Raw genomic sequence first — 72,089 nt, 5'->3', positions numbered from 1 at the left:
GCAATAACTAGCAATGTACTTTGGTTTTTTGTCATAGTTTAAAAATAGCAATGTACTTTGCTATCAATAAATGCATGTTGATTTGATAAATGTGTTTTGTGTCCCGAGTACAAGAGATAGCAATGTACTTTTGGTATTTCTTGTATTTTAAGTGCAAAATATAGCAATGTACTTTGGTATATCTTGTATTTTTGTTTGTGGTGATTATTTGCTAAAAGCTTAGGTAATTGGTTTTTTGTTCCAAGTGCAAGAAATAACAATATTCATAGGTTTTTTTGTCATAGTTAAAAAAAATAGCCATGTACATTGGTATCATTAAATGCATGTTGATTTGGTAATTTTGGTTTGTGGTGATTATTTGCTAAAAGCTTTGGTAATTGAGTTTTTGTTCCAAGTGAAATGAATAGTAATGTACTTTGGTTTTTTTGTCTTAGTTAGCAATGTACTTTGGCATCGATAAATACATGTTGATTTGATAATTGTGCTTTTGTCCCAGGCGCAAGAAATAACAATGCGGTTTTGTTATTTCTTGTATTTAAGTGCAAGAAATAACAATGTATTTTGGTAGTCTTTGTTTATGTTTGATAACTTAACTTATAATTTTATCTATGTTGTTATTTATTATGTAGTTGAAAAATCTTCGGGCAATGCTCAACAACTCGGCATGCAGGGATGAGCTTTATGTGTTTTCTCCAATCAAGGAAAGATCAAGGAGGAAAATATGGGAACGAATATGATGGTTTGTCAGATAATTAATTTGTGTTTAGGATGATATACTTGTCGCCGACACTATTGATGGCAAAAAGCCCCATACCCGATGGGGAACCCGAAACGCGCATTCGTTTTGACTGGAGTATCCCCAAGTTGACCGGAGATGGGGAATCTCCGAATAAAATAGTAGGGATCAGGATAACCCTAATCATCGAAACTGGACACCCCCCTGAGGATACATATTGATATTTAAAAATAATACAAAACATATATTTATACTAAAATTTATAATACATAAAATTTGATTTAGATAGCCTAATTCATTAGTAATTACTTGGTTGAAATTATACTCTTTCTTTTTCTTTTATATAACTTAAATTCATGTATAATTCATTTTTTCCATTTGATTTATCTATTTTAACTCAAATATCACCCTGATAATTTTTTTTATACTTTATTTTCATATATTTATTTAAATTTGTTAGAAAATTGTTTATATTTTTTATGCAATCTAAGGATATTTTTAGATTTTAGAAAATCTTAAAACTTACACTAAAAAAACTTGAAATTTAGAGTTTTTTTTATGAAAAAATTTTCTTATTAAAAAAGGAAAAGAAATCATTGATTCCCTATTGGGGATCTCCAATCCCTATTAGGGGTGGGGATGAAGGTTTATTTATATTCTACGATGGGGATGGGGATAAGCATAGGGATGAAAATTGGAATGAGAATTTGAGGATGAAGATGGGGATTAGGGACCCCTGTATTTCCCGTCCCCATTGTCATCTGTATGTGACACTTTGGTACTTGTTTGAATTGGAGAACTTTAGTTATTTATTTCGGTATGAAGTTAATTATAACAATATTTGGTATCTAATCGGATGTTATTATGTAATTTTTTTTTGCATTTAATGTCGTTATGTATCGGTTTTTTATATATCCAAAATAGTTGATTAAAAAAATTAAAAAATGACAAATGTTATTAACAGTGATAGGAACTATTACCGACAACATAGCATTAACGTCGACACGAAGTATTACCGACGACATGAGCATTATCCGCAACAATTGTTTTTACCGACGATACGATAGTAACAACGACTTTTTACCGGCGACGTATCGTCGTTGTTACCTTTAACGCCGATTTTCTTAATCTTTACGGGCAAGCTTTGTCACCACTAATTAACTTTTTTTTCTTGTAGTGCCCAATGCAATGTCACACTTATTCTCTTTTTTGAAAATTAAGCAGGAATCTGTCACAAGATCTTTAACCAGCAAATAAATACCAAGAATAAAATAGAAACTGTTGTACAAAAAAAAAAAAAAAGGAACAGATGCTCGTCTCTTGGATTCCTTAATCTCTATTTATTTGTTTGCATCTTTAATACTTTAATATTCACGCATGGAATCACTCTTAATGTGAGAATCTGTAGCTTTGCAAGATGCACGAAAATGGACATTGGAAATCACCTCGTTTTTCTTTTATTTTTTGAGAGAGAAGATAAATATTTATATAAATGTTGTTTGATTATACGTTTCTTCCGAACCATAAAAATAAAACTAAAATCCAAGTGACAATAGTACATTTCATGTACTATATATTAAGGTCCGGTTTAACTGGGTTGCTAAGTAAATTGTTGTTATTTTTTCGGAGAAGGATCCAATCTGGGTTTATTGGGTGTTATGGAATCCTGTTCTGTTATATGTCACTGTCCGGTACACCAATTATGTCACTGTCCGGTGCACCAATTACCAAACCGCCTGTGAAAAAGAAAAAAAATCATATATCATCCTTAATTGTAATAACATATTCCAACTCAATTTTTATTTGATAAATCTTATTGTAATTATCACATATAATTTTAAAAATTTTATTTTAAGAAACATACTTTTTGAAATAATATTTAATGGCGGATAGTAAAAGCTAAATTCAAATATATATATATATATATATATATATATATATATATATATATATATATATATATATATATATATATATATATATATATAATTGACCAATATACTACATACAAACCTAATCAACAAATTAAGATTAATTAATTAATTAATTAGTTATTATTTAAGAAGTGTAGTGGTAATCACTTCCTATAGAACACTATGAAATAAAGTTGGTCAATTTTTTTAGTCTCGTAAACTTTAAACTTTTAAATGACTTTTTAAAAAAATAAATACGTTATATATATATATATATATATATATATATATATATATATATATATATATATATATATATATATATATATATATATATATATATATATATATATATATATATATATATATATATATACACTATATTTGTGGAGCACTACGCCCATCATTTATATTATTCATAGTACTCTACACTTTTTTTTCAAACCAGATTTAAACCCTCAACCTTTACTAAAGAGATCTATCGTCTTCTCCTTATACCTTATATAAATAACATTGTGAAACCATTTATAAACACATAAAGTGTTTTTTGATAACTAATATACCTTTATGAAAAGTAAACTTCTATTTGGTGTTTATACAGCATGCATTAGCCTGACAATATTCTGACGAAGTCCGCAGTAGATGCTCTTAATTAGTGCAAATTAAAGTTGCTACCCACATCATTCGTAGGCATTCATCCTTCCCTGACCCTTATATAAACACCCATACATGATAATACCTTACATAAGTTGTGATATTTAGCGCTACAACAGAGAGCTTTCTGAGAACATAAATGGAATTTAGAAAGTGTTATCTTGATCTGGTGTTGGTACCCTTATCGTTTTTGATAACTATCGTTTATCACCTGTGGTTATGGCATAATGTTCGAAATCGACCACTTTCAACTGTTATCGGTGTTAATGCTCATGGACGCCGCTTATGGGTATCCACCATTATGAAGGTATGTTTGTACCCACAGTATATTTGTGTTGATCTTAGATTTTTCGACACGTATATTTCACATTTGTTTATAAATTAAAGTTAACGAATCAGCATACTTTAAAAAGGTTAAACCAATATGATGATTACAACTTTTCCAATTCACCTGGCTGATTATGGCAATAACACACTGCAGGATTAACTTCTAAATTATCTTAATGTGTGCGTGTCAATGGTTTTGGAAGTAAAGCAAAGGATTATATCGTCGCGTATTATGACTATTTAAAAGTTATTTGCTGGATATATTTATATAAACTGTCAAAACAAAATTATGACATAGAAATTCATAATACGTGATTCAATTCTTTTTTACGTCTTAGAAAAGACCTGCAAACTAGTAAATTCACATCCAAAAAATAAAAAAAATTGGTCCTCGGTGCTAATCTTGGTAGAAAGTTGAAAAAGAGAGATACGAAAGCAACTTCAAGTGGAATGTTGAGAGTGCCAAAATGAATAGCACACGAAACTGTATATGTTTTTCATGTAAAGCCAAATTTGTGAATTTGTGAATTTATGATTTTATTATATTTATAATGAGCACCAATAATAAATTATTATTTTTCCAAAATCTATTTTTTGTGACAGCATATATGTATTGTGCATGCATGTAGATATTTTGTGTGTTCTGAATGGAATAACACTACAATTACGTATTATAATATTATTTTATTTTCCTGTTATTGCATGATTCTTTTCTCAAAAAGATAAAAATTATAGTCGTAATAAGTAAATTTGCCAAACTTTTGTTTTATTTGTGCGAATTTATTACGTAGTATTTTGCACGGTTGTGCAAAATTTTAGCTTGGGGTTTGACCAAAAACTACATTTTAATAAAAGGAATTGATTCGTATAAAATAGTTTTTTTATCATACGCAGTAATTTATGCATTATAAAGTTGTACAATATAACACTTTAAAACACAAATTGTTGTGCACGGATAAAAAAATATTGTTTACGAATTAGCTCCTTTTTGTAAATTGTGCTTGGATTTTAGATATAAGTTTTAGATTGTCTAATTAATGACACAAATATGTTTTACTCAATGGTTTATGAGGAAAATATGAAATTAACGTTTTCTCCTAAGAAACAATTACTTTCTTAATGTTATGACATGAAATATGATCAATATACATGTACGTATATTATCACCCTTCTGAACCTTCTGTCTTATGTTTTGTAGGATAATGACAAGAAAAACATCTTAGCTGTTCAAACAATCAGAAACACAATCATGGGATCAACCTTAATGGCCACCACGTCAATACTACTGTGTTCTGGCTTAGCAGCAGTTATCAGTAGTACTTATAGTGTCAAAAAGCCACTTAATGACACTATATATGGGGCACATGGAGAATTCATGGTGGCATTGAAGTACGTAACGATGCTGGTTCTCTTTCTCTTCTCTTTCATGTGTCATTCTCTATCAATTAGATTCATTAGCCAAGTGAACTATTTGATCAACTGCCCACAAGATTCAACAATTGTGACTTCTACATATGTGTCGGAGCTTTTGGAGAAAAGTTTCACTCTAAATGCAGCCGGAAATAGGATTTTTTATTCAGCGATCCCAATTGTGCTTTGGATTTTTGGTCCTGTGCTTGTGTTTTTATGTTCGTTGAGCATGGTGCCTATGTTATATAACCTTGACATATTGTTTGGAAAGTCGAAGAAAGGAAGGAATGGTGAGATACCAAATGAGGTGTAGCATGTGCTCGCCTAAATTGTAATTTTGTTGGCATAATTTATTGATATTATTTATGAAACCAAGTATACGCGTATAGTTTCATGAGTTATAGATGGATTTGTAATTATAACATTTGTATGGAAGAATCATCACAACAGATGATAAACTTGACCTCATAAATAAATCATTACACCAAAAGAATTACTCTATCTATGTTATACTAAGCAATAAACACACACAAGGCAAAGTACTCATTGAAGATCATGCTTGACTACACAAACATGCATGGGTATTTATACCCGAGTAGAAAGGATCGACATGGGTAATAGCAAGGTTATCAAGATCGAGATCCTACCTAAGATCGTTTTTGGGTTTGCAAGATCGGAATCGTAAGATCGGGATCGAGATCCTAAGATCCCACAAAATAGAATATAGTTTTAATTTATAATATTTAATCATGAAAGATATTTCAAATATTTAATTTTTCGCTCAAAAGTTATAAATACTTCAAAATACTAGTTATAAGTCACAATAAAAAATGATAAATGGTGGATTGGTAAATGGTAAAAGACATAAAGTGGTAAAAAAAATTCATTTGCAAAACAAAAAAAATAAAAAAAAATCAAAGGATGGTAGGATCGGATCGGATCTCGATCCTACGATCCTACTTGCGATTCTACCCCAAATACGATCCTTTTACGATCCGGATCGTTTTTCATACCTAGGATCGTAGGATCGTACGATCCTACGATCAGGATCGCGATTTTGACAACCATGGGTAATAGTATAATGCAATTTTAATTATACCTTTTAATTTTGGTGAAAAATACTTTTAGCCCTAGCTTCTAAAAGTCGTTTTCATCTTTATTGAGAAAAGTATATGTCTACTACAATCAAAATATTAACTCTTTTATAGGATAATAGCGTTTACCAATGCTCTTTCTCTATAGAAGATCATACGGAGCTATGACACATAAAATGTTCTATCACACATTAGCATAGTTTCACAAGGTCAAATTTTGGATGTGTGCGACAGTACTCAATAATCTAGCTCAAGTGTCGAGTAAGCCTGAAAATAGGGACAAATGTAAGATTAATTGCCCTTATATAAGCCTTACATGGAATGCCAAAATACTTGAAAATAACAGGACACAATCGAGAAAGGAAACCAAAGGACACCCACATGGAAATTAAGGGTCATATGTAGAGTTATCTAAGTGTTTGGTGGACATGGACCCTTAAACCTGGCCATGTATATTGGGTTGTAACAGCCTCCACACTTGATTTCATGACGTCCTCAGCACTATTAATCTTCGATTCCATCCTTCTAGTTTTGGGTATTGTAGGAGTCTTCATGGTATCGTTCTCTCGACATTGTTTCTTTGATGGATTTGTAATTACAATCACTAGTACAAAACTGAGCTTAATTCGCATGTCACAACCAAAAAATTCTATGCTTTTGTAAACATTAACAAGGACAAAATTGTAACCAAAACATGAAATCATGCATGATGTTTATTAAGTGACAACAAAATTCCATCAAAAACTCTATACAAACACTTCAAATGATCAACGAAAGATTGGAAACTCTACAAATTTCCTGTTTAAGTCCAATATGGACTAGGAGTTCCTTATTGAACCTAATGGACCAATAAGTTTTCAATTTGACTAGTTTGGGCTTAGAACCCTTAATTGGGCTCTAATTGAACCCACCACCATGAGATTTAACATTTTGGGCCATATTGGGCCTAAAATGGAATAAACTACTCTAATGAGATTTATTGGGCCATAACTAACCTAATTAGCTTTAATGGTCCATAAAGCATATTCTTAGATGATTTTTGGGCCGTTAACTATTTACAAAGTCCAATGGGCCGAAAAATAATATTGGGCTTATGAAAGTTCAATCAATTCAAAAGTTTGGACCCAACATCACTCTCTTCATATCTCTAGGCCCATTTCGGCCCAAGTAAAAAAAATGAGATTAATGGGAGATTAGGGGGGGTGTGACACCTCAAAATTGTATGTAGGATAACAATGCACCATTCTCACATCCCCATGCATCTATCACCTCACACTCTCTCTTCTTCCCTCTTCTTTTCTACCCTCGGCCGAACACACACACCTTCACTACCTTCAACTTTCATTTCAAACTCTCTCAAACCTTTTAAGAACATCTTCTTACCTCCCTCAAAATCTTGAAAATTAGTGTGGCTTCAACAAGATATTTCACTTATATCACCATCATTGGTAAGTTATTGTTATATATAAGTATAGATTTCCATTCTTAAGGTAAGAACAACTTCTTATATGACTTCTTTTGGTGATCATACTTTCTAGAAACCCCCTAAGTTCGAAAGTTATCATCAAGAAAGTGTCTAAGGCCGAAAATCACACCATCATTTTCATATTTCCTTCAAAATCGAAACCACAAACCCAAGGTGAGTTCATACCCCTTGTTTTCGGTTTTTACTTGTTTTTTGGGGGAGAATACAAGTGTTATGTGTTCATCTATGTATGTTTGCATGTTATATGTGATTTCTTTGATTTATGTTGTGAAAATTGTGTTAATACATGTTATATCACGAGATCGATAGCCAAAGTGTGAAAGATTCATAAACAAAAACATAATAAGACAACATACTTCAAAGATCTAGGAGTCTTTAGGCTTAAGAAGTGAAAACAAAGCCAAAAATCTTTATAAGTGTCATTTTTGCAAAAATAACAAATATTTGGGTAAAATATGATATTTTCGGTTTTATAAGGATAAAATAGTATTATTTACATAAAAATCTGACTTTTATGAAAATAACACTTCTCAAGGGGCTAAAAACACAAATTATAGGTTATTGGACTTACATTTGGGCCTCATGGGTTTTTGGGCCTAAAATTATATAAATGAAAACTTTTGAGGTTCAAATTGTAAATCCACATAAAGTATGCCTCTAAAACACAAACAAACTATTTCAAGGGCTGAAAACGATCTTTATTGCAAGAGTTGGACTAAAATGCAAAGTTGTTGGAATTTGGATCAAAAATGTAAAAGTTACGAAATTTGGGCCAAAAGTGTGAACTTTTTACAAATAAGGGCTGGAAATATCAAATAATATATTTTTGGGCTAAAAATGTAATATAAATTATGTTTGGGCCGAAAATACCAAGAAAAGTGATTGAAGGACCAAAAATGTTATTTTTCATCAAAAAGGACTAAAAATGTCAATTTTATTAAGAAATGGCTAAAAATGTAACTTTATATGAAAATGATCTGAAATGGTCAAATAAATATTTTGGGGTCAAATATGTTAACATTAAAACAATTGTGCCAAAGATATTAAGTTTATATATATAGGACATAGATCCGGTAAGAAATTTTCTTTGGTAGAAAATTTTTTGAAAAACATGTCGATGATTCATTTATATAATGATTTTGTTGTTATTCACTAAAATTGTCATAAAAGTCGATTTTTTTCTTAATTTACTTAAAAATGAATCATATAGATGTTTTTTTGAGAATTTTTTCTTGTGAATCATCTTACAAATGAATCATCTAGTGATTCAATTTTTTTGTTCGTCAAAAAAATATGTAGAAAAAACTTCTTACCTTCCTACCAAAAAAAATTTCTTACCGAATCTATATTCTATATATATATATATATATATATATATATATATATATATATATATATAAAATTAAAAGTGCTAGTCTTACCGTTAGTAGGCCTCATTCACGAAGCCGGTCTATAAGGTGGGTATAAGGTTGCTACCTATAAAATGGCGCTTAATGGGTGTACACTCACACCCACTACTTGCTTGACTGGTGGAAGGTAGTTAGCCGAACGGGTAAGATAGGGCAACTCTATCTCCTCATTAAAAGTATAATGTTAAAATACAAAGTAACTACATGTTTTTGAAATTCTCAATCCTAGTTACTTTAGGAAAAGTGAATTGATGCAATTCCATGAAATTACACTTTGCACCCTTACTAAGAAGTTAGTGGAGCGTGTGTGGTTAACCGACACAATAATTAGTTCTAAGAAAAGGCGGCAAAGGGTGATTCATTGTTTATCATAGTTCGGTGGATCGTGTGTGGTTTACCGGCACATCGAATAGGTGATTGTAACAATGAAGGCACCGTGTAGATTTGCATGGTTATTCACACCCACTTTGTGATCCTTGGCATCCCAGTCACAAACGAGAGGGGAATATCGAGATTTAAACATGCCATTGAAAGGTTCAATGAATCTCCAAGAAAAATCTAGGAATTCTCAATACATTTTAAACCTAAGCCTATGTTTTCATGATGAAGAATTAGTGAATCGTCATTCGCTTACCTCCAAATTATTTGCGTGTTGGATTACGGAATCCCTTTTCTAATATGTGGATAATGTTGTTGGGTCTTAGCCCTAATTTTTCATTTTGGGTGTTTAATTCGGGATTCAATTCTAATCAACCTTGTCCTTTCTATTTGTAGATGCCGAACACAAACAACGCTGTTGCTAACTCATTCACGTTAATGAGTCTTTGCCAAAAGGTGACTTTTGATGGAACGAACTTTAGCGAATGGATAAGATACATTCGCACTATTGCGCGCTACGAGGACAAAGAGTATGTCCTCGACGAAAAGCTCGAGAAGATCAATCTAGAAGTCGCCACTCCCACTGAAATGGCTGTCTTTGAAACCCACGAACGTGATGCAACGAAAGTACATTGCATCATGATAGCCACCATGAACCAAGAATTCCAAAAGTCCTATGAGGACATGTATCCGTATGAAATGCATCAAGACTTGATGGAGAGGTATCATCAAAGCGCGAGGCAAGAGCGTTATGAGATCATTACGAATATGATCACCGCTAAGATGGGAAGTGGAGAATCTCTAACCATGCACTTGCAAAAGATGCAGAGACATGTCGATCGTCTTCGCAAGTTAAATGTTAACTTTGGGGAGGATTTGGCTATTGACATTGTTCTTCACTCCTTGCCTTCATGCTACAACCAATTTAGGATGACCTACCATATGAACAAGGAAGAGGTCACCCTAAGCAAACTACAAGGACTCCTAAGGACTGCTGAGAGCAACCTAAAGGACAAGTCTGTTGCACCAAGTCCCAATCCATCCATTGCTCCTGTTTTGGCTATAGGGCAGGGAAGAGGCAAGAAGAGGAAGGCTCCGTCAAAGATGGTTCCTCTTCTAGTGGGACCAAGGTTGATCCTACTAAGCCCAATCCTAACCCGAAGGAGGCAGAGTGTCATCATTGCCACAAAATAGGGCATTGGAAGAGAAGCTGCCCGGAATACCTGCAAGCCATCAAGGATGGAAAGATCAAGCCATCTTATGAAGGTATATACACAATTAAATCTAATGATTAATCACATGCTATTTCTTGGGTTCTTGATACAGGATGTGATTACCACATGTGTTCTGATTTGCAGGGATTAGGAAGAAATAGGGATATGGAGCATGGAAGAATAAATCTAATCATGGGGAACAGAAGAACGTCGGTTGTCACCAAGATTGGAGTGTATTCTTTAGCGCTTAGTAATGGATTAAATTTAGATTTGAGTAATTGTTGCTACTTGCCAGATATGGCAAGAAACATCATTTCATTTCATGGTTTATTTAGATAGGGATTTAGATATTCGTTTAATAATGAGAATGGTTCTATTTATGCTTATCTAAATGGTGTCTTATACTTTGAAGCAATACCTTGCAATGGAATTTATGAAACTGTTATGGTTGTAGATAACCTAGGAAATGATGTGTTGTGTATAGATTCTTCCAATAGTATGGATAAAGCATCTTTGTGGCATTGTTGTCTTGGACATGTCAACAAGAAGTGCATATCCCAACTCCAAAAGGATGGAGTGTTGGAGTCATTCGACCTTAGGGAAGATGATATGTGCGAATCTTGTTTGCTTGGAAAGATGACCAAGTCACCCTTCACTGGCACTTATGCGAGGGGTGAGGGTTTATTGGATCTCATACATACCGATGTATGTAAGCCCTTTAGATCCACCACAAAGGATGGAAACCGCTTCTATGTGACTTTTACCGATGATTATAGTAGATATGGGTATATTTACTTAATCAAGCACAAGTCAGAAACGTTTGAAAAGTTCAAAGAATTCAAGCATGAAGAGGAGAATCAATTGGGCAGGAAAATCAAGTTGCTTCGATCCGATCGAGGAGGAGAGTACCTAAGTCTTGAATTCCACGACTATCTCAAGGAATGCAGAATAGTTTCGCAATTGACGCCACCTAGGACACCGCAGTTAAATGGTGTGGTAGAAAGGCGTAACTGAACCTTTTTAGACATGGTCCGTTCTATGATGAGTCGTGCTTCACTACCTATCTCATTCTGGGGGTATGCCTTAGAGACTGTCGCCCATATCCTTAACCTGGTCCCTACAAAGATGGTTGCGAAAACACCTCACGAGATATGGATAGGGAAGGCTCCCTTGTTGGCGCATATCAAGGTTTAGGGCTGTGAGGTTTTCGTAAGACGAGAAACTCACGACAAGCTCGAGCCTTGTAGTGAGCAATGTATTTTCATCGGCTACCCGCAGAGATCATTTGGATATCTCTTCTATAGACCGAATGAAAATGTTGTCTTCGTTGCGAGGAGGGGGGTTTTCCGAGAGCGAGAACTCATAAGCCAAGGAGACAGTGACAGGCAAATCGATCTTGAAGATATTCAAGAATCGAGTGATGAAGGAACCTCTACCGTTGGCGCTCAACCCGAGGAGGAAACTCTGGTTGAACCAATTGACGAGACCTTACCTCTTAGACGTTCTGAAAAAGTTAGAGTTCAACCCCAGTTTTATGGTTTTCATATTACTAATGAAGGGGACACGTATATTAGTGATGGTACACTAATAAATTTAGACGAACCTAATAGCTATAAGGAAGCCATGGCAGGCCCAGAGTCTGAGAAATGGAAAGAGGCGATGGACAGCGAGATTCAATCCATGTATGATAACCAAGGTTGGAATTTGGTTGACAATGTACCCGGACGTAAGACGGTTGGGTGCAAATGGATCTTCAAGAAGAAGACCAACGTGGATGGGAGTATACACACTTATAAGGCACGATTGGTGGTGAAGGGCTTTACTCAAACTCCCGGAGTTGACTATGATGAAACCTTCTCACCAGTTGCGAAAATAAAGTCTATTAGGGTAATGCTAGCCATTACAGCATTTCATGACTATGAGATATGGAAAATGGATGTCAAGACCGCTTTCCTTAATGAGAAGTTGGTTGAGGATGTTTACATGGCTCAGCCAGAGGGTTTTATCGATATGAAGCATCCCGATAGAGTGTGCATGTAACGACCCAATTTTTACGTCCGAAAATTTCATTTTAGAATATTACTTTAGAAAACATTAATAAATAAAAAACATTGTTTGATCACACCATAACACGTCGCAACCATGTTCTAAAAGGTCAAACCATACATTCCATCAAAATATCAGAGTACAATCCCAGTAATTCTCGTAAATGCGGAAACCGAAGAGTGTGTGTATGACGTGCCGCTACCGCACCGGCTCCTTCCCCTTCGGTGCAGAGGTACCTGAAAACAAAACTGTAAACGTAAGCACAAAGCTTAGTGAGTTCCCCCAACGTACCACATACCATACAAACACATAACATCCGTACTGCCAGGCTATTCTGGGGTGCTTGACTACCCGGTACGGCCGTTCTGGGGTGCCGACCTACCCATACGGCCATTCTGGGGTGCCGTCTTACCCGTGTCCAGCCATTCTGGGGTGCTGACTACCCATCGGTCCTAACAACCGATCCTCGGGGACTGGTCCCCTCCCGCTACCTCTATCGCATATCATAATAGATCAACATACAAGCATACCATCACATACAGTCAGATAATTCTGGGGTGTCTGACTACCCAGCGGTCCTAACGACCGTACTCTACTACTATTGCATATAACGTATCATGATAGCATGTAACATAACAGGTAATAGCAAACCTAGATGATATCACAAAGACAATCATCTATCATACATCTCCTACTGGTGGGCCGGCAGTGTGGCCTTAGACCCACCACTACTGGAAGGTAACTCACCTCAAAGTAGCTGCTGAACTGATCGGGAACTAACTGGCTGCTGCCGCTCCGGGAGTCCTCCGGCTGCAATTCCCACAACATACTCAATTAGACACTGCTAACTGTCCTTTAGATAAAATGACCATTTTATCCCCGGTCTAGCTCTAAGCCAATGCTAGAGTCAACTTTCAGTTGACCCGACTCGCCGAGTGGATCTCCACTCGCCGAGTCCCTAGCAAACCATTGTCCTGGGTCCCTGGTTCTACTCGTCGAGTCGGGCTATGACTCGACGATTTCACCTTTTAACCGTCATTCAACTCCTTCATCCTACTCGCCGAGTTGTATGAACAACTCGTCGAGTTCATCTTCATCCGAAGAACATTTTATGCTAAGACTCGCCGAGTTGTATGAACAACTCGCCGAGTCTGTTCTTGATCTATGAAGATTGCCTTGGACTCGCCGAGTCAGGGCATTGACTCGCCGAGTCCTAACATGGGTGAGTTCAGCTTCCAACTCACCGAGTCACCCCCTGTGACTCACGGCTCGACTCGACACATCATGAAGGGACCAAATCGGTGACTCGCGACCAGACTCGCCGAGTCACCTATACGACTCGCCGAGTCGTCGCCATGCATCCACCAAATACACAGATTTACTCGATTTCAGTCCATGCCATTCATAGATCTGGGCTTCTAGGACACAAATCACACGTAAAGTTTCCAACTTTACGTGTGGATATTCACTAATGTGGATTTTAGGGTGCAAAATGCCTCAAAAGGGTAGATCTAGGATGAACAAGCCACATGGGGCCATAAAGCTAACAGATCTGAGCTCCTGGAGCTTAATCTTGCCTAGATCTAAAGGTTAATCCACTTATTACGAGACAATAAGCACAAACAAGCTTGAAGAATTGCTCAAGGGTGTCCCAAATGAAATCCTAAGCATAGAAACAGGGGAAAAACGAGATATACCTCAAGGAAAATGTTGAAATGACACAAAGATGGCTGATCTCCTTCTCTTCTTCTTGATCTACTCCTCTTTCTCCTCAAAACCTTCAAGAATACACCAAGAACACTTCAATCTCTCAAGGAAACAAGGGAAAACGATGTTGGGGGGGTTCTGGGGGTGAATGGGGACGAGTTTGGGCGGAATGAGGGTTTAAATAGGGTGCAAACCCTTGAAACTTAGGGTTTCATCCAGCAGCGGTGACTCGCCGAGTCCAGGATATGGACTCGCCGAGTCGCCCACTTAAACGTGTCCTGAGTCTCGTCCCTACTCGGCGAGTCGGACCTTATGACTCGCCGTGTCCAAGGCTAAATTAGGGCAATGCTCAAATAAAATTCACATACCGGAAACCAGGTGCTACAGTGCAAGCTTGAGAAGTCCATTTATGGGCTTAAGCAAGCATCTCGCAGATGGAATCTTTGCTTTGATGAGAAAGTCAAAGAGTTTGGATTTGTACGAAGCGAAGATTAATCATGTGTATATGTGAAGTCCAGTGGGAGTATAGTTAGCTTCCTCGTTTTGTATGTCAATGACATATTGCTCATAGGAAGCGGCATCCCGACTCTACAGGAGGTTAAGTCCAGGCTTGGGAAGTGCTTCACTATGAAGGACCTCGGAGAGGCTTCCTATATTTTGGGAATAAGGATAGTGAGAGAACGAAGTAAGAGACTAATAGGAATTAGTCAGAATACTTACTTGGAAAAGGTACTAAAACATTTTAGTATGGAAAACTCGAAGAAGGGAGAACTACCGATATAGAGTAATGCCAAGTTGAGTAAGACTCAAAGTCCGAGTACCAAATCCGAAATAGCAGAGATGAGCCGAGTACCTTACGCTTCCGCAGTTGGCTCAATCATGTATGCTATGACTTGTACTCGCCCTGATGTGGCCTTTGCTTTGAGCATGGTCAGTAGATATTAAGGGAATCCAGGCAAAGCTCATTGGATTGCTGTCAAGAATATACTTAAGTACCTTCGGAGGACGAAGGAATGGTTCTTAGTCCTTGGAGGAAGTGATAACTTAAAGGTACGAGGGTATAGTAACGCCAGCTTCCAAACCGACAGAGACAACTTCCATTCGCAGTCGGGCTGGGTCTTTACTCTAAATGGTGGAGCAGTGACTTGGAAAAGTTCCAAGCAGGAAATTGTAGTTGATTCAACGTGCGAATCAGAGTACATTGCAGCGAGCGAAGCGTCAAAGGAGGTGATATGGTTAAAGAACTTCATTGGTGATCTTGGAGTTGTGCCTGCCATAAAGGAGCCTATGGAAATTTTCTGTGATAATGAAGGAGTGGTTGCCTTGACCAAGGAACCAAGGGATCATGGTAGATCTCGACATATCGATAGAAAATATCATTTTATTAGACATCAAGTAGAAGAAGGACACCTCATGGTTAAGAGGATATCATCGGAAGATAACCCAGCAGATCCGCTTACGAAGGGACTGAGTAGGGTTAAGCACTTGCAGCATGCTAGGAGCATTTGGCTGAAGGATGATATTAGTTTAGATTAGATAGTTATGAAACATGCAATAGATAAATGTAATTGACATTTGATGATTAAATAAAGGAGTATTATTTATAAGTAAAGTCACTGTCTTATGTTAATTGTTTCACTTTGCATGTTTTGACTTCCAGAATAATTGAGTTTATTAAGAATAATCGAATTATTCAAACAGTCCACAATCGTTCATATGTTGGAAGTAGGTATGAATGAAGATTGTCATGAATTGGTGTGTAGATTGTCGAAATGGTAATAGACATGGAAAATGTTTGCTACAACGTTCATGAGTGCTTACGAAAAGGTTTTGAGCATTGGAATAAACCTGCACTTGTTGGAATCACTTTATGGAATATAACAAAAGTGATCGCAAGATGATAATATCATATGGTCTTAAAACCTAGATATATGGTTTATTATTTGCTTATTTGTTGTGCATTGATAATGCGAAACCGCATCAGTAAATTGATTTCATAAAACGTATTGTTGTGTATAATTGATTGGTGAATAAGTAAATGCATATAAGTCGAAGCTTATTTGTTACTTCTATCCTAAGAGGATTAAAGCGATATCACAGCCGCTCGATGATTTGATTTGACTTATGTGTCGGGCCCAGTCAGGACTCAATTGATGTGTTCAATTAAGTTCTATGTCGAATAAATCTGAGATCGAGAAACCAATTGCTAGACAATTAGTTCCATAAAATTGTCAGCACAATATCTAAACAGAGGACTGTACGACCCCTTATCTAAAGGACAAGTTACTGATAAGATCAGAGTTCAGCAACGTCTTTAAGAGCTACGATTGCTAATCAAGGTGTACGTTACATTTATGGTTACTAGACTTATCCAAATGGAAGACTATTGGATTAGTATCTAAGGCTGTAACCGTATTTGGTAAGTACTTGACCCGGTTGTGCATGGTCCTTTTAGGTTGCCTTCACCAAAGCAACTTGACTGGAGAAATAGTTGAAGAGAGAGGTTATTATGATTTATTAATATGTTATAAGAATAATATATTAAAGGAGAAATCATATTTTTTTTTTTATTAATATTGGTTAATAATTAATTAGGAATTTATTTTGTGATCAAGTGTAATTAATTAAACTAGAGGGACTGAATTGTAATTATGTGATAGTTACAAATTAGGGAAATGATTATCCTTATTATAGGTTGGACGAAATCAAGGATAAGATATCCTTGAAATCGTCCAAGGGATAGAGGATATGGGCTTTTCAAGGCTTATCTTGTGATTGCTTGGTGGACAAGTAATTGGATAAGGATAAGAACTAAAACCCTAATCACAACCCTATATAAAGACCCCCTGGCCTTGAGAAATCGTCCCACCCATTCTCTAGAGATACCAAGGCCGATTTCTATTCCTCCTCTCTCTCTCTCTCTCTCTTTATAGTTTCTCCAATTGCTTGTGGTGTTTGTGAGCCATTAGAGGCATTACACTTGTGGTGCTTGCTTTCAAGACAACGAGTTTGGAGATTTCAGTTGTTATTACAATATAACAACAAGAGGTATGTGATCTAACCTTATATGTGAATTTCAAAAATAGCATTGTACATTAGGGTTTTTATTCTTGTGTTCATAATGTTGTATATCTAATAGTGAAAACATAGATCCAAAGCTAGCTTTGCATGTACACATAGGATTGTTTGTATAAAATCCATCATCATGTACATCAAAAGTAGCAAAAGATAAAGACGAGACTCCAAAATGTTTCGTCTTCTCCAAAAGTCGGCAAGGGTACCTGTCTACTGTTGTCCTGAGAATACAAGCGATGTTGAAAACGTATCCGCATGATGCTAGTAACTTCATAAGCATGCTTTTGAATGAAAACTAGTCACTAAATTCGTGTAAAAGGTTGTTTACTATTTTATGTAAAATATGATTCGTTTTGAAAACCCTGGCTACCACCAGTATGTAAGGTACGTTCTTTTTGAAAATCCTCGTTATTACTAGTATGTAAAGTACTGAGGTTTAACTGAGAAAATCCCTTATTTTCTCTTGTGTGTGTTGTTGCTTTAATGATTCTGAAATGGTGAGGCATAAATATAATACATATTAATGTGATTAAAGCAATTGTTCGTGAGCAGTGTATTATTAAGTAAAAGTGTCGTAACTATTGGCAAGCTTTATGACCATACTTAAACTTGATATGACGTGAATCATATGCCGATATTCTTTATGACTTTGTCGCCCGTAGACTTGCCGGTCCGACTGCAGTTAGCAGCAAGGTGCAGGATAGTCAGTCCCGTATAGATCTATACACAAAAGCCACGCTTTCCCTCCAGAAAACTCTGGTTCATAAGGGTAGTCCTCAACTTAGTTAATGCTGTAAGACCCCAGGGACTTGTCTCCCAACGATGTTAACGACTTTACAAGTACTAATATGTAATACATAATGTTCTTTTGTATTTAAATTGGATGTATGTCTTGAAGAGTAAAAATAATTATACTTAAATAATTATTAACTGTTGTACTCTTGTAATGCGTGTCATAAACTAAATTTGTCATAGTTTATTTGTTCAATCGTGTAAGTAGTTTGTATCAGTAAAACCGGTAACGAAATTCCCCAAACTATACCTATTATAGTTTGACTGTTATGTTTGTGAAACTGTTCTGAAAACTATGCAATTAATTTTGGAAACCATCCCTTATGTTCCGCATAATAAAAAAAGGATAAAGTATCTAAATGCTTTATGAAAATCGTTGATTTGTATAAATTGTATAAGTGTTGACTCATTTAAAACCCTTATGTTTGGCTTGTATTCCCCCTAAAAACATTTAAAAACTATAAAAGCGTAGGGGTATGAGCTCACTGTTTGACGTGGGGTTTGAGTGTAAAGTCGATATGGATGCTGAGTGTCAACTGGAGTCTCGAACACAAACAAATCCTATTTAACATATAATAGAATATATATGTATTAGATTAGGGTATTTCACTACTAGACATGATAGGAAATCACTCTAAGAATTTGGAAACACTTGAACTATCTATTAAAACCATATGTGATTGAATGAGGGAGGTGTACAGCCATCCTAAGGGTGTGTACAGCCATGGGTGTACGGCCCATGAGTGTACGGTCATACACTCATGAAGGGGTGTCTTTTTGAGGTGTTTCCAAGGTCCTAACTAGCATCCAAGAAGTGTTCTAGGTCCCTTGCTTAGTGATAGTGCAAGTTTGAGGCCAATAATGATCATCCAAGAGGGTTTACGACCCTAGGAGGTGTGTGTGGCCGTACACCCTTCATGTTTATGCAAAAATGGGTGATTTTAAGACGAATCAAGGCTAGGATCAAAGGTTTAGCATGTCCATTTAGATGATAGGGGCCAAGCTGACACTTTGGAGGGCCTTTAAGGTGTGTACGACCACCCTTATGAAGGTGTGCGGCTGTACTCCTTCAAGCGATGAAGAACAAAGGTTGAAACATGAAGAATCAAGAGGTATTTCAATTATAACAAGCTAAGGGATGAATTAATTATGTTTTTGGAGCCTTTGGATGGTTCTTGGTTGAAGAATCTAGAGAGAGAAAGTTGTGGTGTGCAGCCAAGAGAAGAAAGGAATGAAGGAAGGGGGTCTCCTCATATATATAAAGGTGGGTGACCCACCACCCCGAGTGTGTGGCCATGTGGTGGGTGTGCGGCCATGAACTCATCATAAAGGAGTGTATGGCCCGGAATGTTGCTTTACGACTTCGATAACTCATTCCTAACCTCAACCTTGGTTGTACTCGAGCTTAGAACATTTAAACGAACCCTTAAATAGTGCTAAAAGTAACAGAAACGAGTTTAACGTTGATTAATTGAATAGTTATACAAGATACAAGTTTTGGGTTGTCACAGGATAAGATATTCATTGATCAACGATGTTAATTCTCCTTTTCTTGATTACATTCCTAATTTGATCTTCAAAACCGTTGAGGTGGAAGCCTACTTTCTCTCCAACTGCGATTGTTTGAGAAATCTCTTCTTCGGTGTTAGAAGTCGCACCAGTGTTAGGATTGGTGTTAGTTGTGGAAGAGTTCTAGGAATTTATGGATAATGTATTCAAGTTGATATCCTTCTAATTTCTTAGGTGAGCATTTATTTGTCGTGGCTGAATCTATTGTAAGGCTCCAAGTTATGATTGATGTCGTTGACTTTGAGGTTTTGATTTTTGGGAATGACTTCTCCTGGGGCATGGCTTGAATGGGCATCCAAATTGAAGGGTTGTGTTTCTGGAATTGGGCCTGAGTTTTAGTTAGAGTGGGCTACTGAATTTTGATTTGGGCTGGTATTATACTGGGATGGTAAAGTCGAATAAGGGAGATTTGGGTTTATGTTCCACAAGTGTGGGGTGTTTTCTGAGGGGCCTGAACCAATGTTGGATTTAATCGGTTGTTTAAGCGTAATTTGGTCCATAATTTTCTTTATGCAGAATTTGAATAAGGAAATGTGGGATAAGTTTAATTAACTGATTTTTAATGGGCATGTTGGGTATAAAAATATGGGTCAATCCTTGTACCGGTTCTTTAGGTAGTAGTGGGTTAGTAGATAGCATTTTATTCCTTGTTTTATATTGCCATGTTTGTTTTATCTGTTGCTAGTTTGTAAGCCTATATAAGGCACATCTTTGATTTAATTAAAATACCAAGAAAAGCACCTTCAGTTCATAACGTAAGTTCTGAGTGTGTGTAATTGTGTGTGTTTTCTGAGGGGCTTGAACCAACAATTGGTATCAGAGCATATGGCTCGTGTAGAGGAAGAAGGCCGTTTTGAGAGTCGAATTCCGAAAGGGAAGAGCCTTCGGGTGCAGAGCTGCCATCACAGCAAAAGTCGGGTGTTTGGCAATGGCATCTTGGAGGTTCGATCCCGGAGATGACAACAGATGGTTGTCAAGAATGCTTTCTCAATAGAGGCGTGAATAGGGTCAAGATTGCATAAGTGCAATGTCCATCCTTGATCAGAAATGTTCCGGGTTAAAGAGATCTTGACCAGAAGCGGAAAGAAATCAGAACATGTGGGTTTTGATTTGGCTTGCTCACAGTAGGTAAAAGAAAACAGAAGAAGCAGGAGCTTGGTTTTCTTGACTGTTGGAAGACGACTCTCCATAGGAACGGGTTAGATCAGAAAAGGTTGGGACTATTACATACAAGACAAAGTGATGATTCCGGCGGTAGGTTTTGGATATGTCACCGGAAAATGGAGAGAGTTACCGAAGTTGCGTGAGAAAACGAAAAGAAAAGATCCATGAAAGCAGGTGGCTTTGGGTTTGTTTCGTTTTGCAGGTGAAAGAAGACGGGAAAAGAGGGTTGCTTTGTTTTCTTGATCGATGGAATACAGCTCTCGTTTCACAGAATTGTTAGGTGAAAACGGATTATGTGTGGTGACAAACTACAGCCGGGTGTGGAAAACTTTGGACGTGACCGAGGTGAAGGTCGGGTGTCCGGAAAAGGTCGGGAGTTGGTGATGACTTTGGATGTGACTGAGGTGGAGGTTGGGTGTCCGGAAAAGGTCAACAATCAAGATAACAAATGGTGTGAACAACCGATTAAATCCAACATGGGGAGCAATCTGCATGTGGCTCTTCGGAGGCTGGGCAATTTACTCGCATGTCCCTCGTTTCTTGGAGCTGCTTTTGCTCACACTGGTATTTATTGCATTGCTGAAACTTCTTGACTCCTCCAGAGTGAATTTCCAGTCATCTGAGCTTGCTTGGAGCCGATTTCGGGGACCAGTTACATCCCTCAACATCCGAATTGCTTATTCCTTCTTCATCCTCGTCTTCTTCTTTGATGGGGTCGTAAAACTGCTCCCACATATTTCTTGTTGGACTGGTAATTAGATCATTGCTAGCGATGACCGGGCTCAGTTTGTTGGATTCGAGAATATCCTCCATCACAATGATTCCATACTTGACCTTGTCAACTACAATGGATGAACTTTCACTGATAAAACCTAGATAGGAGGTTAGAATTCCAACCCTTCCATAAGCCATGTTGATGTTTTCCGTTGGACACTCATCTAGTATAATTACCTTGCCCCACGACTTTGTGATGGTCAAGAATACTTCCTCACACCATGCATGTTGTGGTACACCAAAGATTAGGATGGACGCGATCCTCTCAGTGAAATTTTCTTTAGGGTCCCATTGGTATAATTCTTTAAACTGTGGTTTCCATATTCTCTCATCTTCTGTTAATACTTGTTCTTTTTCTGTTATAGTTTCAAATTCAACTAGCATCTTTAAACCCCCTAAGTATCTCATCACTATTTTAGGGTATCCTTCCACTTCTATGAATGCTCTCACTTTCATTAGGGATTGGAAGGTTTATGTTACCCCGACAAGGGATCTTTGCATGAGTTTGATTGTGTCGGGGAAGGATGACATTTTGATTTTAGGTAGTTCAGGTTCAGGGGTTGGCTGATACTTACTTGGGTGATGGTTTCTTACTCCGAAAATAGCCTCTATACAACTTTTATTTCTTGATTGTTCTTCATGTGTTGGGAAATTGTTTTGATGGTGGGGTGCTGGACGAGGCGAAGGTTGTTGCGGGGGTTTTGGAGGTTGATGGTGATGCCGAGATAGGGGTCTTCTGATAGGGGTTGGCCGTCGTTGATACCTTGCTAAATTTGCCCTTAACTTGTGGTTACCAATCTATATTTCATTTAGCTTATGAGCAAATGTTGGAGGGTCGTTAATCTTGATGAATCTTACAAATCTGAATCTCTTGTTTGTTATGTTCCTTTTTTTTGCAATATAAAGGTTGACTATCGCTCCATACTCCTGGAAAATTCTCCAAAGTGCTTTCTCATCCCAATCTTCAGGGAAATTCTAGAAGAAAAAGCTTGTGGCATTCCTGCTTGCAAGTTGGTGGTCATTGTCTCTTCTCCTCCTGTGGTGAACTTCCTGCCATACGCCGGTAGCATTCCTTGTGTTAATTCCCCTCTCTCTCTCTCTCTCTCTCTCTCTCTCTCTCTCTCTCTCTCTCTCTCTCTCTCTCTCTCTCTCTCTCTCCTTTTTATTTGTATTCAATCTGTTACTAATTAAGATTTTTATTTGTATTAAATCCGATAAAAAAAATATTAACAATTTTATATTGACATCTCCTCTTGACTTAAAACATTGACTAATTAAGATTTTTAAATATGATTAATATTTGATATCAAAGTTTTACGTGTCTTATACGTTATTAGTTTATACGATATTAGTGAAAACCAAATTTGCTAACCAAAAATTTTCAGTTAGTTAGCCTTGTCACGTTCATTAAGTTCTACATTCATGAATTTGAATCATATTTTTGCCACTACCATTTGGGCTGTCCTAACAAAACAGTTAACTTTATGAGGAATCCAATAGTTTCATTTGAATTTGTCGTCATCAAGATCACATAATTTTTTGCTTAATTTCATTGGTATTGACCACAATGAACGGACTAGATGTATCAATCTTATGAGAAAAAAGTCATCAGTAATATCAGCTAAACAGTCTAAAAGTTTAACATAGGGTGAGTTTTTAACTTTTTAGTTTAAAAAAAAAAAAAAAAAAAAAAAAAAAAAACCTCAAACAAAAGAAAATGTTTGACAATGAGCTTTTAGCTCTTATTTATATTTATAAAAAAAAAATTGAATCGAAAACCTTTTACCTTTTAGTTTTTAACTAATTTATACATTTGAAAATTAAAAACTATTTTAAAACTATTTTTGTTAAATATTTATGTATGAATAAAAGCTAACTTTTGAACTACCAGTTATCAACTTTCAACTAATAGTTAATTTTTTCAAACACTCCTTAAATAATATTTGCGCCAAATGCATAAACACTACTAGAAAACTTGATCAATAGCTACAGCACAATCCGTAGCTATTCCGTAGTTATAGGCGGATAGCTACAGAATTGCTACGGAAAAATGGCTGTAGCATAATGGCCCGTGGCTAAATTATAGCTACGGATTAGCTACGGAACCGTTACGGAATAGCTACGGAAAATTCTGTAGCTACCATAGCTACGGAATTCCTACGGAATCGCTACGAAGCTAAATAGCTACGGAATAGCTACGGACCTGAATAGCTACGAAATAGCTACGGATTGAAATAGCTACGGAATAGCTACGGAACTAAATAGCTACGGAATAGCTACGGACCTTAATAGCTACGAAATCCGTAGCTAACCTCGTTTTATTTTTTTTTTAAAAATAATTTAAAAAGTTCCAATTTTTTGTCAAATACCACATTCAATTCACATTTGTCCCACATTCAATAACACATTTGTCCCAAATAGCATATCCTAAAAATGTTTCCCTCAAAGAAAAAAGTGGAAAATCAAATACAGTAAATGAATACACATCTCGTATCCAAGCTGCACAATGTTGTCTTACGACGGATGAATTTCTTTTGCCTAAACAATTACAAGTAAAGGATATGAAGTAAATTATAAAAAGTTGATCTATAAATATTTCAAATATTAAAATTCAAAATATGCCACTTAGAAAACCAAAACATATACACCTTAAAAGGAATTGCATAAGAATGTTATATAAATTCCTAAGTTAATTAACCTTGGAAACAATAATTTCTATTTGTTCTTGCTTCACCAGTTGAGAGACCATGGTCCTACAAAAATAGAACACACTTTAATGTTGCCTTCGTAGGTGGCATGTAATGGTAGATACACAAATGTATAAAGCAAAATTTTGACTTATTTGAATTTCATAAGCCGAACATGGTGATTCAAAGATTAGTAGGGTGATTGAGCATCCAGAACTATTTCATGATTCCTAATCAAAATAACAAGATGTAAAAAATATTGTAATGTAAATTGTATTAAATTTATGAGGTTGAAGATAAGGTTAGTGAATAAGAGACAAGTATTCCCCTGTTGCACTTAGTGAGTTATCACTTATCAGTTCCATTTCTTTGTGATTTCATTCCATCATAACAAATATGCCATAAAAGAAAGGCGATATATGGGATTGAGAGCAAAAATAAGAAGGAAAAACTATTGTAGTCACCATAAGAGCATAAATACGGGTCAAAATTCCCTTCCTCATCAATTTCATTTGTAGAGCTAAACAAATAAATCTCTTTTCATGATTATGAAAAAAGGACACGGATTCTTACTAGCTTAGCATCTCCTCCTTGTTGTAGTTGATGCAATTATAAAAGCCTAAAGCACAATTAGTGAGATCATTATTAAACTGATGTTAAGGATTTTCAAGTTAAAGTTGTTTATTTTCTCACTATCTATAATAAGAAACATCAACCAATACTCACAGATCTGTCGAATTCTAACATGAAGCATCTTTTAACATCTTCTTTTGTAGGTTGGCAACTATATCTGTCATGCCTTGATTTCAGATCTGAATACATCATGAAATATTCTCTTTTCAAGTTATAAATCAATATGATAAGCATCTTAGCTCATTAATGGTTGGTAGAAATACTAAAGACCATACATGATGAAATAGAGTATATCAGGATGTACCACTAAGAAATCCTCCATTTAACCACTATCTGTCATATTTAGATTAATTAATCCCTGTATTAGACGGTTAAACCCATTAATATACAATACTAATTACATCTACAATGTGATCAATAATATTGGTTGCTTGTTTTGGTTACGTCTAGAGCAAATCAGTATTAAGGAATCAAGTAACTGTGAGTGGTGAAATTAACAAAATATTTTATCACATGTTGAGGTGAAATTAACCAAATATTTTATCAAATTCAACAAAAATTTAACCTAAACCCTTAAATTCGAACTCACATCCAACAAAACACATCAACATTATCACTGAATAAGGCATCTAAATTGTATATATGAAGTAATTTCAAAAAAAAACTAGGGTTTTACCTTTTTGGGGAAGAACCGAGCAAAGAGGCCGAGAGAGAGGAGAGCAGATACGCCGGAGAAGAAGGAAAGTTGGATGGAGACGGGCGACGCCGGCAATATCGACGGAAAAGAGGGCCGCCGACGAGGGAGATGGTCGTTCGTCGCCTTCTTTTTCTCACAACGTGTTTTTTTTCTAGTTCTAAAATGGGTAGACGTCGAGGGTGGTTTTTGGGTAACGAACATAGAAGATAGAAGGGAGGAAGAAGAAGCGAGAAGAATTATTCGGAGTCTCGATTTGGATCCCGCTAAAAGGGAAGCGGAGGCGGCCAAACAAATATAAAACCCTAAACTTAAAAAGGTCAAAAACAATTAAAAAAACCGGGAAATTGAAAAAAGCCAAAAAAAAAATTAAAAAAAAAACGAAGGTAGAGGGACTCGAACTCGGGTACATCACATACTTAACCATCAGCTTTACCACTTGGTTGGGAATGCCACATCCATACCCTATTGGTTCACTAAAGCTTTTAACCACTTCGTCTACCATTTTATTATTATTATTATTATTATTATTATTATTATTATTATTATTATTATTCAAGTCTTAAGTTTTTTTTTTTTTTTTTTTTTGATAAATTTTCTTACAAATTTAAGACATGAATAATTAACTTTCTAAAAAGGGTCAATTTTCTAAAATTGGATTTTTGATGCATTTTTTAATATAGTAACATAGTCCAAATAAAAAAATAATCGTGCTGACCTCTCAGCTCGATCCTAGCCAGGGGCTCTGCCCTTTGGACCCCGCCAGGGGCGCTGTTCCTAGACCCCCGTTCGTTTAGGGGCTTCTCCTCTAAATAAAAATGTACTTTAAATCTTGAAAAACTTGAACAAGTGCACTCCTACGCCATCCTAACTTGTTCAATATTCAACAATATCACTTTTGGTCAACAATTTTAATCATATTACACTTAAATAATATTAATGATATAAAATCACCAACAAACCTCCCCCATTTAAGTGTAATCCTGATTAAACTTAAAACAAAACATAAACAACAACAAATTGATGCATAAATGATGACGATGAAGATGATGATGATGATGACGATGACTATTGATAGTGTGATGGTGATGGTGGTGGTGGTCGTGGTGGTGATGGTGATTGTGATAGTGATGGTGATAATGGTGGTGGTGGTGGTGATGGAGACGGTGACGGTGATGGTGATGGTGATGGTGATAGTGATGATGATGGTGGTAATGGTGATGGTGGTGATGGTGATGGTGGTAGTGGTGGTGATGATAGTGATGGTGATAGTGATAATGATGGTGATGGTGATAGTGATGATGATGGTGTGATGGTGATGGTGGTGATAGTGATGGTGGTAGTGGTGATGGTGATAGGGGTGACAGTGATGGTGGTAGTGGTGATGGTGATGGTGATGGTGGTGTGATGGTCATGATGGTGGTGATGGTGATGGTGATGATGGTGTGATGGTGATGGTGGTGATAGTGATGGTGGTAGTGGTGATGGTGATGGTGATGGTAGCGGTGATGGTGGTGTGATGGTGATAGTGATGATGATGGTGATGATGGTGTGATGGTGATGGTGGTGGTAGTGGTGATGGTGATGATGATGGTGATGATGGTGTGATGGTGATGGTGGTGATAGTGATGGTGGTAGTGGTGATGGTGATGGTGATGGTAGTGGTGATGGTAGTGTGATGGTGATGGGGGTGCAGTGATGGTGGTAGTGGTGATGGTGATGGTGATGGTGGTGATGATGATGGTGGTGTAATGGTAAGGGTGGTGATAGTGGTGATGATGATGGTGATGATGGTGGTGGTGGTGATGATGATGATGATGATGATAGTGATGGTGGTGATGGTGATGGTGATGATGGTGATGATGATCACGATGATGGTCATGATGATGATGATGATGATGGTGGTGATGATGATGATGGTGATGGTGATGGTGATGGTGGTGGTGGTGGTGATGATAATGGTGATGATGGTGGTGGTGATGATGATGATGATGATGATGATGCTGGTGGTGGTGGCGATGATGGTGATGATGGGTGATGATGATGATGGTGATGGTGATGATGATTATGATTATGATGATGATGATGATTATGATAGTGGTGATGGTGATGATGATGATGATGGTGATGGTGATGGTGATGGTGATGGTGGTGGTGATGATGATGATGATGACGATGGTGGTGGTGGTGGTGGTGGTGATGATGGTGATGATGACGAAGATGATGATGATGGTGATAATGATGATGATGATGGTGATGGTGATGATGATTATGATTATGATGATGATTATGATGGTGTTGATGGTGATGGTGATGGTGATGGTGGTGATGATGATTATGATGATGATGGTGATAGTGATGGTGGTGGTGATGATGATGATGATGGTGGTGGTGGTGGTGGTGGTGGTGATGATGATGGTGATGATGATGATGATGGTGATGATGATGATGGTGATGGTGATGATGATTATGATTATGATGGTGGTGATGGTGATGGTGGTGATGGTGATGATGATGATGATGATGATGATGATGGTGATGATGGTGATGATGATGATGATGATGGTGATGGTGATGGTGGTGATGGCGATGATGGTGCTGCTGATGATGATGATCATGATGATGATGTAGGTATACATGTTTGTGAGATGTTTTTGAACGTATTCATAAGCATTATAGTGTTAAACCACTAAAACGAGCAATGGATCGTGTATGTACACACATATATATGAATGATATTAATAACTATAAATTTGTGAAAATATAGATAATCATGTATAATAGAGGTGTGAAAAAAAAGTAGAAAAAAAAAACGACGTTTGGTGCCTGAAATATCGAAAATAAGAAAAATCCGTAGCTAATTAGCTACGGATTGGCTACGGAATTCTAACGAAAAGCATATTCCGTAGCTAATCCGTAGGTAATTAGCTACGGATTGGCTACGGAATATGCTTTCCATTAGAATTCCGTAGCCAATCCGTAGCTAATTAGCTACGGATTTTTCTTATTTTCGATTTTTGGGGCACCACACGATATTTTTTTCGCTTCATTTTTTTCACACCTCTATTATACATGATTATTTATATTTTCACCAACTTATAGCTATTAATATCATTCATAAAGTCGTGTGCACATACGAGATCCATTACTCGTTAAGTGGTTTAACACGCTTATGATCTACATTCACATATAAAATATTCACAAACACGTATATATACACAAATACGTGTACTAATATATCACAACTCATTCATGTATGTAAAAATACATATACAAAATTAAACCCATCACAAGATGATGAAAAGTATAGTGATTACATCGTTAAACTGTGAAACGAATACTTGATCCCGATGGTACACACGACTTTATGAATGATATTAATAGCTATAAGTTGGTGATAATATAGATGATCATGTGTAATAGAGGGGTAAAAAAATGAATCGAAAAAACAACGTTTGGTGTCTGAAAAACTGAAAATAAAAAAATCCGTAGCTAATTAGTTACGGATTTTTCTTATTTTGATTTTTCGGGCATTAAACATCGTTTTTTCTCTTCGTTTTTTTCCCACCTCTAGTATACATAATTATCTTTATTTTCAATAACTTATAGCTATTAATAGCGTTCATAAAGTCATATGCACCTTCGAGATTTAATGGTTTAATATTGTATCCGTAGTTATTCCGTAGCCATTTTGTAGCTAACTAGCTACGGAATAGCTACGGATTAGCATTCGTAACTATTCCGTAGCTATTCTGTAGCTAATTAGCTACAGAATGGCTACGGATTAGAATCCGTAACTATTCCGTAGCTATTTCGTAGCTAATTAGCTACGGACAAGCGTCCGTAGTTATTTCGTAGTTATTCCGTTACTAAATTAGGGCGTCCAATTCTGTAGCTAATCCATAGCCATTCTGTAGCTAATTAGCTACGGAAATTTTCCGTAGCTATTTTCGGTAGGAAAACATCATTTTTTCTAGTAGTGAAAATTGCAATCTGCAACAATTAGAACAGACGGTCATCAGAAGTTGCCAATTATCAATAACTTAGACGTTGTCTCTAACGAAAAGAGCGACAATACTAAGTATATAAAGACTTTAATATATTGTATATGTAGCGTATCTTGTTTGACTTTAATACGTTGGATATTCAACTTATCTTGTTTCATTAAATTACAAATATCAACAAAAATGAAATCCCTTATGATGATTAGGCCAATCAACACATCTTGTTTGACTTTAGGGTGATGCTAATAAGACACCCCTTAGACACTCTATAATATTTTTATAAAAAGTCAACCTATAATCAACTTTTTGTAATCATCTTTTTCGGAAAACAACACAATTTCAACCAATAAAAATATTTCAAACATTAATTAGGGTTATTTAAATGGTAAAATAAGATGTTTTATTAGCCAACCCCTTGACTTTAATACGTTAGATGCCTTTAAATGACATAATTAAGAAATATCGCAAAAAAAAAAAAAAAGCCTGCTGGCCTTCAAGAAACAGGCCTTCAAGAAACTACTCATAAGAATCATCCCGCATACGTTAATTGGCACTTTCACCACCTTATACCCTTGTCTTTTGTCCCATAAAACCATCATAATTTCAGCCGTTCCACCATTCATCTTCATTTGTTTCCTACCTACACAGCATAATTACTTTTATTGCTCACCAGAAAGCACTTAAAACAGCCTAAATATCTTTTGTTCCTCTTGAATTTGCCACATATGGCTTGTTTCAGGCCACCGTATTGGCTTACACTGCTCACGATTCTCGTTTCACTGACATGGTCACCAGCTATAGCAGACGAAAAAGACCCCGCAAGGCTAATAAAGTTTAAATCTTCTCTCTCTAACGTCGGGGAACTGAGCAACTGGAACGATACTGTTCCACCATGCAATGGTTTGAAAGAAAACTGGAAAGGAGTGATCTGTGACAATAATGGAAATGTGTTTGGGTTATTACTTGAGAACATGGGCTTATCAGGGACGATAGATACGGACACATTGGCTGAGATAACAAGTATCCGAACGTTAAGTTTCACTAATAATAGCTTTGAGGGCTCAATACCTAACCTCGAGAAAATGCTCCCGTTACGTGGGGTTTTCTTGTCATATAACAAGTTTTCTGGGGAGATAGGAAGTGATGCATTTTCGGGAATGAGTTCTCTGAGGAAAGTGGAACTAGGGAACAATAACTTCACGGGTAAAATTCCAACATCTCTTACGCAGTTGCCGGTGCTTGTGGATTTGGAGCTTCAGAACAACGAGTTTGAAGGAGAGATACCAGATTTTGAGCAGAAAGATCTGACAGTGAACTTTGCAAACAATAAACTTGGTGGTTCAATACCTAATGGGCTCAGCAACCAGGATCCAAAGTCATTTGCAGGTATGTCAAAATATTCTTGATGCATTTTCTTCAGTATTTCTTTATTATGAAAATTGCATATGAAATTGTTTACATTTTGCACAACTCATGTTGACCGGAGGATATGGTCGACGGACACGTATTTCTTTATTGTAAAAAGAGAATTTTATTTAGTTTTTACGTATGAAACAACTGCTTTTCGACTCCTTTGTATATTTTTAGCCAAACCGAATATGGCGAACGCCATCATCAAATAGACAGAAATTGAAGGAATCAAATCTTAACTTTTGGTAGACTTATTCAAGGTCTTTCCACGCTTGTTCAAAATGGGAAAATTAGTTAAGAGTTTTCAAACCGTTCCTGAATCATGTTTTGTCTGTTAAAAACAAAACACAATGAACTTAACATTTTGTTTAAAAAAACCTAACTAAGTTATACGTTCCTGAAAGTCAAATAAGAAAAATAGATGACATGGCTTAACTTGTTAGACCAAAGAAGTTTCCAAAACGTTTAAAAAACTCCAATCATGTTTTGACTATTCAAAAAAAAAAAATCAGCGAACTTAAAAATAACAAAATTGGAAATTTTTGAACAGTTTGGAACTTTGTTGGACCTTTTAGACAAAAGGTTAAGTTCGTTAAGTTTTTTTGAACATGATTGAGGTTTTTTAAATGGTTTGGAAATTTCATTGACTTTTTAAGTCATTTTCCCATTCAAAATCCATGACAATTGACATTATAATGCCTAATTAATTATCTTTTCTTAAATCCATATATTCAGCTTTCAACTCGAAACATAACTTAACTAAAGTTTTGAAAACAATAATGCAAAACAAATAACCAAAATAACTCTTTGATTAATCGGAAACTAACTCAAAACCGATGTTTTACAATCTATTCTCATAATCATAAACTCGATTATGGACACGTATATATAGCCTAACATACCAACTTGTATTAGACTAGGAAATTTATGACCAACTTACCATAAACTAAACTTTCCATAAATTAGATTGCTTGGACCCCAAGACTTAGGATTCCAACATTAACTTGTTTTGCGAATTAAAAAATGTTCCAACTTAGAGTGGTTAATTTAGTCATGATTCATGCTACTTGCTCTTGTTTGTCACTCATATGCTCCTAAAGAAGTGTCAACATAAATCAATATGCTTACTACTTCATGCATGCATAATTGGACTCCTCGACAATTTGATTACCGAAACCAAAGTTACAAATATAACAATTTTTTATGTAACTTTATGTAATCTTAAGTATATGGGTAAATACCCAAATTTCTTGTATATAGTGGTTGCTGCTGCATCTATAAATTATATTTTGGTGGTTGATAAACACAGAACATGTTACCTTTGCTAGCTACTTCTCTTGTCATTAAAATTAATTAGGATTTTGGTTGTGTGGGTATCCAAATTAGTTCACGCCCTTTACCTATGCATAAAGTAGTCTATATTCACAAGTTCCCTTTAGATAACACATGATCCATTTTAGTTCTTAGAAATGAAGGTATTTTGGATTACTCATGAATCCACTTACTTGGCTCACGCTATACATAATGTCTAGCCTAGTAGACATTTAATTTTTTGATCATGCTTCCATCTATTTTCTTGCAATGCGTATTGTATACAGTATACTACTTGCCTTTGCTCAGCTAAATACTTCCAAGAAGCATTGACACTACAAGAAAAAATGTAATTAACAGCGACAAAAGTCGCCGCTAAAGAGTAAAAAGTCGCCGGTAAAGGTAAAAGCGGCGACACGTTGCCGGTAAAAAGTCACCGCTATTGCTCTGTCGCTATTGATCAAAATGTCATTGGTAAAAACAATTGTCGTCGGTAATACTTCCTGTCGCCTCTAATGCTCTTGTCGTCGGTAATACTTCCTGTCACCGCTAATAACATTTTTTAGTTTTTAATTTTTTAATCAATGATATTGGTTGCAAAAAAACTGATACATAACGAAATTAAATGCAAAAAAAAAAAAAAAAAAAAAAAAAAAAAAAAAAAAAAAATTACATAATAACATCCGCCTAGATACAAAATATTGTTATAATTAATTTCATATCAAAATAAACAACCAAAGTTTTACAATTCTAACAAATAACAAAGTGTCATGACAAGTGTAACATACAAACCACAAATTAATTATCCAACGAACCATCATTGATCTTTCCTCAATTGAAAAAACACATAAAACCCCTTCCTACATGTCAGGTCGTTGAGCATTACCTAAAGATTTTCCAACTACATATGAAATAACAACATATATAAACTTATAAGTTAAATTATCAAACATAAACAAAAACTACCAAAGTACATTACTATTTCTTGCACTTGAATACAAGATATGCCAAAAGTAAATTGCTATTTTTTGCACCTGGGACACACAATTACCAAATCAACATGCATTTATTGATGCTAAAGTACATTGCTATTTTTAAACTAAGACAAATAACCAAAGTACATTGTTATTTTTAAACTAAGACAAAAAAACCAAAGTACAATGCTATTTCTTGCACATAGGAAAAAAAAACTCAATTACCAAATCAACATGCATTTTATGATGTCAAAGTATGTTCCTATTTTTAAACTAGAGACAAATAACCAAAGTATATTTCTATTTGTTGCACTTAAAATATAAAACACAATTATAAAATCAATATGCATTTATTGATCATTATATAGATACATGAAACTTTGAAATTAAATAATATACTCTATTTGAGCTAAAGAACCTTAAATACAAGAGATACCACAGTATATTGTTATTTCTTACACTTAAAATACAAGAATTACCAAAAATACATTGTTATATCTTGCACTTGGATCAAAAGTACATTTATCAAATCAACATGCATTTATTGATGCCAAAGTACATCACTATTTTTAAACTAAGACAAAAAACCAAAGTATATTGCTAATTTCTTGCACTTGGGACAAAAAACCAATCACCAAATCTTTTAGAAAATAATCACCACAAATAAAAATTACCAAATCAACATGCATTTATTGAAATTAAACAATTTGGTTTTACCTGTGATGGCTACAATGGTTGTGGTGATGGTTGCAATGGGTGTGAAATCAGTGGGATAACCAAGGTTTCCGGCCGTTGCCTCTGATATGGCCACGTCATTCTCTTAATACTTTCTTGAAAGTAGCTCTTTCTTGAGCACATGTTAACTCTCTTTCACCTTCTAGCCCTTGCGTTTTTTCTAAGAACTCTTACACTAACCGATTCTATATTTTCCAAAAGTGATTAACAATTAAGTATAAATAAAAACTTAATTATATGATAAATTTATAATTAAATACTTACGTATTGTTGTTCCGCCTCAACACTAACAAATACACAATTCCTATCGGTATGAGTTTATGAAATGTTTCCACTCTCTTAGCATTTTCTTTAACATTAAAAGTTAGATTATATTTTAAATATATAATTACATGTATTGTACGTTACCTTTTTATAGCAAGTACTGCCATATAAGCTCAGCCCCCATGATCTACGGTCGTTTGCATTTCACGGACTTTTTTGTTCGTTTCTGAAGCAGCATTGTGTTCGTCCGTTTGAAAATACTCACCTATTTTCCTCCAATTATCAACATCCATATCATCTGGGGGTAGCTAATGCTCTTGGGACATCCTCATACCCTTTGACTGTGAAAAAAAATATTCTTTTGCATCATCTTATGCTCTCAATAAACTTTTAACAAAGCCTCTTCAAAACTCTCTAACGACAAAGCAACGCCTGGATCCCGGGACATCCGATCCAAATCAAACTTCTACAAAAAAGTTAACCAAGTAAAAACCAGTCATAATTAACCATATAAATTATTTTTATATAAATAATTACCCCTAAATGTTGTTTTATTGTATCATATATCGCAAGGAAAACTTTTTTCCAAGTCCATTTATCAAAAGGGAGCACCCGCCACATTATTTTCCCAACTTCTTGTGCAAACATGTCTTTCCATGTCTTTTGGCTCTCCTATGGGATCATATGACATATCCCTATTATACGACATATAAATCGGTTTGCCCTTATTCTATAAGAGCGCTCTTTCAAGCATAATAGTTTTGGCTTTTCCTCGAACTTTCCTACGTTTCTCAACTACAAATATTATAAAAAATTATTAGAAATGATATTTAATTTATAATAACTAAATAAAACTAGTAAATAAAAACTTATAATAAGACTTACGGTCCTGCTCATGATCACCAACACCTCTAACACCTGTGAAAGGTGGGTCCTCAACTCCATCACCCCCATGTCCACGACCCATAACTTCAGCCATGGTGTACAAAACCAAAAGTCATATCGACATCATTTCCTGAAAAATTATAAGATATACAGATACAATTTCAATTACAAATACACATTACATAGGAATAAACATTTCTATTTAAACTAGGAATCCAAATAAAGTTTATATAACAAATACGCATTACATAAGAACTATTCTAATCAGAATCTTCCTCATATCATTTAGTGTCTTCTTCGGTATCATAATCAGAATTGTTCTCATCATAATCAATCTCATAATCAGAAACATCATTGACTTTACCAATTGGCGGAGGAACTTCAGTTGTGTGTGTTACCGGTATTACCGTCGCTGATATTAATTGGATTTCTTGTAGTGTGAGTTATGGTCATTTTTAATTGTGGGAAAAGCCTCACTAACTAGACGCTTATATTTCAGACTATTATAATACAAAGCAAACTTACAATAGGGCCCTTATACTATACAAAATGCATAAAACTATGTATAAACTAATACACCCCCTCAGTTTTAGCATGAAGTTTACAAATATTTAAATTGTTTCGAAAAACCAGAAATAACTAAGTAAGAAGACCCTTAGTAAATATATCTACAAATTGGCAAGCTGACGGTACATGTAAAACATACACATGTCTAATGGCAACACATTCCCTTACAAAATATAAATTTATATCTAGATGTTTGGTCTAGCAGTGTTGTACAAGGTTAGAGGATAAATACATGACACTCACATTATCGTAAAACAAAACCATTTCTTTAGTTAACAGACAAGATAACTAGAGAAGAAGATTGTAAAGCCATACATCTTTAGCCACGACATTGGCCACCCCACAGTACTCAACCTCGGCTGAGTAGCGAGAAACAACATCTTGATGCTTAGAGGAACATGATACAAGATTAGTGCTAGGATAAGCATAGAACCCGAATGTAGATTGACGGGTGTAAGGACACCCGTCTCAGTCAACATCAATATAAGGGACGAAGCGATCAATGGAGGAAAGTTTAATAGATTGACCATGAGAGAGGGTACCTTGAAGCTAATGGGGAATGCTTTTAAGAGCTAGAAGATGAGGTTCACACAGATCATGCATGAAAAGACAAATTTGCTAAACGACATTTGTAATATCAAGACGAATGAAGGTAAGATATTGGAAAGAACCAAGAAGACCTTAATAGAGAGTAAGGTTAAAATAGGACGACCCTCAGGAGAAAGTTTAGATTTGGTGTCAGAAGGGGTATTACATTAATTGCAAGAGGACATGTCAGCACGAGCAAGAATTTTCTTAGCAATGGAAGTCTAGGAAAAAAAAGGTCATTAACTGATCGAGAGACAACAATACCAATGAAGAAAGAAAGGTGACCCTTATCATACATGGGAAACTCATATGAGAGACGAGAAATGATGTGAGTGATGAGAGTAGAATCGGAGGCGAGAAGAATGACATCATCAACATATAAAAGAATAAACATATCCTATATATTAACCAATGATGGGCAAAAATGTAAAACTATCTCTTTGTTTTCCTTCCTTTCCTTTCAAATTAAGAACATAATGTTCCTTCCACCTTGAGAATACAAGTAATAAATTTAATTTTGATTCTCTTTAATTTACTTTCATTTTCCCTTAATTATAAAACTCAAGAACTGGTATGTTTTGTCTTAACTCACAACCCCCTTAGGCCTCATTTTTTTGTCATTAAATTCGAATGCATTTTGAGATTTTGCAAATTATTCTCCTTAAGAACAATTTTCCAACTTAAGATCATCTTTAGTTATTAGAATTATAAATTCGATATGTAGTTGATTTTCACACGGCATTCACAATGCATTTCACCTTATAAAATTAAACACATTATCACATCATCATTCCTTTTCTTATACAACTTTATCGTTTTATTTTACAAAGAATTGAATGCTATTTAATTCAACATTTTTTAAACAAATTATTTATTTTGTTCATCATTTTATCTAATATATTTTATTTTCATTTATTAGTTCAAATTGTCACCTTAGTGTAGTTGAGTTTAGGCTGTGTTTGGCGCGCCACAGCTAACTGATAAGCTAGCTTATTTTTTGAGTCTTTTTATGTTGTCGTGTTTGGTAAACTAAAAAATAGATTATAAGCTAGGTTTTGGAAAAACTACTTAGACTAGCTTTTTATGAACTTTTTTTAAAATTTCTAAATACATCCCTTAATTAATTATAGAAATACATACTCTCATATGTCCTTTTATGTAATTTTACATATTTCAGCTAACTTTTCAGCTAGTTTTACCAAACATCTTATTTTATCGGCTAGGTTTTCCATTATCAACTAGCTTTTTATTTAACAACTATCTTTTTATTTAACAACTAGCTTTTTAGCTACTACATCACACATAGCCTTAATCTGGTGAATGTAAATTAACTATTTAACCTGCCTAAGTCCCTTAAACAATGCATCCTCCCTAATAAATAAAGAATTTCTTTGTTATTTGTCACATTCTCATTAATTTGGCCACATGTCATTTTGTGGTTATTTTCAATTAATTTTTTCCATATGGTATTTGTGGTTGTTTCATTTTTATTAAATGTATTAATTGTAATAAATATAATAATAAAGGTATTTCAATTTCACTAATTGACTTTCCTTCTAATTTCTAAATTTCTAAATTAAAGCTCATTAGTTTTTTTTTTTGTTTATTTATCTAAATTATTTGTTTAAATTTAAAAGAGAAAAAAACTTTAATTTTAATAATTCAATATTTTTATATTTTAGTTATAAATTTAACTTCTCAAATGTTTATAATTTTATATATAATCTTTTTTAATTGAAACCATATAACACATGGGTCTTACACCTAGTGGTTTAATACATTACTAGGTGTGAAACTCGTATATTATACGGGTTGATTTAAAAAATGATTCAACTTAAAGTATTAAAATAAAATATTTTTTAATGTACAACTTTAAAATAAGAAAGAAAGAAACGTATTTATTACAATTTAATATCATATATATGATATTTAATACTTTACATATATAAGTATATGACTTTAATTAAAAATTAAAACAAACCAAAAATTTATAAAATTACTACAAAATAACAAGTATCAAAACTCATGAGCGATTGACTCTCCTTTGATTGATGTCATGCTTAAATAGAAAGATATTTGTAATCTCAAAGAAATTTGTAATCTCAAAGAAATTAAATTCAAACAAGCTATTTGATAAGCTAGCTACATGCCTAAGAAATGGAAACACGTCATAACTTGTAACTTTTGGGTTGGAAGGCTGCTATTATTCAAAATTCTTAACTACAGTAATAATTACCTAACAGAAAGTCTTCTGTTAGTACCATCTTGTTCTATAAATTCAACAGTTAATGTTTGAGTTTTAATCTATTGCTTGGAATTTAATTCATTAACAATGAAAACTATATTTTGTAAATGCAGGAAACAACCTTTGTGGTAAACCTCTCAGCCCATGTGAGATCTCAAACTCCACTGGTTCTAGCTCATCAAAGAGAAGTTCATCAAGGATAATTATTATATGCTCCTGTTTCATAATGGTTATGAGGTTGGGATACATGTAATGGAAAATAGATTTCGTTTAATTTTTGGTTTGGAATAATGAACGAAATGACAAAACATGTCTAGTGTTTGATGTATTTGTACGAGGAACATATCTAGTAATATTTACGTTTCATTACTTAATATCTCCCTTAATAAATGAAAATCACCCTACCACATGTCAGCCTCTCATTTAATTTGACAAATGACATTTTTATAGTTTTTTCAATTAAATTCTTTTCCACGTGGCAAATTATGGATTTTTTGTTTTTTTTTCAAATTAAAAAAATTAAAAATTCTCATTTATTTACTGCATTATACAAAATTAAAGGAAACGGCGATATCCTTCAGTTTTTCGTCAATGAATACATTTACTCCAAATATATCTCCCTAAATAACATACACAATTGTCGGTAATCAACACTCATATTCACTCTTATTTGCGGAAACTTATCAAATCAATTCAATCACAGCTATTCTTCATATCCTTTCCAAAATCAAATCTGAAAAATATATACAGCTTCATTCTTATTCATATGACGCCTTTTATTGAGAGATTGAAGATTTACAGCACCATCAAGTTCATCATCAAACTCCATTATCAACAATATCTTCTACACCAGGTTAGCCTATGTAATTATCGATACATTTACTTTACAGAATCACCAAAATTATTTGATTCTTTTTTATTTGAACATTTAATGTTTTCCTCTTCTCCTTTTAATCATATGGTCGATTTATATACAAATTTATATACTAATTATTTATACATTTTTTACTGCATATAAAGTGTTCGATTAAATGCCTCAAAGAATTTTTTTTTCCCTGTCACACACCCTCCTGCAACAATTGTGATTGTTATTTTTTGCACTTTTACTCTAAGTTAAAAAAAAAACCATATGCTGTCGTTTAAGTGAAAACCGACATTCTGTTAAATAACAATATTGCCACTTTTGCCCTTCCATTGAAAGCAAAAGCAAAAATCACGGCATTCCATGTGACAATGTTCTTGAAAGGCATGTTTTCAAAAACTTGAAATGCATGGTCTACACTCCCACATTTAGCATACATATCGATTAAAGCAGTAGCTACATATATGTCTTTTTGTAGACCATTTTTTGATGCATATTCATCTACTGATTTACCAATATCAATGCACATGCGGATAAAACTCCACTTAATGTGATATTATTTGCTTTTACGCCTTCTTCTTTCATGATGTTGAAGATTGAAATTGCTTCATGTGATAATCCACTTTGCGCATACCTGCCATGTAAACATTAAAAAAGTGAGATTAACGTTTTTTGTTTCATAATTGAAGAAGCATAAATGAAAAACACTTACCCTGTAATCATAGAGTTCCAGGTTACTAAATATTTTTTTGTCATTTTATCAAAAACCTTCCTTGATGACACCAAATCTCCACACTTTGCATACATACCAATTAAAGATGAGCCAATAAAAGAAATCACCTTCATTTTATTATCCACAACATAATTGCCTTTTGAACATAAAAGTGTATCAAAATTTTTTTCTTCTCTGTTTGGTTTTACATATATTGTATGTTATGTTTTATATGTGCTATATGTTTTTCAGTGTTATTATTCCAAATTATTTTCCCGTGTTACTTTATTCGCTATTTTTACAGCAAAAGTAATACCTTTGACCATGCGATCAGTGAAATGAGTTAGATTCACATTGGTACTGGTACGTAGCCTCTGGTCATGTAGAGCATGTCTCCGTAAGAGAATGACTTATATTCTATGGCATTGGAAAATGGTTAGACAGGACTATAAGCCTGAAATCTAACAAAATGTTAATCAGAAATCTTATGCCTTCTGTGCCATTTGGGCCGAAGCTTTATTGATGTTTATCAAGTATGAAAATTGTTATGTCTCATTAATTGTATATCTTTGAATCAAGTCATTGATTGATATGAAAACCTTGTCACATGAATTCACATATGCCTTTGTTGCTCCTTGATTCTCTTTGCTTCTGCCATATTGAAGTATATATATGACATAACATTATATTGTATATATTATTAAACTCACTAAGCGTCACCGCTTACCCTATCAATGTTTAACAATTGCAGGTGATAAGTAAGCAGTATAATCATATATTGTTAAAAGAATTAGAATAGTTTGTAATAATACTTTTGTACTTTAGTTTATGTTTGTATAAATTACAATATCCTGGGTAGTTATGTAATATATAACACTTTATAATAGTCGGTTTGTATCCAATAGTTTGTAACCTTTTTATCAATGTAAAATATTGCTTTTATGAATATGCAAGTAGCATGTTTTGGAGTAATAGTATTGTCAAGTATGAAAGTTTGGGACTTTCAAAAATACGAAAGTTTGGTCAATTACTAACAGAAGGAAGATGTTTACTGATATAAAAAATGGAAAATAACTAACCATGGTAATCATTTTTATCGTTTTGTTCACATTTAGATAACTTCTTTATTTTTGTACAAATTTGATCATTTAACTAATTATATGTGTCCACATATTGCCATTATCACCAGCTATAGCAGGTGACAATGGTAATATGTGGACAAATTAACAAGTTAAATGATTAAATATGTACAAAAAAAATTGTCTAAATATGAACAAAACCATAAGTTAATTACCCTGATAAGTCTTTTTCCTCACTTTTAATAGGGATTATCACTACAAGAAAAATCATGAATAGCTACGGAAAAATGCTACGAAATCAAATTTTGTAGCTATTTTGCTACGGAATATGCTACGAAATGATTTTCTGTAGATTTTTTGTTACAAAATTTTCTACGAAATAAAATTCCGTAGCAAACTTATAACTAATTACGGAAATTTGTTACGGAATCGTAATCTGTAGTTAAGCTGCTACTGAATTTGTTACGGAGTTAAAATACATAACTATTTTGCTACAGAAATTACTATGAAGCAAAATTCCGTAACAATTTTGCTACAAAATGATATTCCGTAGCTATTTTGCTATGAAATTTAATTACGTAAATGAATTTTGTAGTTATTTTGCTATGAAATGAAATTTCATAGCTATTATGCTACGAAATTTTGCTACAAAACTGGTTTATATAGCTTTTTTGCTACCGTGGAAAAATCCATAGCTCTTTTGTTACAAAAACTTCTACGGAACTAAGTTATGTAGCTACTTTGCTACAGAATGGAACTTCATTAGCTATTTTACCCTTAAGTTTTTCTGATTTTTTTTTAATTTTAATAAATGACATATAAGGAAGGATAAAGTATAACTTTGGGTGCAATAATTAACAATAACAGGTGGCAGATCATCTATTTGCAAAAGAATAAAGAATTCAAATTATATTTGTATTCTTTGCAACAGAGATGGGCATAAAGAGTTCAAACTGTATTTGCAAATAAAGCAATTATTCTAAAATGTATGAAAGTTTGACTTTTGTTCCCTTGCAAATATTCTGATGGTTCTTCCCTTGCAAATAAACATACCTAGACTCATCTTGTAAACAAAAGTCAAAGTCCGTTTGACTTCTATTATGATGTGAAATTAAACTTGTTTAAAGTTATGATGTGAAATTAAAAGTTTTTAAAGCTTTTACGCACCTGAATTTACCAAAACATAGTTTATCTCTATAATATGAGGTCCATATTTTTTTTTAGTTATAAATTTTGTTTTCGATAAGTTTTATCCATCTAAACATTCTTAAGTCTCAAAAATATAATTAATACCTAAATTTGTATTTTTATCGTGGAGAATTGGAGATTGTGAACCATTGAACCCTATAATCCTAATACTTCACCAAAAACATACCTTCCTCATTCCTCAATTTTCCCCCAATCTCCACTTACGTCATTATCGATAGGACTTCGCTCTACGTGCTCCGCCCCCAAATGATCGACGTGAACTACATAAATTCGATGGAGCTCCTCTCACAACTCTTTTTTGCTATGTCGTTTGTCGCCTTCTCTGCCAGTCGGTAGGTTGTAGGAGCATAAAGAACGACTGATTCTCGATGAAGATAGATCAACGGCGAACGACTCAGCTGCTAGCTTCATCTCTCTACGATTGCGAAGGTCATTGAACATCTGATTCCCGGTGAAGATCGACCAATGGAAAATGAAAAATGTTCTCTTCATCTCTCTGCGACTGCACGAAGATATATAACCGACTATCTCGATCTCTATGCTACCTTATAGCTTATAGGTATGCGCTTCCATTATATTTGTGTAACCTGTAACTATGCCCTAACATTTTGTCGTAATGTCATTGCAAACATCACCACAGCAACTGATGGAAATGTTAATTTAGATTTGCTGGTGATTGTGTGCTTGGATGGTGAAAGTTCAATTGATAATGAGATTTACAAATTCGTGAACCCTAATTTGAAGATGAGGAATGACCGAGTGAACGAGGGAATGGCGTTTGATGGACAACCATGAGTTTAGTATAACCTTGGGGGCATTGGACAATAGTATTGACCAAATTTTCTTCATCTCTGTCGATACTATATTTTTCTAACTGAAGTTGACATTTCATGCTCGTTTTTGCAGGTTACTCAGATCCTACAAAGTTAGAATTAAAAGCTCATGATGTTCAATAGTTATCTACAAATGAGCTACAAAATCATCATATGGAAATCAAGGTGAGAAACTGAGCCATATACGATGTGCTAACTTGCAATTGAGCTATGTTGGGCTCTTGAGCACCTATGCTTCTTTGACCACAAAACTAAGGATATTCTAGGTTATGTTAAACTCAAACCCTTTTTTTTCCAAAATACAGACAATGTGCAAAAACAACATGCTATCGAGAGGCCACAATCTTTCCAAAATACCTGCTTGCAAGAACCAGGTTCTCTACGATGATGCATAACCTGATCCTAGATCATTAATGAAATAAAAAAATACCATATATTCTATGCTAATCTCATATAGAGGTAACAAATGATGGTAATACTAATAATGTAGTTTCTGTGTTCTACTAATATGATTACCATATTCATAATATGGTAATAACATGTATCTGTTGAATACTTCCTGCAATAGAGCATATTAGTTATTGAAATACTGAACTTATATAGTCATATGTCAATTATTAACCTTAATTTGTAAGTCTCACATGTTCTTAGGTTATGTAAGTGTAAAATTATCTATTAGTCTCCATATTTATTATTTTCTTTGTGTTTCAATTTTCAAACATAATTACTAAAAATTTTATATGCTCAAAACTATTCTTTCCTAGTAGAAGTCAAATTTTTAATCAATGTCTTTAGTTTGTTCTTTATGACATGCTTATAAAATTTTCATGGTGACTTGTTATATGTTGTCTATTGTATGTTTTTTACATTTAGGAACTGGTGGAGAAATTAGAAATGCCATCGGATGTAAAACTAATGTGAATTGCTATTGATGACTTAAATAATTGCATGATGACTTGTAAAAAATTTGGTTTGTTTTTCTTTATTCCAGGTTATGCTCTACTCTTATTCACTTTGCTTCTTGAGATAATTTTTTTTAGCTTTGGTTTGTTTTTCTTTATTCCAGGTCCTGCTCTACTCTTAAAATGAAAAATGATCCACCAAATGACACGTCAGCATTACCACCAAAGATTGTATCTCTTCATGTTGAAAGTGTAGCTCAAAATACATCTGGCAGTGTATTTTTACCTGAGGTAGGTCTTTTCAAATATAGTAAATCTTTTTCTATAATATTTTAAATTAAATGATACGTATTATTTTTGGTATTTAATAAGGAGGCCAAGAAATTGAGGTTTCTAGATCACCAACAGAAAAGGCCATACTTCAATGGGGGGTTAATGTTAGTTCTTCATTCATATTTTCATTTATTTATACATTTAATAATTAAATGATACTCATATTTTTTTATAAAATAAATGCAAATTGGGATGAATTTTGTAGTAGTTAGATCAGAATCTTCGATTATTCACGCATTCCCATTTAACTTGGAGAAAAACACGAGGCGATGTTGTTGTAAAACGGGTAATTTTATTGGATTATTTATAAAAGATTTTAAATGGTTCACATAAAAAGTATATTTTTGATTTTTTTAATTTTCTCAGTAGCCTGATTCTGAAGTTCATGTACACTGGAAAGGGGCAGCTGAAATTGTGTTAGCAGCATGTACAAGATACATGGACATTGATGGACAACTTGTCCTCCTCAATGAAGAAAAGGTTAGAGATTTCATCTTGATTGAAAAAAAAAAGAACATGTTTTCTAAGTTGTGATTGTTTACATTACAGGTGGAATATTTTAAAAAAGCAATTGAATATATGGTTTCTGGAAGTTTGTGTTGTGTTGCTATTGCATAAAGACCATGTGAAGCTGAAACTGTTCCAACTGGAGAAGATGAGCTGGCACAATGGGAGCTACCTGAGGGTGATCTTGTCTTACTGGTAATTGTTGGTTTAAAAGTATGTGAATGTCCATGTCCATGTCATCAAAGATATATATATATATATATATATATATATATATATATATATATATATACATGGTTTTCCTTGTAGGATCCATGTCGGAAAGGTGTCAGAGAGGCTGTGGAACTGTGCGTAAAGGTTGGTGTGAATGTAGTATACAATATTTAATTATTATTTTTGTAATTTTATGTAAACTAGAGGGAATTCTATGCGCCGTTGGCGCTGTACATAAGGAAGCATACGATAATATTGATGACATTGCAATACATATATGAAATTGAGGTTGAACGTGGCCATACAGTGACACTGACGATTACATTACCAAAAGACTATTACGCTTGACGAGTACATTACTAAATGATGTTTTCTGGAAGGCATACTAAACCTGCGAACACATTATACGTATGGATGGATGTCTTTAGGAAGTTCCTTGATGTTTCTTTTGAGTTTTTTGATAACCTCTTCGTGTTTCTTTCTCATTTCATGCATGATTTTTAGCATCCTACCGGCCTCGTAGTTGGTTTCAAACACGATTTGTTGCATCGTCAAGTAGTTGTTGTATGATGGTTTTGAGGTCATCTCCTCCATAAGTTTTTTTTTGTACTTTTGGTGCTCATGGACTTCTTCCTCCATGTTGGTTAACGAAAGCTGCTCTGCTTCTTCGTGAGAGATGAGGTTATTGAGGATACTTTTCATTTCTTGTGGCTTCATTTTTTTGTGTTTGTGATCGATGTCTGTGATGTGTATAGTACGAGAGTATGAGAATGTTTGATGAATAAACGTTTACTTAAGTAGGCATATTGAAATTTAATACGGTTTTGAAGTGGTTGTTGGGTATTTAATGTAAGTATTAATTTTTGAGAAGACGATGGAATGTGATGTGAGTTGTGGCGGCAGTTTCAGAGTTATGTGTTAATTAGAAATTTTTGGAAGGTCTTTGGAGTTGTGTTATCATTTATTAAGCATTGAAGGTTAGTAGTTTGCGATTCGTTTATCGTAAGTGGTTGGTATATATAATTTCATGCATAATGATTATATCATTTGCTATATATAATTTTTTACATAAAACATGTATTTTATTTAACTATGTACATTAAAACTATTTAACTATGTACATTAAAACTATTATACAGCGAAGGTGCAAGTGGTTTGCAGGTGGATATCAGACGAAAAGTCAGTCTGTGGATGTATCCTTCATTTTGCGCTTATATTTACCAATTCTTTTGTGGATGTCTCCGAGTGTAAACGAAAAGTTGTCAGTCATGGATTGGTCATCGGCTCTGGCTTTTTCAAATATTTTGTGTAGTATCTGTACGTCGGGATCTTCTGTATTGTTCGCCATGTATGACTGGATGTTTTCATCGAGGCAAAAACTTTCTTCTAACTTTCCTTGGGCAGCTTCAATCAGATTTCCGATTTCCCTAAGGAAATCGATCATAACAGCGAGACTTTTGTTGAAAAGTGTGGTTTTCATATTTTTTTTTGTATGGAGAGTGAAAGATTTGTAGGGATTGTTTTTTGTCTGGAAGTATTTTTGTTTATGTACATTATATAGTGGAAGTGTATTGTTTAGATGTCCATGTGTAAGTTATCCCTTTTCATAGGTATGGTTATTAAACATCTATATAAAGGTATTTTGAGACTCATGTGGCGTGTCATCATATCACTTAGTTGTTGAACCTATGATATGTTAGACCTACAGATGTACGCTATCTGCAAAGGGCGGTAATATTTAATTATTTTCTTAATAAAATTTGTTTTTATAGTTTTGGCTTTTATTTGGTGTTTTTGACAATAACTTAGTTGTAATTAATATGAGTTGTTGTAATGGAGTAATTTGTTGTAATTTTTTTTTTCGTTTTGCATGGTATTAAGTATTAACTTTTATTATGTGAGAAAGTGTCAATAAACCATTCAGTTATGTTAATAAGCAACTGTCGTTGTGGGCCGTTTAATAAACTGTTTACTTGTGGGTCGTTTATAACTATGTGACAAATTGTTAATAAACCATTCAGTTGTGGGTCGTTTATGAAAAAACGTACATAACTCATTGTCGTTGCGTATTTCACATAACTATTTATCATACAAAATATTGCATTAATTATTACATTATAGTAGGCTACGAATACAAACGTCATCATCAGTTAAGGGTTTAAATACAGAGAGTAGTATAAAAGCTGAAAGCAAAACACTTTTTTTTTACATAAGTGTAACATATTTTACATAACTATCTGTCATACGAAATACTGCCTTAGTTATTACATTATAGTAAAGCCAACACAAACTCCATTATGAGTTAAGGGTACAACTACAGATACTATAATAGCTAGAACACCAAAGTTAAACATTTTTTGTACATAGCTGCAACATGTTATATACCATTAGTATTTCTTTTATGATCATCATCCGAAGAAGTGAGGTCTATTCCATTTTACGGGCGGCTTTTCGTTTTGTAGTAACTGTGTTTTCATTTATAATTAAATATATTCACCATTTTGGCAATATGTATTTACCCTTATATATATGTACACTAGAAATGAAAATTTACCTGGATTTTCAAACGGAAGTGATCTTCTAACATTTTGTTTACTCTGTTGGTAGTTCTGAGCACTTTCTTCATTAGTATTTTTTGAAGAAGTTGGACGATCAGGAGGTGGTGTTGTCATGGAAGGTGGTACTTCAGAAGGCATTTTTTCGATATTTGTAACAATGAATCGAATGTTGTTGTCCTTTGATGTATTTGTCATGCGAATTTTCATTTTTCTTGGAGTTCCTAGTAAAGAGATAGCAATTGGTGGTACTTCCTTTCTGTCATCTGTGTTGTCTGATCTGAGGTTATCTGCTGTTGTGCCTAGTAATTCCTGTGTTGCATTATCAGACAGCACAACAGTCATGGAATGACTTTCATCTTTAATAACTGCATTCAATTTAAACCTGCATGCGGGTAGAAATGAGTTATTGCCAAGCTTCTATATTTTTCTTTTATTAATTAATTGATTTTTTCATTGTCTGATGCTTACGTGCTACATGGAGACTCAAGTATTCCATCTGATGGACAAAACCAGTTTTTCCCTTGTTTGAAAGTTGTATTTTTGCATTTCGGACATTGAACATGGTACCAAGAGTCTGAGAAGATATATTCAATTATGCAAGCCTTTGTCGTAAGAGTTCTGTCCTATATAACGTACAGACGTATATAATCTGCTTAAAAGTATAAACATGATATTTTTTTCTTGTGTGGACACATATATACATGTAGGTGTAACATACCGAAAGATCAGAATGACTTTTGTCGAGTATTTTCGACAATTGTATTGGAGGATCTAAAAAAACAGGTACCTCAGGTAATGTATTGTAACTGCAATCCGTGAATTAAAAGTATTTTAGAATGTAATGTATTTTATCAATGTGCATTCTTTATGATACCTGTCCATTAGTAGTTTCATTTCTGGAATTGGTGGGTTGATGTATAGATGAGTAGCACTACTTGTTCCAAGTCGTAGTGCTCCTGTATATTTAGTATTCAACATAATACACAAGCAAATAATTGTATTTTTAAAATTATTAATGTAACAACATTTTATACGTAGTTACCTGCGTAAGTAGAGATCTTTATGCTGGTTATGGCGACTATGACAGGTGCAGGAGCATTTTCGAGAACAACACGATCAAACTTTGAAGACACACTGGTGAATTCCTTCCATAAACTTATTGCAATGTCTTCACCGCTGATGTTCATAGGTTTGACACATGTTAATAACATATTACGGTAATACAACTGAAAAACTACTTACGAATCATTTTTTAGTATCAACAACAGGTATGGTTCACTATCTTTTTTCGTGCAGTTGATAAGCTTGCTGAAGAAGCCAACAAAATCTGCAGGTAAAGTTATTTAATTGTTATTAGTGTATGTAAGGATTTTTTGTATGTTACTTGTTTTATTTGTATGAATAGTAACACCTGCATGTTGATCTTTGTAATCTGGTATCTGTGTTTTGGAAACAAAAGAAAACCAATGTTTTGGAATAATGGCAGTGTCTGGAAGAGGTGTAATAGAGGATACTGTCCCAACAGCCATGTAGAATTCATTATTGATCCACTTTTGATAACGATCCGGTACTCCACATCCGTACTTCTCAATTGTGTAGCATCTAGAAGGAATGAGAACGGATTGTAGAAAGCTTTGATCTTTTCTTTGTCCCAGAATCTGAACAACATCACCCTTGTACATAGTGGAGATTGTATATAGGGTTAATGTGTGTATAGATTAGAAGAAGAGGTTGGGATGGAAGTTGATAACTTACATTTTTGTCAACAGCCAAGAACCATGTCTCATGATTTCTAATCTGTGGTGTCCACATACGCAAGATACAGTACCTAAAGTGAAAAAAATTGTTATAATTTTATTGTCTTTGAAGAATGTATGTTGGTAATATAAAGTTGTCATGAAAAAAGATTTATTTATATACCTGTATCGCTGTTCCCGGACACCCATAATGCAATTCTGAGATTGTTGTTGTTATTTGAGACATGTCTGGAATGGTAGTCAACAAATAATATAAACATCATTTCTGAATGCAACAGTAAATATTATGTTTTATGAGGCAGTCATGTAAAAAAAGCTAACATACATGCATCAGGTTGATGTGTGGTGTCATAGTTAACAATGAATATAAGTATGATTTGTGAATGTAACAATAAATATTAAAAGTAAGAAACATGTATTAGGCTGTTGTATATAATTATAAAAGCTAAATATGTATTTGACCTCTGAAGTATTAACTTTGTGTAGGAAGTCTCTGAAAACAACATTTTTCGTTTTATTATTTGCAGTGTTTTCATCAGAATCTATAAGTATTTTCACAGAATCTGGAGAGGTAGCACGAGACAATGCGACATAAAGTTGTCCATGTGTGAATACCGGGTGAGGCAGATAAATTCCAATTTTTTTTAAAGATTGCCCCTGGCTTTTGTTGATAGTCATAGCATAACAGACTTTTAATGGAAACTGTTTCCTAACAAAGGTAAAAGGTATATCAGGGGCTTTATGAATAAATCTAATTCTGGGGATTAAAACTTTGCTCCCAATGGAAGTCCCAGTAATAATTGTTGCCTCAATAACGGTGGACAATAACTGTGAAACCATCAGTCGTGTGTCGTTGCATAAACCTTCTTTTTGGTTTATGTTCCGAATCAGCATAACAGGAGTGTTGATTTTCAATAACAGTGAATGCACAGGTATGGAAGGGAAGGTCAAGGCATTCAAATACTCTAATGGATAGAAAGTATTAAACTCTGTACTTTGGTTCCCATTGAACTCAATACTGTCAGCACTTTCATACATCTTTGAATCACCAGGACTTCTCTGCAAAACTATATCATTTATTTTTTGGATTGTTTCATTTTTTGGACAAACTATTGCTCTAGCAGACAGAGTCGAAGCAGAGGATTTTTTCAGAATATCATCTCCATAAACAAAGTCTATAAGGCTGTGTAATGCGTTTTTTGTTGGAGGTATGATCAGTGACATAGGAATCTCAACCCATTTGGTATTTGTCTTATCGCATGCATCAATTTCACCAATGAGTCCATCCCCAATTTGAAGTAACCAGGATGCAAACTTTGAGATACCTAAATGACTATCAGATGAGGTGGACAGGCTTTTAAGCCGCATATTATCTGTCAATTTATACAAACTGAAATATGGCCATAAGTACGAGTTTGGCAACGTAAGGGAGATAATTTCAGAGGGTGTGGTCTTTGGCGACACAGGTAATGTCTGACGAAAGTCTCCTCCTAATAACATCGACATACCACCAAAGACTTTACTTTCACATTCAAGGATATCTCTCAAAGAATGGTCCAAACACTCAAAACAATGTTTGTCACTCATGGGAGCCTCATCCCATATAATGATGGAAGTTACCTTCAACAACTCAACAAGCATTGTCTTTTTTGTAATATTGCATGCGACATTATCAGTAAAGTCAATTGGGATTTTGAACCTGGAATGAGCAGTTCTTCCTAATGGAAGAAGCAGAGATGCTATACCAGAAGCAGCAACAGCAAGAGCTATTTTTCCTCTTGAACGGAAATAAGCTAGTATTGTTGTCCACAGGAAAGTTTTACCAGTCCCTCCATGGCCATAAACGAAAAGCAGCATCTGTTGGCTTTTAGCTTCTGCAGATTGAACAACATTGTAGATGTTCAGCTGCTCATCATTTAGAGACGACAACATCTGTTGGTGAGTAGCTTTCAAAATGTCCTTATCGTACGTTGTCTCTTCTAAAAAAAAGTCTATTTCTTAACATAGCAACAGTCTCCTCTGTAGGTTTGGGAAAATGAAAATCAACAACAGATTTTGAAGGTGTAGATGACCTAAGCACATGATCCAGTTCATATAAAACCATCTGCTGTACGTGCAAATCATCTATAATTACATCAACACCAGGATTTGACATCTTTATATTGTGTACCAAATCATCACTCATTTTCTTCCATCCAAAATGCCACAAACACATAGGATCGTTAACATCACATAAAAGGGGCAGATAACAAAATAAAGAACGAAGCTGAGACGATGTAGCCCATTCAGAAGCCTCAGTAAAAGCGTCCATCCACTCTCGATCTTCCCCTATTAGACCTAACGAATCACAGGTAGCTCGAAAATCAGAGTACACAGTGCCAGAGACAGTACGAACTTCTTCATAAGACCTACAATCTTTTTGATGACAAAGCAACATTCTTAAGTAAAATAATTCTCCAGCAGATGGATGAACAAAGATAAGTCTACCTAATGCATGAGAATTACAACGTTTCCTTCTCTTCCAAGCTTTTGCCTGTTTGTCCCAGCAGTACTTAGTAGGATATGAGCTATATGTAAGATTATGACCAGTTCTATCCCACTTATTGTTATCAAACCAACCTAACAACAAACTGCTTCCAAAGTTGGGATCGTCAACAACCTGGTTAATACTAATGTTTTCTTTAAACAACACAGATTGCATATTTGGCAAATGTATAGGCAGTATGACAATTGACGGATCTCGGTCATGAATCGGAAAATCAAGTATACGCCACGCGGCTTCATGAGGGCAGAGGAAACGGCCATCGATATAGTTCTTAATCTCATCAATGACAGGAGGTTCTACTGAAACAGAAGATCCAGAAGTGTGCACATCTCTTTGAATAACAAACCTAACACGCTCCATTCCCTTCGATACATATTTGAACAGATACTTAATCATCATGTTCCACCCACAATACTCGACATTTATATGTGCATTGAAATGACAACACAGTCTTTTGTTGTACGGGACAATGAACCTGTTGTCTATTTCTACACCTGTTTCTAACCTATGGACCTCACCAGATCGCCTTTTATAATGTGCATAACCATCCTTGTCAAAAACTGTATCGTTACGAAAATTTTTTGGGAATCTTTTCTTACACTTACCATCCTTCATACATGAGGACTTAGTATTTAGCAAACCACACGGTCCATGTACAAGGCATCTTGTAACTGTCTGATATAATAATGGCTCCAAAATAGGGTCAGGTAATTCAGCTGTAATGTAAGCATCAATGGCAGATGGTTCCTTTATCTTGTGGGAATCTGCTATCCATATGAGCACATGACAATGCGGTAAACCCCTTTTCTGGAATTCAATAGTATATAGATCTGCCAAAGAAAGAACCGTTAAAAAAGGAAAACTAAATAGTAAACACAATAAAATTTTCAAAAAAGGAAAACTAATTAGTAAATAAAATATAATAATCTAAATTCACTAATGAACATACGAAATTATAGCGAATATATTTTTTAAAAGAACATTGTTAAAAATACAAAAAATATTTAAAAAAAAATTAATCAGTAAATACAATATAACAATCTAAACACAGTAATGAATAATCGAAAATATAGGGAACATATTTTTTTTAAAAATATTGTCAAAAAAAAAAAAAAAAAAAAAAAAAACTTACAGCGAATATATTTTTTAAAAGAACATTGTTAAAAATACAAAAAATATTTAAAAAAATTAATTGGTAAATACAATATAACAATCTAAACACAGTAATGAATAAATGAAAATACAGGGAACATATTTTTTAAAAAAATATTGTCACAGAAAAAAAAATAAAAAAAACTTACAGCGAATATATTTTTTAAAAGAACATTGTTAAAAATACAAAAAATATTTAAAAAAAATTAATTAGTAAATACAATATAACAATCTAAACACAGTAATGAATAAACGAAAATACAGGGAACATATTTTTTTAAAAAATATTATCACAGAAAAAAAAAAAGAAAAAAACTTACGTGCTGTAACAGGACCGAACGTCTTGTCAGATTTCAAATAACTAATAAAGGCAATAACTTTCATATGGAAAACACGTGAGATTATGTCTGCCCTGCTCGGAACATCAAACTGGCGATGCATGTCCATGTACCTGCTGATTTCTGGCCAACCAACATTACACGTAAATGTTATAAAATACTGTGGATTCCCATATTCCCGACAAATAGAAAGGGCATCCTGATAATCTGTACATATACCTTGGACCACCGACGAAAGATGGTGGTAAAATAACACGCTTACCAATACTTCTACCATCAGTATCACCACGTGATATGGCATCGTAAATACCACTAACATATGCTGATCTTAGGTGATTTTGATTTTGTTCATAAAAATCAAGCCGCGAAAGTTCAATACATGCATATGCGTCAACTAAATATTGCTGGAATAATCTACATGAATTTAGCACAACAGAATATATACCATTCCTTGCATGTATTTGGTAAGAATAATACATGTTGATACTAAGATTCCTAGCCTTCGAACCAACCTCATTTAAAAGCTTCAACCTTGGGGACCAACCATCCTTACCATAGGGAAACAAAACAGGATACTGCAATGGCATGTAGCTAGGATGAAGTTTACTAATCCTACGCGGAGGACCACTTTTTGAATGCACAACTATATCATATGTACTGCCAACTACGTCTTCACCAACAACAATACAACCCAAACTACCAGGGGCCGGAGGGCCATACAGACGATTAGGAACATCATTAAAAAGACGAACTGCATATTCAGGTAAGTTTCTTTCAGCAGCAATATCTTTTGCACATTTAAAAGTTCTAACATATTCATTATGAGCTGTAAAAAGATCCATAAGAGCCTCAACTATTGTTGAATCTAAACAGCCATTTTCATTTTTTGGAAAATCAGAGAGCCTATTATGCAATTCATGGTCTGTATCAACAATATACAATTGCAAAAACTTTGGTCCTTTTTCATCAACAACATCAAAAGCACCAATCCAATGACAAACCTGACCAGAAACTTTGAATACATATGGACCATCCGCCCTATTAACAGTGTCATCCACCTTACCTCCAAAAGACGTCATGCTAAACATACTATTATAAGCCCTTATGTTTTTGATGAAAGGGCGAAAATCAAATAGAGCAAGCAACAATTTAGGAGGTAGAAGTGGATATGGTAAAACAACAGAACCAGATTTACAACACCGCGTATAGGCAGGGCAATCTGGACGTGACAAATACATAACCCTTTCATCAAACCAGAAAAAAGCACTACAAAATCTACAAACAAAGGTGCAATCGCCGATATCATCGTAAGAAGGCAAAAGTAAAGTATCGTTACCAACAGAAGAACAGGACCCTTTTTCGGAAGACAGAAGGCCAGCTAAATGAGGAGAAAAACGGCGTTTAGAAGACGAACCTACAGACATGATATTATAGAGGGAGGATCACCAAAACATACCTAAAAAACGAAGCTTGTAAGGGAGAAAACGAAAGCAGCAAGCAAAAACAAAGGAAAATAACTCTTGTAAAGGAAAGGACGAACGCAGCGAGAAAACAAAAAGCAGAAGGAAGCAAAAAAATAAGATCAAAAACATAAAAAAACGTGATAAATCTCATTGGTGGAATGTGAGGCGGCAAGAAAATGAGATAAGAAGGAGCGAATACAAGAAGTTTAGTGTTCAAAATAAGGAAAAAAAAAGTTCCGTGTGAATTGATGAAAGAGAAAAAAGTGAACTGCAGCTAAACTTTTTAAGAATTGATGGTATATATAATGGTTTTATATTTTATTTATTTTTAATCCGTGTAATGGCCTTAGAATGTGGAATTTTGGCATCAAATGCTGATACAGAAGACCAAAGACTAGAAGTTGCTGAGAAGATTTCGGTATGTGAATTTACTATTTTAACCCTAGTCGAGTAGTTGTAAACAAGTTTTATAAGAATGTAATTTTGATTTTGAAATAGGTTATGGGGAGGTCTTCACCTAATGATAAACTGTTACTTGTCCAAGCGTTGAGGAAGAGGGGACATGTTGTTACGGGAGATGGAACAAACGATGCCCCTGCTCTACATGAGGTAGTAACTAAAGATTTTTCATCATCAGTTTAATTATTTTTACTATATTTTATATCTATTTTTTTATGAAATTGTAGGTTGATATTGGTCTTGCTATGTGAATCCAAGGAACTGAAGTTGCAAAAGAAAGTAGTGACATCATTATCTTGGATGATGATTTTGCTTTAGTCGTAAAGGTATTGTCTTATATTATATATATAATGCTCTTAACTACATAAAAATAATTGTATTCCAATGATTAATTTAATGTGTGAATTAATTTAATTATAAACAAACAAACCAATTCCACTCCACTCCACTCCACTCAAGGTGATAACAAAACCATCATTTTTAAGCTTTGGTTCTCAAAAGGTGATTCATTTTGTTTTGTGTTTATTTTCAGATTTTATATTTCTAGTTGGTTAAAAACTAGGGAAACCCCCAAAGCAAAGCAAAATGGGATTTCATACAACGGATTGAATTTTAATCAAGTTGATTGAAAATTTGATTTTGCAGGTTTTGCCATTTTGGTTGAGTATATGTGGATGTGTGTGTACATGACAATTCAAATCTAAACTGTGTGATTGTATTTATAATTAATATTCAGTTTTGATGATTAGACAACATTGTAGAAGAATTTTTGATGATAACATGTATCCATAAAATTGATCTAACTATTAAATTTATATTTACTATGTTTTTATATGTTTTTACAAATATTATAACTGGAAATTTGGATTTTGTTGAATATTTTTATCATACCAAATTTGCTTTGAAACCTATTACTACGAGACAAATTGTTGTTGAACAAATAACTATGGAATTCGCTAGGGAACAAACGACTATGGAATTTGCTACATAATAGATGGCTACAAAATTCATTACAGAAAAAATGACTACCGAATTTGCTACGGAATAGATGACTACGGAATTCGTTACGGAACACACGGCTACGGAATTTACTACGAAATAGATGGCTACGGAATTTGTTACGGAATACACGGCTATGGAATTTGCTATGGAATAAACAGCTACAAAATTTGCTACAGAACAAACGGCTATGGAAATTGATACGGAACAAACGGCAACGGAAATTGCTACATAACAAATGACTACGGAATTTGCTACAAAAAAATTGTTACAGAATTTGCTATGAAACTCAAATTGCAACGAAATAGAAGTCGTAGAAACTATCATAACAAAATTGCTACGGAATTATAATTCCGTAGCTAAACATTTTGCTACAAGAAATAAAGTTACGGAGTCTAATCGTTGCAAATTCCATAGTTATTCAACTTTAGCTACGAAATTTCAGATTTTTGCTATGGAATATTTCCGTAGCTAAATTGAAATTTTCTTGTAGTGTATATTTATCATATTTTTTTGTATTATTTTTTTTAAATGTTATTTTTAAAATATCCATAATTTCGTAAATATTAATTAAATATTGCTCATTTTTAAAGTTTACTTTTTAATTAATAAATATGAATTTATTTTGTGAAATTTTTTATATAGCTGCTTATAATTTTTTTTCTTTTGTGTTTAAACATATACAATATTTTTAAAGTAAATAATATCTAACAACAAAATTAAATAAATTAAATATGTAACAATAAGTGTGGATGGTCGTTTAACAAAATAAAAAGAAAATATTACCTAGCAAATAGAAAAAACAAACAAAAATCTATATAATGTAAATGTTTTAAAATTATTCCAACTTTTTAATACTCTTTAATTAGAAGTTTTTAAACTATTAATTTTTTTTAATACAACATTTTAAACTAATATTTAACGGAATTATTTTAAAATATTATAAAAGTAATATTAAATTGTCATACAAAATCTGTTAAACACTTTAAAATTGTTGTAAAAGAAAGTTTAGAAATAAATTTATGAAAGTTATAAAAAATTGTATGAAAATGTAATAAAAAAAGCAAGTTAAAAGCTTGTAATAAAATTTTTAAATATTTATAAAGTATTTGGTTTAAAAGCACTTGTATTAAAATTATATGAAAGGATAAAAACATTGATGATATTGCTTGTGTTTGCACAACAATTGGTATTAGAGTATTAGCGGAGGAATTCTATCGAGCAATTGTCTATGTTTTTTCAATAAATCATTAATTTCAAGTTGTAGAATTCTTTCTTGGATTGATAAAGAGGGTGAATCAAGTATGGGTGAATGACTCAAGTTTAATTTTCAATAACTTTTTTACTGTGAAATTCACTAGTCACCAAAATCTTCAAGGCAAGATCAATTATTGGACCCCCTCCATTGTTTGGATTATTGCATTGCGATGAAAGTTTTAACACTTAAACAAGTTTCTCAGTAAAAGTCCTTAAAGATATTACATTGTTTGTAGGGTTCAAGAACAAGGGGCATATGTATGCCTGGGTCAAATCCTAATTTTTAGGGTTTGCACCTTATTTAATCATCATTATAGCCTTTAGACACTCACCCTCATCAGCCTCCATTGTTCTTTATGTCCTATTGAAGCCCTAGTTCATCCTTTGCGAGTTCTGAGCACTAGAAGTGATTTTTGTGGCATTTTTTTGTGTGTATTCAAGAAGGAGAAACTTGGTGACCAAGGATTTTTAAGGTTGAGTTTCTAGATCCATAATCTCCATCCACTTTAGGAGCTTGAAAAGTTATAGATCTCTTATCTTGATGATTCATTTTGATAGTTACGATTTAAGCCTTGATTATGAGTTTTATTTGGTCCCATGGGTTCTCTTTGTGAGTTTGGGCAAATCCTAGAGTTAGAGGATTTAGATATTGGCCCCTTTGCTGTCTTGGATGCATCAAAACGTCATCTTAATGGTTATTATGAGTCCATGCAAGAATTTTAGTCCTTATTTATGAGTATTGTTGGACAAAAATGGTTGTTGGGTTCCATTAAGACATGATATGGGTTAAAGTTGTCAACTTTATGCATTAGAACCCTAAAATGGATGAGATTTGAAAGTCGAACCCTTTGGTTCAATGGATTAAGCACTAAAAGGCTTAAGGTGGTAAGCAGCCCAGTACACTTGGCTTATCGAGTGGTAGGCGTTGCATACTAATCGGTTGTGTACGCCATGTGTACGTCGAGCGTACAACTATCAGTGCGCTTATGGACATCGGTTGGGCTTTGAACATATTGACCTTAGTTAAGTATTGGGCCTTGGCCTTAACCTTAGTTAAGATTTTGTTAGTGGGCCTTGAGTTGCATGAATTGGGCTTTTTAGGCATTGGGGTCCATTATTATGTTATTGGGCTAAGTTTGGTTAGTCCCATTATGGGTTGGATAAAATGGATTTTATTTTAGGGGTCTAGATTTGGGACTTAGACCCATGGTTATGGTTTATAACCTAATTTCTTATTGGGGTTATTTGTTGTTTTAGTGTGGGATCTTCCGGTTCTATGGCCGAGCATCTAGTTTATTATCAGTGGACTGAGGTGAATTTTCTCATCGTATCATTGGGTCGAAGGCACCAAGGACGACCCATTAATTGTGATATGGGATGCTAGTTATGTCTGTAATAGGTGCATGAAAGACTAAGATTTAGCCCCTAGAAATTGTATAAAAGACCAGGATTTGGCCCTTAGCAATTATATGAATGACCAGGATGTAGCCCCTAGCATCTATATAAAAGACTAGGATCTGGCGCATGGCGACAGTATGTAAGACCGGGATTTGGCCCTTGGCAGGATAACTACTTGTAAGACTATGGCTTGGCCAATAACAATAACTTGTTTATGTTTGGTATGTGATACTATGGGTAACTCACTAAGCTTTTTCTTACAATTTATATGTATGGTTTCAGGGACATCCGACACTAAGGGATAACCACAAACTCGTAATGACCATAATGACTTAAGAAGGCCGTCTTCTGCATCTCCTCTTCCCTAACCCCCATCTGATGGTAACCCGAGCGCATATCAATCATAGAGAACCAAGATGTACCCTGAAGTTGCTCGAATAATTTTCCGATCCATTGGATTGGATAATGGTTCTATACCGTTAACTTGTTCAGCTATCGGTAGTTAACACCCTCTGGAGGTGCTAACCGATAGGGTGCCTTGGCTATCAGAGCTGCACCTGGAACCAAATCAATCTAAAACTACACTTGGCTCTCCGGATGCACTCCTAGAAACTCCTGCGGAAACAGATCTATGTATTCCTGAACAATCGGTAAATCATCAATGGTCCCCCCTTTCTCAGAGGCATCCATCACATAGGCCACAAACCCAAAACAACGCTATTAAAAATAACGCCTAGCCCTGGCTACCGACCAAAGAGTCGGCCCACATTGAGCACCCTCGTTGTGGATCACCAACTCTCCCCCACTCGGGGTCCAAACACGTACCGAATAGTCCACAATCAATCATCTCCCCATTGCAGCTCAACCAATCCATCCCCACAATGACCTTGCTCTCGCACAGGGAAAATGGAACTAAGTCAATCAGAAACTGCTCTCTAAATAACTCCAAGGTACATCCCCGATGAACCCTCAACACTCGCACCAGATGGTCGTCAACAATATCAGCCTCTAATGGGTGGGCCAACACTCCCATAGACACACCAAACCACTTGTTAAGTGCACAAGATACAAAAGATCGGGTTGTGATGATAGTATTAGTGCAATCCTTGCTAAAGTGCCCCTGTCTTGCCGCACTTGTAGCAACTTGAACCACCCGCTCTACATACCCCAACATGTGACCTATCGCATTTGCCATAATGGCTCTAACCTTGTTGGCCCTTCGACTTAGATTCAAAACCATTGGGTTTCTTTGCCGAAATCCGAATCATCTGCCCATGCTCTTCCTTCCTCTTCCCTATGTTTTCCAAATCAGTGTAACAACCTGTCATTTCAGGTCATTAAAGATCGAGTCTTGTAACCTCTTTGAAAAAGGGATTAGAATATCATCGAAAAATGAAGTATTGAAAAGCTCTGTTTGGAGTACTCTATGTAGTAAATATCGTCTTAAGGTTTCCAAGCATATAAATAACACAAAAATCCGAGTTATAACGAAGAAGTTATGACCATTCTAAGTTTTCCGACAAAAACCGACGATACGAAGTTACGTAAAAACGCAAAGTTTCAATAAAACACTTTTTGACCTTAGGTTTCTAAATGAAAGTCATAGATATCATTAAACTACAAACGTGCATAAAAAGAACGCTCAAATCGGACATCATATGAAAAAGTTATGAATTTTTAAAGAAATTCCTTAATCACGTCATTTTAATAAATAAATAATAAAAAATAATTTCGGAATTTGCCGACGGAATCTAAATGAAAGTTGTAGATCTTAGTCTCACCTACGCGTGGATATAAAGAATGTCGAAAACGGAGTTCGTATGAAGGAGATATGAATTTTTGAAGTTTGATAAATAATTAATATATGTTTTTATTGAAAACTTCGGTATTATCCGAAGTTTGAGTCACGCAAGTACGCCCTGCGTACACGAGTACACCCAGCGTACTCAAGGCCTTGGCCTCATATCGTCCATGTCGCCCCTATGCGAGCCTACCCCCCGTCCCATCCGAAGTCCGAGGCAGTTGAGGACTCGGTCATGCATGACGTACGCGTACGCCCCGCATACCGAGCGGTTCCAGCCTCCTATAAATAGAGATGCGAGGGTTCCCGGAAAAATTGCTCATTCTCTCTCACTTTTCTTGCGTTTTGCCTCGTTTTTCGTGCCCGCACTACCCTGAAGCCCTGGTCATTTTGTCCAAGTCCCGAAGGTCGATTTTACTCCCGAGATTCCCGAGAATCTCGAGAAAATCCGCTTTTTCAAGCCAAAGTTCTGCTCGATTTTCGTCACACCTTCTTCAAACTATCAAGTGAGTTCATACCCCCTTCAAACACACTTTAAATACATTTTAAATTCTTTCATACTCTTTTAGGGGGGGAATACAAGTAAACATACGGTTATTATCGTGCATTTTATAAAGTTTCACTTCACTTGTTTTATCGAATAAAGCACTTGGAATTCATTACTACTATGGAAAACTCTTGTCATACTTTGCGTGCATTAGACTTATACAAAGTATATAGTGATTTCAAAGTACCTTTCGTTGCTAAGTTGTTTTATACATTCTAAAAACTTATGATTTATGCTTTGTCAAACATTGTGAAAAAGGATAAACTTTGCATACAAAACTATCACTTTAATACAGACTTAGTTGAGAATCCATGAGACATGTATATCTTCAAATACTACTTTCTTATTAGAAAGTAATGCTGAAAGTCCTGTCTATAACCAGAGTCTCCTGTTAGGAGAACGTGTCAAATGTGTATAGATCTATACGGGAAGTCATGATCCCGCGCCCTAACTGTTAGCTACAGTCCGTCCTTTGGGGTGACAGTTGTCATAATGCTACGACGCCTGAAGAACGTCGCTACAGGCATATTATATTTAGTATGGTTATAAAACTCATCGGATACACAATTATTATAGTACTTCTGATTGATGAACGAGTAGCTATTAAAACTATTCTTTATCTAACAAACGGTAATCTTCTGATAGGTTTATTATATAGATCTATGTTTAAAAGCATGTGGCTTGCTTCCAATTTTTAGTCTTGGACATTAAACAACTGTTAGGAAAATAAGGGATTTTCCTGGTTCAACTATCTGCATTTTTCAACCACAAATACTCTCATGCATTTCATACTTTTATAAGAAAATAAGGGATTTTCTTGGAAAACATACACCCATTTTGGAATGGCATTCAATTTTTCTAAACCACTTACGAACTCACCAATTTAATTGTTGACACTTTCTCTTTGAAATAACTTGTATTCTCAGGGAACCGCTAAGCAGGTTTGGAAATCAACTTTTGGGATTAACGCGCTGGCGTTAATTACTTCTTTTGAAAGATGTTTATGTATTTATCTTTTGAACATGTAATGAATACAATTATGTAAACATTTTTAAAACCTTTATATATGTATGGTGGTGTGTACTTTCCTTTCTATGAACTATTATGATACTGAATATGACGTCCTCTGCCCCCGAATGTTTCCGCCGTTCTGGTTTGGGGGTGTGACAGATTGGTATCAGAGCTTTGTTTATAGGGAATTAAGTATATCAAAACCATTTCCTTTTGGTATACAACTATAAACTCAACTGGGCAAAAACACTCTGAGAAGAGTTATACTTTTGAAATTAAATTTATTTAGTTTTTAAGGTAAGCATGCACTTATTTCATACTAATAACAGTTTCATATTGAATAATTTTAGAAGTATTATAAATAAGTTGTGCAGTACAGGTACGCCTTGGGACATGTAATCGGAACTGGGAAGAATATAGCCTGATCAACTATATTTGTCCGAGAGACTACTAAAGTATGCCAAGGAGTGTCTGCAGTGGACAACAATTTTAAAACTTACCAAAAGCACATCATTACATAATACTAAGGGAGTTTTTATGTTGTCATCAACCATTAAACTTAATGGTAAGTTTCATGTGCTCTAGCTTATAGAAAATTCTTAACCGTATTCTCGTACAGACTCAATGGCGGGACTCCATCACCCCAATGACCCCTACTACCCCAACCAAGGTAATGGAGGATGGATCGAAGAAGATCCTGAAGAAGAAGAAGAGCCTATAGAGTTGGAGGAAGGAGATGACTATGGTACAGATTCTGAGCCAGAAATTGTCAATCCACCAATCCCACAACCTCCCGTCCACGTGAGGAACTTCCAAGGACCCACTCCTGTGTGGGGAAGTCACCTACACCAATGGAGCCAACAACAAAGCTTACGCCCTCCCTACGGCATGTACCGAGACTTCTATGATGTCAGAGGCGGGGGATCAGCAGACCGAGCACTTCCGGTCATGGTTGGAAAACTCGTCAACCAGTGCTATCAATCCGGAGTGCAAGCCAACCGAATCCGAGAGGTCAACGTGGAAGTTCAAATCCACACGGCCGATATCAACAACCTAGAGATGTTGCAGAACAACATCCACCTTCGCGCCGAAGCATTCCAAGCACAAGCAAATGTAGCCTTCGCAGAATTGAGGGAACAACAAGCCACCTTTGATAGGCGTCTTATGGAGTCGAAGCAATCAGATGCAGAATCGAGCTCCAAGCGCAACACCCGTCGCAAGTAGTACTTGTGAAAACCTCAAATTTTGTTATAACTTAGGACCTCGGCTAAAAGTCTTTAAATTTCTCGAACTTTGTAATCGGAGACCCTTATAAGGGTCAAATTTCCATGATCGTTGTATCAACTTTTATATTAATATAAGTGACACTATTATTACTACGTTGAGTATTTCGTTCAAACCTTGAAAAGTCATCGAGAAACCAAATACTTGTTTCATACTTTCAGTCTTACAAATAAACTTTCATTTTTCTATTTTTCATGCTATCATCTGTTGTTGAACTATGGCAATTTGGTTCATGAGACACATTCATTTATCACTTATTCTTATCCATATCATCATCTTTTAAACGTATAGTTAAAGATGTCGCAACGCTGGAATACCAGACGTAACCCTATCAATGAAACACTGATACCACCACCACCTCCACCACTAACTTATGATCCGGCCATGGTCCAGGCTGCTATCACAGTAGCAGTAACAACAGCTCTCTCACAAATAAACTCCAATGCAAATGGAGGGACGAGAAGCAGCACGAATCATTCCAATCGTGGCACCGGCCAGGGTCAAGTAAGGGAATGTACCTACAAGGAGTTCTCCAACTCAAAGCCAAATACTTTTAATGACATTGGAGGAGTCATTGCGCTAATGCAATGGTTCGAAAAGACCGAAACAGTCTTCGAGATCTGCTCATGCCAAGAAACCAGCAAGGTTAAATTCTTTGCTTGCACCTTCATAGATCGAGCCCTCACTTGGTGGAAAAGCCATGTGAATTCAGTCACGCTCACTGTCGCCAACGCCATGAGTTGGGAGGATCTGAAGGTTCTACTACTGGAAGAATACTGCCCAAGGGGCGAAGTGCAAAAGCTTGAGCAGGAGCTCTGGAATCTGAAAATGACTGGGTCTGATCTAGTCGCCTACACAGCTAGGTTCAACGACCTCGCTGCATTGTGCCCTACCATGGTCAACCCAGATTCAAAGAAGGTTGAAAGGTACATTTGGGGGTTGTCACCCCAGATTCAAGGGCATGTCCTAGCTTCCAACCCTATTACCTACAACAGCGCTAAACGCCTGGCTCAGCGACTCATCGACCACGGAGTAAAACAGGGTACCATTGCAGCAACCGCAAATCCATCTAAGGAGGTTCAGGGCCAGAGTAGACCTTGGAACAAGAGGAGGGGACAAACCCTCCAGGAGAACCCCAAGAAACAACAAGTAGTAGCGACCCATGTTATGATTGTACCTACCAACCCTGCCCCCACAAGCTCATATAATGGGAAACTTCCTAAGTGCAACCAATGCAACTTCCACCACCACGGTCCTTGCCATGATCTTCAATGCACCAGGTGCAATAAGAAGGGACATACAGCCCACTATTGCAAAGAGCCAACCCAACCATCCGCCCCCACTGCTAATACTGGAGTAAGTCGTGCCTACTTTGAGTGCGGAGACACGGGGCACTACCGCAGGGACTACCCAAAGGTAAACAACCGGAATACCGGCGGAAGGGGCCAAGTTTTCACAATGGGACAAAATGAAGCCATTACGGACCCTACTGTTGTTACGGTTACGTTTCTTCTCGATAACTCGTATGCATGCAATTTGTTTGATAGTGGAGCAGAAAGGAGTTTTGTGAGTCACGACTTTAAAGGCCTGCTAAAACCAATACCACAATCATTAAGTGAACCATTCATAGTAGAAATGGCCAACGGGAAAACCGAAGGCACTAAGGAGATATATTTAAACTGCACCCTAACTCTAAATGATAATCCCTTTTCAGTCAGCCTCATGCCAGTCTCGATTAATAGTTTCGATGTCATCGTTGGCATGGATTGGCCGAGTTCTCATCATGCGGACATTTTATGTTACGATAAGGCCGTTCGTCTTAATCTGCCAACCGGCGAAACTTTCATTGTCTTGGGCGACAAACCCAGTACCACTCTTCGTATCATCTCAAGTATCCAAGATCAGAAGTACCTATGCAAGGAGTGTCACGTGTTTTTAGCACATGTTGTAGATGTGAAACGCGAAGTCCAGGACGTCAAGAATGTGCCCGATGTATGCGATTTTCCCGACGTTTTTCCCGAGGACCTTCCGGGAATACCTCCCGCGAGACTAGTCGAGTTCAGAATCAATCTGGTTCCCGGAGCTACCCCAGTAGCCAAAGAACCCTATCGATTAGCCCCGGCAGAGATGCAAGAGCTATCCAGCCAAATGAATGAGCTACTTGGAAAAGGATTCATCAGGCTGAGCTTCTCGCCATGGGGAGCACCCGTGTTGTTCGTGAAAAAGAAGTATGGATCATTCAAAATGTGCATCGACTACCGAGAGCTCAAAAAACATACCATCAAGAACCGATATCCCCTACCCCGAATCGATGACTTATTCGACCAACTCCAAGGAGCCAACTACTTCTCCAAGATCGATCTGAGGTCGGGATATCACCAGCTGCGAGTCCTGGAGAGTGATGTTCCCAAGACGGCCTTCCGAACGAGATACGGACATTACGAGTTCGTAGTGATGCCGTTCGGACTAACCAATGCCCCAGCCGTATTCATGGATCTAATGAATCAGGTATGTCGTCCATTCTTGGATAAATTTGTGATAGTATTCATAGACGACATACTCATTTATTCAAAGAATAAAGAAGAGCATAGTCAACATCTGAGGCAAGTCTTAGAGACGTTACGGACTGAGAGACTGTATGAAAAATTCTCAAAATGTGAGTTTTGGATTAGAAAGGTGGACTTCCTCGGTTACGTGGCCAGCAAGGAAGGAATCCACGTGGATCCATCAAAAATCAAGGCTATCAAAAACTGGTCTGCACCAACTACACCAACAGAAATTCGCCAATTTCTAGGTCTTGTTGGTTACTATCGAAGGTTCAATCAGAATTTCTCCAGCATCGCAAAGCGTCTTACCGCTTTAACCCAGAAAGGTGTGACCTACAACTGGGGAGAAAAGCAAGATGCTGCATTTCAGACTTTGAATCAGGCCCTTTGCAGTGCGCCCATCCTTTCTCTTCCAGAAGGGACCGAAGATTTTGTGGTGTATTGCGACGCTTCGAAGCAAGGACTGGGCTGCGTGCTAATGCAGAGGGGAAAGGATATTGCATATGCCTCACGACAACTGAAAACGCATGTGGTCAACTACACCACTCATGACTTAGAACTTGGGGTGGTGGTCTTCGCTCTTAAAATCTGGAGACACTACCTATACGGTACCAAGTGCACCATCTTTACAGACCACAAGAGCCTCCAACATATCTTCGACCAGAAGGAGTTGAACATGAGACAGCGATGTTGGGTCGAATTGCTCAACGACTACGAATGTGATATTCGCTATCATCCAGGAAAGGTAAACGTCGTGGCAGATGCCCTTAGTCGTAAGGAGTACTCTGGCCGAAGAGTGAAGTCATTAGCCATGTCGATCCATTCGCACCTGTCAGCACAAGTCAACGAAGCTCAAATAGAGGCCTTGAAACCCAAAAACATGACAGGTGATACCCTTAGGGAATCGACAAGAACTTAGAAATCAAGAGTGACGAAGCACGCTACCTCATGAATCGAATATGGACACCCAAGTTTGGTGGATTCAGAGAGGTAGTTATGAGCGAGGCACACAATACTCCATACTCCGTACACCCCGGGTCAGACAAGATGTATCAAGATCTCAAGCAACTCTACTGGTGGCCAAACATGAAAGCGGAGATTGCTACCTTTGTGAGCAAGTGTTTGAATTGCGCCAAGATAAAAATAGAACACCAGAAACCCTCAGGGCTACTCCAACAACCTAAAATACCTGAGTGGAAATGGGAGCAGATTTCCATGGACTTCATAACGAAACTGCCCAAAACTCAGGGTGGCCAAGATACTATTTGGGTAATCGTCGACAGATTAACCAAGTCCGCTCATTTCTTACCGATCAAGGAAACTGATAAAATGAAAAAGCTATTGAGAACCTACATCCAAGAGATCGTACGACTCCATGGAGTGCCAATGTCTATCATCTCGGACAGAGATAGCAGATTCACTTCCAGATTATGGCAATCATTGCAAAAATCCATGGGAACAAGATTGGACATGAGTACAGCCTATCACCCCCAAACTAACGGACAGAGTGAGAGGACGATCCAAACCTTGGAAGACATGTTGCGAGCATGTGTAATCGACTTTGTTAAGGCATGGGATGTTCACTTACCTTTGGTCGAGTTCTCTTATAACAATAGTTATCATACTAGTATCAAGACTGCTCCATTTGAAGCCCTTTACGGCTGTAAGTGCATATCACCTCTGTGCTGGATGGAAGTGGGCGACACACAATTAGCAAAAGGTCTAGTCCCTGATAGCACCCTCACTGGTCCGGAGATCATCAGAGAAACTACTGAAAAGATCGTGCAAATACGAGAACGACTGAAATCCTCAAGGGATAGGCAAAAGAGCTATGCCGACAAAAGACGTAAACCCTTGGAATTTCAGATTGGCGATCGTGTACTACTGAAGGTCTCACCCTGGAAGGGCATGGTACGCTTTGGAAAACGTGGGAAGCTAAATCCTAGGTACATTGGACCCTTCGAAATCATTTCAAGAGTTGGTCCAGTGGCCTACAAACTCCGACTTCCAATCGAGCTTAACAAAGTACATCCAGTATTCCACGTATCGAACCTGAAAAAGTGTTTGTCCGACGAAACACTTATAATTCCACTCGATGAAATCGAACTAAATGAAAATCTTAACTTTGTGGAAGAACCCGTCGAGATCATGGATAGGGAAGTTAAACGAACTAAACAGAGCCGCATTCCAATAGTAAAGGTCCGATGGAATGCTAAGAGGGGACCTGAGTTCACGTGGGAACGAGAAGCTCAAATGCAACAGAAGTATCCACACCTCTTCCTCAGCCCCTAAAACTTCACTTTTGTATTAAAATTTCGGGACGAAATTCCCTCTAACGGGGGGATGATGTAACAACCCGTCATTTCAGGTTATTAAAGATCGAGTCTTGTAACCTCTTTGAAAAAGGGATTAGAATATCATCGAAAAATGAAGTATTCAAAAGCTCTATTTGGAGTATGCTATGTAGTAAATATCGTCTTAAGGTTTCCAAGAATATAAATAACACAAAAATCCGAGTTATAACGAAGAAGTTATGACCATTCTAATTTTTCCGACAAAAATCGGCGATACGAAGTTACGTAAAAATGCAAAGTTTCAATAAAACACTTTTTGACCTTACGTGTCTAAATGAAAGTCATAGATATCGTTAAACTACAAACGTGCATAAAAAGAACGCTCAAATCGGACATCGTATGAAAAAGTTATGAATTTTTAAAGAAATTCCTTAATCACGTCATTTTAATAAATAAATAATAAACAATAATTTCAGAATTTGCCGACGGAATCTAAACAAAAATTGTAGATCTTAGTCTCACCTACGCGTGGATATACAGAACGTCGAAAACGGAGTTCGTATGAAGCAGATATGAATTTTTGAAGTTTGATAAATAATTAATATTTATATTTATTGAAAACTTCGGTATTTTCCGAAGTCTGAGTCACGCAAGTACGCCGTGCGTACACGAGTACGCCCAGCGTACTCAAGGCCTTGGCCTCGGATCGTCCACGTCGCCCCTATGCGAGCCTAGCCCCCCGTCCCATCCGAAGTACGAGGCAATCGAGGAGTCGGACATGCATGACGTACGCGTACGCCCTGCGTACCGAGGCGGTTCCAGCCTCCTATAAATAGAGATGCGTGGGTTCCCGGAAAAATTGCTCATTCTCTCTCACTTTTCTTGCGTTTTGCCTCATTTTCCGTGCCCGCACTACCCCGAAGCCTTGGTCATTTTGTGCAAGTCCCGAGGGTCGATTTTACTCCCGAGATTCCCGAGAATCCTGAGAAAATCCGCTTTTTCAAGCCAAAGTTCCGCTCGATTTTCGTCACACCTTCTTCAAACTATCAAGTGAGTTCATACCCCCTTCAAACACACTTTAAATACATTTTAAATTCTTTCATACTCTTTTAGGGGGGAATACAAGTAAATATACGGTTAATATCGTGTATTTTATAAAGTTTCACTTCACTTGTTTTATCGAATAAATCACTTGGAATTCATTACTACTATGGAAAACTCTTGTCATACTTTGCGTGCATTAGACTTATACAAAGTATATAGTGATTTCAAAGTACCTTTCGTTGCTAAGTCGTTTTATACATTCTAAAAACTTATGATTTATGCTTTGTCAAACATTGTGAAAAAGGATAAACTTTGCATACAAAGTTATCACTTTAATACAGACTTAGTTGAGAATCCATGAGACGTGTATATCTTCAAATACTACATTCTTATTAGAAAGTAATGCTGCAAGTCCTATCTATAACCAGAGTCTCCCGTTAGGAGAACGTGTCAAATGTGTATAGATCTATACGGGAAGTCATGATCCCGCGCCCTGACTGTTAGCTACAGTCCGACCTTTGGGGTGACAGTTGTCATAACGTTACGACGCCTGAAGAACGTCGCTACAGGCATATTATGTTTAGTATGGTTATAAAACTCATCGGATACACAATTATTATAGTATTTCTGATTGATGAACGAGCAGCTATTAAAACTATTCTTTATCTAACAAACGGTAATCCTCTGATAGGTTTATTATATAGATCTATGTTTAAAAGCATGTGGCTTGCTTCCAATTTTTAGTCTTGGACATTAAACAACTATTAGGAAAATAAGGGATTTTCTTGGTTCAACTATCTGCATTTTTCAACCACAAATACTCTCATGCATTTCATACTTTTAGAAGAAAATAAGGGATTTTCGTGCAAAACATACACCCATTTTGGAATGGCATTCAATTTTTCTAAACCACTTACGAACTCGCCAACTTAATTGTTGACACTTTCTCTTTGAAATAACTTGTATTCTCAGGGAACCGCTAAGCAGGTTTAGAAATCAAATTTTGGGATTAACGCGCTGGCGTTATTTACTTCTTTTGAAAGATGTTTATGTATTTATCTTTTGAACATGTAATGAATACAATTATGTAAACATTTTTAAAACCTTTATATATGTATGGTGGTGTGTACTTTCCTTTCTATGAACTGTTATGATACTGAATATGACGTCCTCCGCCCCCGAATGTTTCCACCGTTCTGGTTTGGGGGTGTGACAATCAGTCTCTCATTCCCGAGCCCTAGATATCATGTCGTCCAGAGTTGGGTAGGAAAAAAAACTAACAATCTCTCGGATGTCAGATGTCACATGTCATGGTATCCAGTCTTCCTCATCTCCTCATCACTCGTATACTGTGGTACCAAAAAAGCTCTCTCTCTGAACTTGGTGGTAATCTCCACCACTGTCTCAGTCGTCTGCCTCATGTTAAGAAACTCCCTAGCTAACTATTGCACTTGAACAGTTCGTGCAAACTCCGCTTGAAACCATGTCACAAAATCTGGCCAGGTCATGGACTCATTGACTGGGACTCCAAAAGTGTAGTCGATCTCCTCCTACCAATCTTGGGCTCGGTCCCTCAGACATGCAGCAGCAAACCCTACCTTTAACCCCTTAGGGCAGAAGCTCGTCATCTAGGCACAACCAATGTCAGCCATCCAATGTCTGGCTGTAATGGGGTCCTTCACCCAAAAGAAATGTGGTGTCCTACATCCCCTGAAATCCTTAAAGGAGAGAGTTTATGGGTTCTGATCATAACAAAAAATCCTATGTGTGCATGTCACCCTAATTTTGATCTACGTTTTCTCAAACTGAACATACAATGTGAACAACAATGTAGAAACCCTAGAACACTAGTACATAATAAAAAATACACAATTTGGATTACGTAACATATCTTTGATTGTTATATAGCAATAACAATCCAAATCCTTAGTGTTGTTGAGACTTTGACAACAAGTGTCACAATTGTCACGCCTCTAACGACTCACACCCAACACTAGCAATAGAAGAATGATTGAGAAGAAGGAGACAAGATGCAATTTCCCACTGATACTCTTCAAGAACAACTGGCCAGAAATCATAGGGTATCAACCCTATTTATAATGTAGTTAGGAAACCCTAGATAAGCCCAAATCCAAGTTTATCTTAAACCGAGTAATTATCTACTATCTTGATCATCCATAAGAGACTATTATAGAAACCCTAAGGCTCTACAAAACCTTCCATAGCCTATGGAGGGTTCTA

At 35.6% G+C, this 72,089-nt stretch overlaps 5 protein-coding genes and 2 pseudogenes across 11 annotated transcripts; 3 read left to right on the top strand and 4 right to left on the bottom strand.

Moving 5' to 3' along the window:
• Positions 1-3,270: 3,270 nt before the first annotated feature.
• On the top strand, positions 3,271-5,415 carry LOC144997284 (uncharacterized). Its single transcript, XM_078957146.1, has 2 exons — positions 3,271-3,610; positions 4,829-5,415. The coding sequence occupies exons 1-2, from the start codon at positions 3,443-3,445 to the stop codon at positions 5,351-5,353; spliced, it is 693 nt and encodes a 230-aa protein (XP_078813272.1). The 5' UTR covers positions 3,271-3,442; the 3' UTR covers positions 5,354-5,415.
• A 25,076-nt stretch (positions 5,416-30,491) lies between these two features.
• LOC145045690 (pollen receptor-like kinase 4 pseudogene) lies at positions 30,492-31,388 on the top strand (annotated as a pseudogene).
• An 8,496-nt stretch (positions 31,389-39,884) lies between these two features.
• Positions 39,885-40,453, bottom strand: LOC145045689 (pentatricopeptide repeat-containing protein At2g34400 pseudogene; annotated as a pseudogene).
• Positions 40,454-42,723: 2,270 nt separating this feature from the next.
• LOC144998148 (uncharacterized) lies at positions 42,724-45,695 on the top strand. 7 transcript variants are annotated; one of them, XR_013660153.1, is made up of 10 exons: positions 42,727-43,166; positions 43,248-43,434; positions 43,514-43,605; positions 43,746-43,814; positions 44,507-44,633; positions 44,715-44,779; positions 44,881-44,961; positions 45,042-45,155; positions 45,225-45,377; positions 45,492-45,695. XR_013660153.1 is itself a non-coding variant. In XM_078957964.1 (9 exons), the coding sequence occupies exons 3-7, from the start codon at positions 43,550-43,552 to the stop codon at positions 44,885-44,887; spliced, it is 321 nt and encodes a 106-aa protein (XP_078814090.1). In that variant the 5' UTR covers positions 42,724-43,166; positions 43,248-43,434; positions 43,514-43,549; the 3' UTR covers positions 44,888-44,961; positions 45,042-45,155; positions 45,225-45,457. The 7 variants fall into 7 exon arrangements, 4 of the variants coding, with proteins under 4 accessions (XP_078814090.1, XP_078814088.1, XP_078814089.1 ...); XR_013660154.1 differs by having other exon boundaries at positions 45,225-45,395; XM_078957964.1 differs by lacking the exon at positions 45,492-45,695 and having other exon boundaries at positions 42,724-43,166; positions 44,884-44,961; positions 45,225-45,457.
• Positions 45,696-47,822: 2,127 nt separating this feature from the next.
• Positions 47,823-49,635, bottom strand: LOC145045688 (replication protein A 70 kDa DNA-binding subunit A-like). Its single transcript, XM_078994008.1, has 8 exons — positions 49,365-49,635; positions 49,196-49,280; positions 48,996-49,129; positions 48,828-48,909; positions 48,672-48,759; positions 48,422-48,576; positions 47,950-48,335; positions 47,823-47,860 (listed from the first exon to the last, which is right to left on the bottom strand). The coding sequence occupies exons 1-8, from the start codon at positions 49,633-49,635 to the stop codon at positions 47,823-47,825; spliced, it is 1,239 nt and encodes a 412-aa protein (XP_078850134.1).
• Positions 49,636-49,745: 110 nt separating this feature from the next.
• LOC145045687 (uncharacterized) lies at positions 49,746-51,642 on the bottom strand. The gene is made up of 3 exons (XM_078994007.1): positions 50,124-51,642; positions 49,874-49,938; positions 49,746-49,781 (listed from the first exon to the last, which is right to left on the bottom strand). Exons 1-3 carry the CDS (start codon positions 51,640-51,642, stop codon positions 49,746-49,748), a joined length of 1,620 nt encoding a protein of 539 aa, XP_078850133.1.
• A 28-nt stretch (positions 51,643-51,670) lies between these two features.
• LOC145045686 (uncharacterized) lies at positions 51,671-55,169 on the bottom strand. The gene is made up of 4 exons (XM_078994006.1): positions 54,258-55,169; positions 53,965-54,149; positions 53,728-53,858; positions 51,671-53,085 (listed from the first exon to the last, which is right to left on the bottom strand). The coding sequence occupies exons 1-4, from the start codon at positions 55,167-55,169 to the stop codon at positions 51,671-51,673; spliced, it is 2,643 nt and encodes an 880-aa protein (XP_078850132.1).
• Positions 55,170-72,089: the final 16,920 nt, after the last annotated feature.

The sequence above is a fragment of the Lactuca saligna genome, chromosome 5, assembly GCF_052625555.1.
Source record: "Lactuca saligna cultivar CGN05327 chromosome 5, ASM5262555v1, whole genome shotgun sequence".
Classification (NCBI taxonomy): domain Eukaryota; kingdom Viridiplantae; phylum Streptophyta; class Magnoliopsida; order Asterales; family Asteraceae; genus Lactuca; species Lactuca saligna.
This window is presented reverse-complemented; position numbering and strand designations above follow the sequence as displayed.

Excerpts from the sequence above, each read along its gene's own strand:
- LOC145045688 (XM_078994008.1), bottom strand. The coding sequence starts at position 49,635 with ATGTACAAGGGTGATGTTGTTCAGATTCTGGGACAAAGAAAAGATCAA. Across the intron at positions 48,760-48,827 it reads ATGAAACTACTAATGGACAG|TTACAATACATTACCTGAGG; the intron begins GTATCATAAAGA and ends CACGGATTGCAG. Across the intron at positions 47,861-47,949 it reads ACTTCCGTTTGAAAATCCAG|TTACTACAAAACGAAAAGCC; the intron begins GTAAATTTTCAT and ends ATGAAAACACAG.
- LOC145045686 (XM_078994006.1), bottom strand. The coding sequence starts at position 55,169 with ATGTCTGTAGGTTCGTCTTCTAAACGCCGTTTTTCTCCTCATTTAGCT. Across the intron at positions 53,859-53,964 it reads TCTTTCGTCGGTGGTCCAAG|GTACATGGACATGCATCGCC; the intron begins GTATATGTACAG and ends AGAAATCAGCAG. Across the intron at positions 53,086-53,727 it reads GTTCGGTCCTGTTACAGCAC|ATCTATATACTATTGAATTC; the intron begins GTAAGTTTTTTT and ends TTTCTTTGGCAG.
- LOC144998148 (XM_078957963.1), top strand. The coding sequence starts at position 43,550 with ATGATGTTCAATAGTTATCTACAAATGAGCTACAAAATCATCATATGG. Across the intron at positions 43,815-44,506 it reads TACCTGCTTGCAAGAACCAG|GTCCTGCTCTACTCTTAAAA; the intron begins GTTCTCTACGAT and ends TCTTTATTCCAG. Across the intron at positions 44,634-44,714 it reads GCAGTGTATTTTTACCTGAG|GAGGCCAAGAAATTGAGGTT; the intron begins GTAGGTCTTTTC and ends GTATTTAATAAG.
- LOC144997284 (XM_078957146.1), top strand. The coding sequence starts at position 3,443 with ATGGAATTTAGAAAGTGTTATCTTGATCTGGTGTTGGTACCCTTATCG. Across the intron at positions 3,611-4,828 it reads GGGTATCCACCATTATGAAG|GATAATGACAAGAAAAACAT; the intron begins GTATGTTTGTAC and ends TATGTTTTGTAG.
- LOC145045687 (XM_078994007.1), bottom strand. The coding sequence starts at position 51,642 with ATGTTGTCGTCTCTAAATGATGAGCAGCTGAACATCTACAATGTTGTT. Across the intron at positions 49,939-50,123 it reads TATACAACAGCCTAATACAT|ACATGTCTCAAATAACAACA; the intron begins GTTTCTTACTTT and ends CTACCATTCCAG. Across the intron at positions 49,782-49,873 it reads GTCCGGGAACAGCGATACAG|GTACTGTATCTTGCGTATGT; the intron begins GTATATAAATAA and ends TTTTCACTTTAG.